Below are 70051 nucleotides of genomic sequence, written 5' to 3'. Positions count from 1 at the left end.
GCAAAGAAATGTATGGAAACAACTCCCGCTATTACAGACTCCCACTATTACGAAATTGCGGACACTTCATGTCCCAAAGTAATATCGTTATTGTTCTTCTCTCGTTATGTCAGACAACTTGGACGTATTAATTGACCAGCTTATTCTGCGGTCTTGTGATGTTTACTAGTTTGCGCACTCGAGGTATATTTGGCCTATGTTTGACGATCATGTGTCAAAGAAGATGTGTTCTAAAATTGAAAGAAACTGGAAATCTTTTAAAAGAGTATAGCAGTAGACGTTATTTATCTCAAAATTATGGTACCCTTTGCTTAAACTGTTACAATTAACTCTGAACTGCTATGGTGTTGCATTATTCTTGTAAATCCTCACTCGTTGGAAACACGCACCCCTTCAATCTTCCAGGTTGTTCGAGTCTCTGTGTTCGAGCGACTCCTCAAATCAATTCCCGTCTGAGCTCCCTGCTCCAGACGATGACGATGACGAGTGTCGCTCAGGGATGTCATCAGTTGCATCATTGGCCGGTTCAAGAACATCCTCGCAGTGGTCTCTTGTGAAGGGAGGAACAGGCGAGCTGGATGAGGAAGTCATTGTAAGTTGTACTATTTCTGTAGTGTACCATGCTGTTGTTCTAACGTTTAAATCTAGTGAAAGCTATTGAGCAGAACTTTCATGTGGTGCTGTTTATTATGCTGTTCAAGGTGGTTCTAACTTTTCAGTCTGTGGATGAAACCTTAATGTGTGACCATTCAAATGAAAACTATTGAGCAGTACTTTCCTATAGAACAGTTTATTTAGCTGTACAAGGTGGTTTTAACTTTCACTTTTATGGATGAAACTAGTATGTGACCATTCAAGTGAAGGCTATGGTACTTTCATATGAGAGTGGTAAAAGGGAAAAGTTCCCTTTTAGCGTTAAAATTAGAATATCTCTTCTTCTCACAGGAATCCAAATTAAAGAAGCAATTTCCAGCTCCTGAACGAGACACGATCAGTGACAGCGGACGAAGCACTCAATCAGTGCACCCCGTGATAGACAAGAGCATTGCACTTCATATATACGGCGTGGACGATCCCGGTCCAGAGATCACAGTGGAACTGGTTGAGGTTTTGCAGAACAGAATCAATGAAGCCATGTTAGAAGTGTTGTCTGTTCTTCTCTCCAGGAATCCAAACTGCAAACTGACCTACGCTGATGTTCGGGTTAGTGTTAATTAAAGGGGCGGTTTTACAGTTAAGCGCATGTGCAAAAAAGTTGAAAAAGTTGAAAAACCTGTTGACGATTATTGCGGAAAATCTTTTTTTGTTCGTCAGTCACGCAAACCATGCGATAGAGTTGATATCTTTCATTAGTGCATCTTTCACCACCGCAATCATTTAAAAGCCGTCACCTTGACATGAAAAGCAATACTGTTCATTGTGAATGGTTTCCTTCGATTGGAGGTAACATATCAAATTCAAAAGACCATGTTTGACCACATTGCCAAACACAGAAAAGAGAGATGAAAACACGACGCGTAGTGTATTAGTAGGAGTATTTTTGATGGACATCGAGGTGTTTGGAAATGTGGTCAAGCACGATCGTGAGTGTTTTATATGTCACCTTAAGATACTTGTTCTCGTTTGCTGTGCAATATACAGTGAAAGCCCTCGTAAACAGACACCCTCGGACGCGAAAAAGCTGTCCGTAACTGGAGCTGACCGCTAACGAGAATAGTTCTCGTCAGCGGCTATTGAAGTTGTAAAGGAAAGATGGCCGCCCACAGGAGCTTGCACAGCTTACAATAAACATTGGGAATGAAAACATACCACTAAATTATTATCATTTTTTGTTTTATTGTCTTGTGCAATGCCGATATTGGCGATAACTGCACATACACAGTACTGTATACTGCAGTATTAGGACCGGCCCTTAGTGATTAAAGAACAATTGATAATTGCAGCCAGCATTAACACAAGCATTAACAGTCTCACTGCAACAAAAAGCAGTGATTCAGTTTACAAATGTTTATAAGTATCTGTCAAAGCCAGGCCCAATTCCTTTGAAGTGTACGTTTAAGGGAGCTTAAAAACAAAGGAAAATTCTAGATCGTAGGCCCTCCAAGTGTCCCGCGGCCGCTTACGAGAATGTCCGTTTACGGGAATGAGTAATACTAAATTCAGAGTTTGTATGGGACATAGTTAATAGAGGGGAATGGTTATGGAGCCCGGCAAACATCAAAGGAGCAAACAAGGATGCCAAGATTTATGTTGGAAGGTCCACGACCGTGCACAATCTTTTGTTTTGCGTCCATACACTATGCGCGAATTACGTAACCAAAACGTTTCGATTGGTTATTTCCTCGGTCTGTAGTAAACAACTATTGTGTTTTGCGCGCGGTCAAGGCCAAAAAAAGAGAACAAAAACATAAAACAAAAACTTTTGTCGAGTTTCATAACCATTCCCCTCTATTAACTATGTATGGGAGATCAAACGGGGTTTTGTAAAGGCGGTCGTTAGTAGAGCTGTCCACTTACGAGAGTGTCCGTTAAGAGAGCTTCCAATGTAGCAAGATTTATTATCAACCGTTTTTCTTCACAGTTTATACAACCTCAAGGACAAGCGCCCAAAACCACTCTCACCCTTGTCATCCCACCCATGGACGTGAATTTCCTGTGTCCGTTGACGTTTTATTTGCGTCAAAACTTGTCCCAGCTTCTGTTCTCCCCGCGTTACATGGACTCTGACCCCAGCCATCATTTTAAAGCTGTGAGTGGAAGCAAAACGGAAGCTACTGGTTGTGCTAATGGCGAAAGCTCCAGACTGCAGCCAGAGATTTACTTGTACAACAGACCTCACTCATCTGGAGGAAAAGGTATGAGATCAAGATATTAACTTCTTAATAAATGATCGCGGGGGCTGTACTAGGGAATATTGGCCCGAGGTCGTGGCATTTCGAAAGCGACCGAGGGCCAATATTCCCAGTACGGCTCGAGCAAGCTAGGTTAGTAAGAACTTTATTATGTGGCGCTCGGGCCATGATTGTTTATTATTTTCCCGGCTTTCGAAAACAAACACAGCTTATAACCGTTTCCATAGAAACGGTCTGTGAGGCAAATTCCCGACCAAGAAAGAACCAATCACAACGCTCGGATTTACCTCAAGACTACCTTGCCTTATAACAATTTGTTATATACGACAACTTGTTGTGTCCTGGATGGCTTATACAAGAGGGCAACGTTGTTATCCGGGAGAGGGCTTACAAATAAAACGTTTGAGGGTCTGTTAGATGATGGCTTATACAAAGGGGCAACACTGATAATTAACCGCTCTTTCCCGATGGCATTACATGCATACGTTTATTTCACGTCCCCTTGGGGTTTTTCAGACATTCGGACGAACTCAGTTGTCTTTTCCTCGGTATTTGTTTTCTAACTGAAGTGAATTATTTAATTTTTCTTCCTTTTGGTTGTCTTTCCAGGCTTGGCCTGCATTTCTGTGTCTGTTCTTAACTCACGTGGCGGATACATCTACATTCCTTGTGGAAAGACAGTTTCTGTGTATGCTGGTGAATTGGACTATTTTGAACCATTGACTGAAGTGTTCTTGTGCACAGATGAAGTTCAGTTAGGTAATTTATTGATATTTTAGTCAGGGAAACATCTATATTTTAGGGTTGAATCCCGACTGTGAGAATCGACTGAGCCTGCAGTTTGTCAGCGGTATGTTGCTAAGTAACATGCCCAGTAGTGGCGTTATGTTGCCACTACTGGACACCATATCGGCATGGTGACATTTTGATTATTTATACATATTCGTCAACTCAGGACTTGACTTCGATAGAAAAACCTCAAAATGTTGTTTCAAATGTTTGTTGTTTATAGTGGACAATGATATGCGCTTAGCTACACCTACACAGTTCTCAGACGTGCCACCTAAGCTGAAAGAAAGAAATATTTCGAATAAGCTTAATAGGCTTAAAAAATCTCAAATGGCGGGAGGCAGACCAGTTGGCTATTTACAAAGATGACAGAGGAGTTGAACTGGGGTGGACTGAGAAACGACTCCAGCTAAAAGGTCATAGCGGAACTTGAACCCGCAACCTCCGGATTTCAAGTCCGGCGCCCTAACCACTCAGCCATGCAACTTACGTGTTTTTTATCGTGTTTTTTATTGTCCTTGTATGATGAATATCGTCAAAGATAGGATCGAGTACAGCGAAACTTATATAATTGGCTAAAGGTAGTAACATTGAATTTTCTGTTGTCTCTTTTCAGACCAGGATGATGTCATGGTGCAGTTTGCAATCTGGGAACGTGGTGACATCGGTCTCGACCAACTTAAAGGCCAGTTGAAGCTCGCTTTAAGACATGCTCTGTGCGACCTTCTAACAGAGTACTACCTCTTAGCCGCACCATTATCGAAAGTGCCCAAGATGTACTGGAAGTCCACGATTACACGCCAACGATCCTGTTCTGAACCCCCCTCGCCCATAGCCCCAGCCCCAAAGGGTCCTAAATTAGGGTCTGTCCCTGAGACATCAGAAAGGTTCCCCAAGCGACAGCTAGACTTTGGTAGTCAGTCAGGCTTCCGCAACAGGAGGCCCTCATTTACGGGACAGCGGCGAACCCCTTCTGTAGGGAGCCATCACAGCACTCCTTCATCAGGGTCCACGGGGGTATCAGGAAGGGCACACCAAAACCCGTTCCTGTCCCAGCGACAGAGTGTTTCTTCTCTTCGTCCGGTTTCCAGACAAAGTACGGAGGATGATGAAGTATTCCAGACAGAAGCTGCTTCCCTTGACGAAGAAGCGATGGGGATATCTGGTGATAGAAGCACATCAGATGCTCAGGAAATCGCAGAATCATCCTCTGCCTTACCTCCAGCAGGTGGGTGTTATAACTTTCAATGTCCGTATTGTTCTTCTTGTTTTGCCAATTTTGTTTTCTTTCTCTTTCAAACGCTATGATATTTAACAATTAGAGTATGAGGTCGAGATTTCTATCGCGTGATAGATGATGAGGGCACAGCTCGAGTCAACTATCACGCGATAGAAATGGAGAGCGAATAATCTAATTGTTTTAGTATAAATCTGTTAGTCGTTCAAAACTTTAGTCTAAATCCTCTTCTCAAACACTTCGAAAACGCAAAGCAGCGGCCGTCATTTTGTTCACAAGGGCACACTGCCGCGCTACTCACTAACTACAACAGAATAGAGAGTGAGTAACGTAACCAATCAGAGAACGACATTCGTGATAGAGCGCCAGTAGATTTATACTAAAATGGAATAGTGACACTTATCAAATAGGAATGTTCTAAAACTCGGATTAGAAGCGCCACTTAAACTGACTAGTGTCCCCAATTAGTTCGCTAGGGCTTAATACCTTGACACTTGGATAAAGTTTCTTATCTTATCTTCACCATCACAGGACCTTTTTTCCAGCAACAACCCAAATGTCTACAAGCTAATGACGCCAGAATCTGAGGTGCTTTATTGTTTATTGACTAGCTTTTGTTTGTCTTAAAGAAGTGAAATCAAACGATGGAACATCAGCTAAGGACAGAGCAAAACCAACGGACGAATCAAAGAAGCAGCACAGCTCGGACCCATCTGATGTGGAACCAACATTCGAGACTTTCACCGCAGCTGAAATTCAAGAATCAGAAGAATTTATTTCACAGCCAGGAACGCCTCTTTCTGAAAACCTGACGATATCCCTTCCTAAGAGAGAAGAACAGCTTTCCGAACGAGAGAAGCCGCCCAGTTTGTCTTCGACGGTTTCCTGGGGTGGTTCTAAGGCCTCGTCTTTCAGTGGTGTGGATTCACTGAGTGTTGGACAACCTAGTGACGGGCAGGGGACTTGGCAGGATATCGAGGCCAAACGCAGGAAAGAACAAGACAAGAGGAAAAGGCGAATTCAGTTTGAGAATGGAGAACGAGGGGAACTTCATCCAAGGTTGTTAAAGCACTCTTTTCAAACTCATTATAATAATTCATTAAGTTCAAACCAAGAAAATCACGACCGTGATGGTGTTTAGATATCTGATGTTTTTAATTATCTTAGATTTTTGCGATTTTATTTCTCCGTTTTCTCCTTAGTTTTAGATTCCATTGAGAAGATATATCAAACACTCAACACAGTGTTTGACCACATTTCCAAACACCTCATAGTATATCATAAATACTCCGCTACGCGTCGTAATTTTCAACTCTCTTCTCTGTGTTTGGAAATGTGGTCAAACATGGTCGTTCGTGTTTGATATGTTACTTGATAATCAGCGTAACTGTTACTACAATGGAATCCTGATTATCTTTTCACCAACTGGTCGCCAAATTCTGCACGTGTCAATGACATCATGCCACGTTAAAGAGGTTCTTAAAAAAAAAAGAAAATAACTGATGAGCTTTTCAACGGGCCAAGCGTATTTTACAGGATTCTAAAGTTTGTCTTAGACTGTCAGGTTCACATCTTTTCTAGTAAACAACGCGAATTTGGTCCTTGTTACAGAAAGTTGATAGAGCGGTTTTCAATTGAGTGTCGAAAGTAATCAGGCAATTACTTTGGTTTGGTTTCACTACGGTTTGAGGTTGGCTGAGTTGTCTAATTAGTAAGTAATTGGTTTGGTTTTGGTGTTATGACACTCAATTGAAAACTACTCTATTCAGTGCAATCTACTCTAAGAAACACATTTGATGCTAAAACTCTCATATTCGATGTTCTCTGTATACGAGCAGCTTAGAAGAAAGAGGGCCAAAGAAAGCCTCTCTTTACATCTCTTTCTGCTTTCGCTTCCCTTTACTAATTCCTGAGGCGAGGGCCTGTTAGCAGGCTATTCCACTGCGTACCGCTTTTATTCCACATCCAAGCTCTGTCATCTAACGTTTCATACTTTGTTCTCTTTAGTCTTCAGGGTTTAGGCCAGGACATGTTCTCCTTCTTCCGTGATCTCGGAGTTCCATCCGTGTTCTGCATTGAAGGAAAATTAATCAACAACTATGCCTCGGACGCTTTCTTGGCCGAGCTATCGAGTCTCATCTCATCCTTGTGTAGTGACATGAAGCCAAAAATTTACCTTGAAGCACCCTTGTAAGTATAATCTTCGTCATTGAGTACACAGGCGCCTTTCGTCGGTTGTGTTTAGTTCTTTCCCGTTCAGAGATACCTGAAATTAGAACAGAAAAATTCAATTTTTATGACCTCCCTGTAACACCGAAAACATTCACACTTTCTGTCGCCGAACAAAACGTTTTTTTTTTCCTTTTCTTAACTTTTAGCAGCGTCTTTTATTGTAACTTTCTATTGTAATTTGTATAGGTAAGTTTTCTTTTTATCTTCTTAAAAGAATTATGTGATGTAGTTTTAAGCCTTTGAGCTGAATGGGCCACTCTCACTTTAATAATGAAGGTAATCTTTTCCCTTGTCAGCACAACATAACCCAACTGTTTCTCAAGTACTTAATCATTCTGGAAATTAAAGGAACCTTGTTATCGATTATCATTGGCGTGTAAACAAACTTGACGAGCGTCTTAATTAATAAAGTTATGAAATAAAATTTGCTCTTTGAATGACAGGGATTCCAGTGATGGCAAAGAGAGTGATACTACACAAGAATCACACTGTCTGCACTATTATCCTGCTCGACAACCTTTGAAGGTGAGTCACTCAATGATCAACATAATATTTCGCCTTACAATGTAAATACATTTTTAACAAGACAGGTAATAAGAATAAGGAAAATCATCGACTAAGGGATGTTGTTTCGATGTATCATCATATTCTCAGAACTGCCCGCGAAAAGATATGTGCGGGAGCAGGTAAGGAGAGTTCTGATCCAAGCTTGGGCCATAAAGATACAGTCAGTCAGTCAGTCTGTCAGTCTGTCGGTCTGTTGGTCAGTCAAGGGTCAATCAGTTAGTCAGTAAAAAAGTTTATCAGTCAGTCAGTCGGTCAAACAGTCAGTTAGTTGGTCATGGTCAGTCCATCTGTCCGTAAGTCAGTCAGTCATTCTCTCATTCACTCTGTCACTCAGTCACTCAGTCACTCAGTCACTGTCACTCTGTCACTCTGTCACTCTGTCACTCTGTCACTCTGTCACTCTGTCACTCTGTCACTCTGTCACTCTGTCACTCTGTCACTCTGTCACTCTGTCACTCTGTCACTCTGTCACTCTGTCACTCTGTCACTCTGCCAGTCTGTCACTCAGTCACTCAGTCACTCAGTCACTCAGTCACTCAGTCACTCAGTAGGTCAGACAGGCAGTCAGTCAGTCAGTCAGTCAGTCAGTCAGTCAGTCGGTTGGCTGGTTGGCGCCCAGACTCTCGGTTGGTCGTAAGTTTGTCCCTCAATACAGACAATTTATCGATGTGTTTATATCTTACCATCAGGTACAAGACAGTGACGAATCGTCTGTAGACAAATCCGGCAAGCCATTCACAGGTGTTCCAAACTCGTCAAACTTCTTTGTTGTGGTCGGTAGGAATGTGGATCAGTGGCGAGCGAGCCTGGGGTTGGAAGAAGGTATGAACTAGACAAAATGTAACAACTGTCTCAAATACTGTCTCATGTATTCCCTATGCATTCGTTATTTGTTTTGTCACGCAATGTCTTTGGCGACGAGACTTAACTTGTGTCACATAACGGAAAAAGAAGTAAAGCTAAGGACCACCAACAGCTCACAAGTTAAGTTTACAACAAAACGTTATGACGGTTGTCAGAGATTTTATCCTTAGCTTTATACGGTTCATAATATAAGTGCTTTCTATTGATGTGGTAATCTAAGTACTTTCTTTGCCTTTGGACTGTTGTTGCTTGCAGATTTGCCCCATGAAGGCCCATATGGCCGTCCTAGAAGTAAGTATCTTGTTTATTAGCTGTCAATTAAAAACGTATATCCATTTAGTGTACAATCGTGTTGTCGTCACTTCATAAATAGATACTGTTACCCGTAGACAGTAATATTGTCTCTCTGATCTGGTCAACCTGCCTGCCTCCCTGCCTGTCTACCTGTCTGAATTTTTACCTACTAGCCTATTTGTCTGCCTGCCTGTGTGGCTGCTTGTTTGTCTATATGTCTGTCATCCTGCCTGCCTACCTACCTGTCTGTCTGTCTGTCTGTCTGTTTGCCAGTCTGCCGGTCTGTGTTGAACCCTGATCCTTTATCCTATTGTTGTTTTCTTCATTTCAGTTCGTACGGCTCTTCAGCGTTTCAAGCCCCTGGACCCAAATGCTCCTACCCTTGGGCGTGTGTTGCCTGATAATACGTCTCTTTCCAGCCTTTCTGTTGGTGGGGTGCCAAGGCAAAAGTTCCTCTTGATCACCATCATGGATAAAGATGTGAGTTTGATCTTTCCAAAGAGTACTTTTTACTTTTTGGATGACTGTAACAGTAATTTGTACTAGGGCTATGTTGGTTATGTGTTTAAAGAATATTTTCTCGACAGTCAAAAGCATATTCGTTGATCTTGCAGTGCCACTGAAAAAAAAACAAAAAAAAAAAAAACATGCCGCATCTTATAATGTACTTAGTTGAGTAGTATCAACTTGAAGTTGATAAAGGTAAATTAACCGCAGTGGCCAATCTGGAAAAAGGTGACATTTCCGAGGGCTAGCCTTACGTCAGAGCAATCTTGGTGCGATAATGAAACAAGTTGCAGAGTTAAAATTTTGTCACCTTGGCTAAAGCGATTAATTTATATTTATCAACTCAAGTTGATAATCAGCTTAGTGTTTTACCCCTGACATGAAGCACAACCGCTTCGTTAGAAACTAATCATTTTATCCATTCTTTTTGATGTTCTTGAACTTTCTTTTAAGTGAGGCCTGTTCGTAATTTGTGATTTGCTAATTCGTTATCTGTATGTCTTCTCTTCCAGGTGATAGCATTCACTTACAACTGGGCGTCAGATTTGAATACTATCTTTGAAAAACAGCTGCACCGTTTGCTTAACTGGAGCAATGCACGATGCCACCTTACCTCGTGTCTTCTGAGCCAGAAACTGGGACTTTTCCATCACACTCTGTTTGCAGATCTTAACAAAGGAAAGGAGGGAAAGGTAAAAATAAGTGGAATGTTATTTGACATTTCCTAGTTGCTCTTTGCCTCGCATATATGAATGTGTTTTCCCTACAGGTTCATTTTCATGCAAATCAAATTCGTTTTCATATGGAAGGTTTTGCATGAAGATTCATTTTGAAACGGAGGCACAAGGTAACTCCGAAATGGCCATTTTCCCCCTGATCTAAAGGTCTGGGTTTTAGCCCTGACCGGGGCCATTTCAGCGCGTCTCGCTACTTCTAAAAGCATAAATGAGTTGCAGCAAACTGTTAGTACCACCGGAAAAACAATGCTAGTGTCGGGGTGGGAACTTTGCATTGGGCTAGCAACCAACCATGGCAGGGGGAATCACACCAACCAGCAGAGGGGGTGGGGGAGAGGATCACTGCTCTTAGTTGTTCCATGCTGCAAAATTCTGAATAAGCTCCGGCTTTGTGGGCTTTGTGGGTTTTGTGATAGTAACTGGTGCTTTTATTGTACAACTTGTTTCTTTGGCTGTATATATACAATTGCTTTTTTTAAGGTTAATTTTTTTCACGAAATGTTTAACAGTGAACTCTGTTTCTCTTTGCAGGAAATGAATCCTTTCTGTTTGTCAGCCAATGACAAAGACATGGTGCTGCTGATAAGCAACCCCGGACCACCTAATCTGGATGTAAGTAGATATCTCTGCATCGTATACCGTGAAATATTTCATGATGTAGCGAGGTCGGTCTTTTTTCGGTTGACAGATTTCTGTAGGTGAGTGTGTCCTCTGTCAGACTTGGTTCCAGTAGGGTAGGCTAAAGGATCTCACAACGAACGTTGTTAAAGGAGCTCAGTCACAACATTTTCGGTTAGTTTGGACACGTTCAAAATTACCTTTAAATTGAAGGAAACCTCAAAATAATTGTTTACTAAGATGGGAAAACAACGAAGAAATAATAATAAACCGTAAAGAAACAAGGGTGGTTTAGAATGGAGAAGATTAACACGGATTACAAACGACGAACAAAAAAATTAGGCTAGACTTTTTGAGATGCCCAAACCGTGACGTAGCTCCTTTAAAATAGTTAAAATCCACAGGGATACAAGCAAGGTTTAGTTCGTATACCTCTTAGCCTCTATGTAATAAACTGCGATAAAGAGAACTCGAAGGAGAAGTGTTCTATAGCTCCAAACTCGAATATTAGACTGTTAACATTATCTTGAGTACTTGGTAGTTGACATCTTTGTTCCGTAGCGTGAGCGTGCTATGCCGAGACCATTGCCGCCCTCTCCGAACATCCTGGTATTTGATGAAGTGCTCCGTGACGTCACACCTCCCAAGCCTCTTTACCGCACTCAGTACTTTCATAACCGTGATCCCGTCAAGAGGCATGGGTACCAGTTTCAGGTGATCTTGCTGTTTGTGTCTTTGCTATTTGGTCTTACTTTTGTTTCTAATTCTGTTTCCTTTCCTGTGTATTATTTTATATTTGCCCTAGACCGTAGGATAATTTCCCTCGAGCACCAAGTCTTTTCTTTTTGTTCTCACTAATTCTTCTGCTTTCTTTTATTTTGCAGGAGATTCGTTCCCTCCAGATAAAAAGTAAGGCAGTATTTACTTTATGTGATTTCATAGCTTTCAGTCATAAGGTTGCATGAGTGATTTCAATAGGTCAGATTCGTATTCTCGGTATTGGACTGGAACTAGCTTGCAATTGAGGCTCATGCGGGGAATATCATTTAAAAGATATTAATGTCACGTGCATTTGAAAAGACGCCCCCATCTGCCTCAGTTGCAAGCTAGTTCCAGTCCAATACCGGGAATATGGCTTACTGTTCTATGAAGACATGTATGCAAGACATGAACACATGAAGACGTGTATGCAAGGTGACGTTACTGCAGGTCATTGCATTTGATGTTACATGAAGTCATGAACAAACTTCAACTGTTTGTAGTGTCACGTGCGATATTCCGAACAACTAAACCCTTCTTTTACCTAAAATCATTCTCTTTGTTTTCGATCTGACGAAGCAAGAGGTCTACTTTATATGAAGTCTAAGTCAATCTGTACTTATTAAATACTTTTGACTTTGTTACTACTGGTATAAATTTTCTTTGTAGAAGCAATATTGGACCAGAATTTGGACGAACTTTACGTGATGTGGCAACGTAGGCCTCCCCATGTGCAGATTAGTGTAAGTTGGTGGACGGAATTTTTCTTTAATACTGTTAGGAGGCAGCGAAGTCAATCCTTTAACGCACAGGATCACCAAGATGTTGGTATCCTGTGCGTTGTTGTTGTTGTTGTTGTTGTTGTTGTTGATGTTGATCCTAGATGTTGTTTTGAACAATGGCAGATCGACCTACAGCTGAATAACTCTCATTTGGAAGCTCCTTTCTTGGGTTTTATGTTTAAAGTTGTACAGCATAATAAACAGTACCACATGAAATTACTGCTCAATAGCTTTCATTTGAATGGTCATACACTAAGGTTTCATCCACAGACTTAAAAGTTAGAATCACCTTGTACAGCATGATAAACAGTACCACATGAAAGTACTGCTCGATAGCTTTCATTCGAATGGTCACACACCGGGGTTTCATCCGCAGACTTAAGGTAGATGCAGCTTTTATGTTTGATATTTTTGATGCTTCACAGGAAGACAAAATCGAAACACTCAAGCGCACGTCCAGATTAATCCACTACTGTGCAGCGCCCCTTTTGTTCCACCCGGAGTGGAGAAGACTACGTTCCTCTTCAGGACCAGAGAATACTACTGGCATGCAAGACGAGCCGCCAACTGAAGAGAAAAGAGAGGAAAATAAAGAAAGAAAGATCAGCAAAGTGCAAAAAGAGCATGATGGTAAGTTAAACGGTTTACTGTTTTTCTTTGTAAGGAACTGATTCGTACATTTGTTTTAAAAATTAATTTTCACTCTCCTCTGAAAATTTACCAATACGGTTACTTACATTACTTACAGTACAGTACAGCTACGTAGACTAAAACATTACAACACAGCTACCTGCGATAGAATGATTTTCAATTGAGTGTCGTAAAACCAAATCCAAACCAATTACTTACCAATTAGACTATTCAGTCAATCTCAAACCGTAGGAAAACCAAACCCAAAACCAAAGTAATGGCCTGATTACTTTCGACAATTGAAAACCGCACTATTTCGACAATTGAACTGAAAGCAGCAACTTACACTACTTCCAACTCCTACATACAAGCAGGTAGGGCTATCTAATGGTAGAACTGCGTTAGCTCGAACCCTCTAGGAAAAGGAAGTTTGAAGAAAACGCAGGTTTGAAGAAATCGAATGAACCAAAGCGAGAGGACAATGTCTTAGCTTAAGGTAATTCCTCTGAAATAAAAGTGACAATAGATTTTTGTTCAAACTTTGTCGACTGAATATTTGTCATATGATTACTTCAATTTTGAAATAAAAAGGGGGGGGGGTGCCCATGCTCATTAAGGAGCAGTGAGGCATTGAAAACGCCCCATTTTGGCATTATTTAATGCTTATTATAAAAACGCATTCCCAGTAATTGTAAAATCTTTGTGAGCCCAGACTCATAAGAAAACGCATTAAACTACAGTCAATACATTGTGTCGGACACAAATAAACATTTTAAGTTTGATTCAGACAAAAAGCTAAATCCTTGATTAAAATTTGAACTAAATTTCTTGACGTGGTTACCGACTGCAAAATGGAAAAGACCACAGTGTATCTGCTATTTTTCTTATTTATTAAATTTTCAGCAATAGAATTTAGATCAGTCTTTTCTCACGCGAAGCTTATGATTAGTTGATTACAATGACTGGAAAAAATATTGGGGTGCCCATGCTCGTTGGTGAGCTAGAGCCATTTTTCAACTGAAAGAGCTCAATATCAAGGCAAATCCGTCATGTTTTCAATATGCGCGTGAACGAGCGCGCGCTAATGACGCCATAAATTATGCGCAGTAAGGATGCGCAATGCAAATGTGAGGAATGACCTTAAGTTCGAAACAACTTTTATTTTGGCTGGTCGAGCTAATTTCTTGTCTAGAATCCGGTTCGCTTCCTTTAGTTTTGCCAGCCACTTGAAGTGTTCAGGTTGCTTGGAGAATGTTTAGATTGCTGGAAATATTGTTTATTTTTCATCGTTAGAAACGAAGAAGGAAGCATCAACTGATTCTAAAGGAAAGACGCCACCTTGCGAAGAGGCCTGGCACAGGGAGCTACGATCTGCGTATATACAGCAATACGTGCAGTACATGCAGTCACTGCAGTTTATTGTGGTACAGACCAGGCCACAATCACCCAAACAAGCTAGAAGGTATGTCAGAAACATTCCCATTTTAACCAACGAACGGTACTACATGAAAGTACTGCTCAATAGCTTTCATTTGAATGGTCACACACTAGGGTTTCATCCACAGACTTAAAAGTTAGCATCACCTTTTACAGCACAATAAACAGTACCACGTGAAAGTACTGCTCAGTAGCTTTCATTTGAATGGTCATACACTAGGGTTTCATCCACAGACTTAAAAGTTAGCATCACCTTTTACAGCACAATAAACAGTACCACGTGAAAGTACTGCTCAGTAGCTTTCATTTGAATGGTCACACGTTAGGGTTTCATCCACAGACTTAAAAGTCCGAACCACCTTGTACAGCATAATAAACAGTACTACATGAAAGTACTGCTCAATAGCTTTCATCCGAATGGTCACACACTAGGGTTTCATCCACAGACTTAACAGAACAACCACATTGCACAGCAGAACAATCAATGCTAACATCACTTTTACCATTTTAGGCATCTTAGCCGTGCAGCTGTCAGCGTCAGACCAAAGAGAGAATCCAGTCCAGCTGACATGAAGAAACAAGCCTCGTCTAAAGACAGAAAGGACAGTCCGCCAAAAGCCCTCCAGTGTTACTTACAGAGGTCTTCTCCTGGTGGAATTATGCTGATGGAGTTAGTGTTTCAGGTTGGTTCAGTTTATGGGAGAAAACTCTGCCCATTATCAACTGGTAGCGCGATCGTGTTCGGCTGTGCTCGGTAGTTGTCGGTCGGGTTCGGTTTTTGTCGGTTGACTCGGTAGTTGTCGGTCGTGCTCGGTAGTTGTCGGTCGTGTTCTGTAGTTGTTGGTCGTGTTCGGTAGTTGTCGGTGGAGTTCGGAAGTCTGACTAACTGAATTTTTGCTGTTCTTCAGGGTTGTTTCTTTGTGGTGCGACTGTATGTTCTGGGATGCTCTCAGATTCCTTCAGGCAAGACAGTTGGTTTACAGGTGAGCACTCTAATTCAAAAGTTCAAAACTTGTTTGATCGCTCCCATTAATAATAATAATAACAATAATAGATTTGTATAGCGCCATATCCATGGCTCATGGCGCTTTACAGTAAAAAATGTTATTAAAAATAAAATTTACATTAAAAATTTACATCAGTGATAAAAAGTTTCTAACAAATAAAATAGCTAAGCTGTAAAAATGAAAAGCTATGAAAAGTACTGGGTCTGTTTTGACTTTACACGTAGCTTGCCCTTGACTAGATAGCTCCCCATCAATATGATGAATAGACTCGGAAAAGAACTTAAGAGGAACTTCATTTTATCGATTCGGGTTTTTAGCCAAGCGGATTAGATAGGAAATGAAAGTTATAAGTGACGCATTAAACAGGAAAAAAGTCAAAGCTTACCTCTAAACAGGATATAATCGCAGATGATCAGGCTGAAGGAAATTGTCAGCTTTTCTGTTTAAGTATGAACCAATCAAAATGCGAGAATAATTTGACTTATTGCATAATTCACAATGTACTGATATTGCAGTAAGCCTCTCATATGAACTGCTGTATTTACTGCCTATTTTACAGATGTGTCGCATGTTTGTTGAAGACTGCAATCGCTACAGAGAGTACATCCACCTTCTCTCGTTCAACTATGACTTTCACCTGTGCAAAGCTCAACTGTATTTGAATGGAAGTCAGCGAATCTTCAACAAGGGCTACGGAGTTACAAACATGCTCAAAGGATTGCTGCTGGAGTACTCGAAGTGCCCCTTGTTTGCCAGAAACCGCCTTTGCAACGGTAATATTTTACTCCCGGGGTGGGGGGGGGGGGACTCCCTTATATAAAGGAAGGGGGTACTCGTCGTACCTTTTAGGGGCTAAAAAGGCGGTTTTGGGGTTCTTTTCAAAATTTCCGACGAGCACCCCCGTCCTTTTTATATTTCCCCCCACCCATCCCCACCCGGATTTCACTATATTCCGATTGTACACCGAATGTACACTTTCTAAAATAACCCCCAATTCACTGCACACATCAAAAAAATCCCAACGTATTAGACAAAAAAAAAAATTCTCAATAAATATACGCCCCTGGGCCGGGTTGTTCAAAGCCCAGATAAGGTAACCCAGGATTAGCGAAAATTGTGATTCCAGTTTTGTAACTTTTCAGTGGAGTTTTCTGTTTATATTGATTATCCTTCAGTTTTGAGTTTGTGTAATCTCAAACTACACAAAACATGAGCAATAAAAAAAATATTTATATTAGAAAAATTAAAACTTCGGTTAACTTTTAATCCTGGGTTAGCGTTAACTGGCTTTTGAACAACCCGGACCTGGTTATGTACACCAACTGTCTGATAGAAATTAGTTTTTCCTGTATGCCTGCCAATTTTTCAACGGCAAATCCGCCTTATAATTTAAGTGTTTCTTTATCTCCACACGTTTTTGAAACTGAACCTTTCCGTCTATAGATTTACATGTACTTACCTACTGCTTTTTATGTTGATGTTTCTTGATGTTTGTGGAAGTCGTACCAGATATAACTGAGCTTGCTACCCAACTAATTTGGACAAAAACAGTTGAAGATTATTTGATGAAAAAAAAAGTGTTTCAAACCGTTTTACCTTTCTTTTAGGCGATATTTCAGTACCTTGTCAGCCAGGCCTGTCTCCCCAAGCTGTGTTTAACTACCTGGTGAAAAACGCTTCTAAATACGACTTTTCTACGCTTCCCTTAAAAAAATCCAACACCACCAAATCCAGTCACGTGCTGCTAGGCACCGACCGAGTTCTGACGCAAGCGGGAAATTCTCCCACGAAGACGTTCGACATTCTCCGAGACAACAACGAGTATGACATCAGTTTTGTCGGGTCGCTCAAGGATTGGATGGAAGATGGTGTGTTTACCATGGAGTATGTTGTGTTGATGACGAGTCGGCGGGAGTTGTTTCCTAAATTGACGCTGGATTTAAGGCTGAGAAAGAAGTCTCCTTCGTCAAGCTCGCTGTCGACTATGGCCGGGGCCAGAAAGGGGTCATTACCAGAAGGAGGGGATTCAGAACCAGGAAAAGGTATTCACTGAGTGGTACTCAATGATTTTTCAATGTTTTTGACTGCGACTAGCGGCAAAGTTAAAAAACGCACTTAAGAAATTCGAAATTTCATTTTTAAAAATATCGAAAAGCAAACAATACCACATGAAAGTACTGCTCAATAGCTTTCATTTGAATGGTCACACACCAGGGTTTGATTCGCAGACTTAAAAGTTAGAACCACCTTGTACAGGATAATAAATACTTGAGTAACACGTGCAATTACTACTCAATAGCTTTCTTTTGATTATTCACACACTTATGGGGTTTGATTCACAGACTTGGTAGTTAGATCTACTTTTCATTGATTCATGAACTCAAACTAATTGTAGTAAGCAATTTCGACCGGAAGGTCTAGATTTTTCCAAACATTTTCCAAATGTTTCTTTTCTTTGTCGAGTATTTTTGATCTTCTACAAAATTAAGCTATCTTTATTTCACTTTTAGGGTCACGTGTCAGATTCACTCTACCTAGCAACAGCTCGGGCGGTTCCCTGGGAGCACCCAACCCTCCCTCCCCTGGGGAGTTCCACAGGTCAGCCTCCACACCCCACTCCCTGTTCACAATGGGTTACGAGAATAGTTCCCCGTTCTTCAACGTGGCCTCATCGCGCTCCGACGAAAACATCGCAGAGCAACGCATGGAATCACTACCAACGTTGTTGCCACTTCCGACAAACTACGAAGAATCTTCGGTTGACGATAGCTCCCAACGAGAATCCAGGCTCCTCACGGAAGCTTTCCAGCGTGCACGTGATCATCTCATGCGCATAGCCTGTCGGGCCCAAACTCACTGCAGTCGAGACTTGCTGTGGCATCGTTTGTTTGCTGGGGAGACTGAGGAGGAGGAGAAAGATGGAACGAAGAAAGCGAGGCGGAAGAGTACTATACGTAAATCCAGTTCAGAATCGAGTCTGAAACAGAGCTGGATGAAGAGTGTTGATTCGCTGAACCCACGAATAGAACAGGTAGAATTTTTGTGACTCTTGTGCACTCTAGCACAAGGCCATTAAGTTTGCAGCTTCTTCTAGTCCAAGGGAGAGCTTAAAGGAGCTCAGTCACGTTGTTTTGAGTTATTTTGGCCATATACAAAATTAGCTTTAAATTGAAGGAAACTAGAAAATAGAAGTTAACTTCGATAGAAAAACACCAAAGAGATAATAATAAACCATAAAGGAACAAGGATGGTTAAGGATGGAGAAGATTGACACGGATTACAAACCACGAACTTGAAAAATTTAGGCCAAACCTTTCAAGATACACAAACCGTGACGTAGCTCCTTTAAGTATTTCGTTTGAAGCAAGGGAAATATCAAGTTTGAAAAAAAAGGGTCCCTTGCTTCACTATCTGACTTGTTTATTGTTTCTTTCAGGCGCCGGCGCCTCGCCTGAGCTTTGAAGAGTTTAAACAGTTGTTATCGATTGTTCAAAGCAAATCTTTAAAGAATGAAGATCCACAATTGATTCCTCTTTTGTCGATGGGGACCTCCTGGTATCTGAATCTTTTCCGGTGAGACTTTCTATTTTGCTGCCACAGAAAGGGGATTGGTATACATTTTTGTTATGAATCACTTTGCGTTGTTTTGCTGTTGTTATGAAAGGTTGAAACAACATTACATGATATTTGAATTTTAAGGGGTGCAGTGATCTGAGTCCGAACCTTGTCCGAGATCATTGTGTTGTGTTCTTGGGCAAGACACTGTATTCTCACAGCACCCCTCTCCACTCAGGAGCACAAAATGTAGGAGGGTGGGGTGGGGATGTGACCTGTGATGGAGTAACACTTCTAGTCGCTTCCGTATCAGCCTGTATAGCAGAATTTAGCGCCACCGACAGACTTAAAACCCCTTTCACACTACGACGGAGAAATTTGAAAACGCAGCTTTATTTCTACGGTTAGACTTATCGTCCACACTAATACGTCACGAAAACGGAGCTTTTCGAAAACGCTGTTCAAACCGTAGGAATTTGAAGACGCCAGTTTTTCGTTTTAGTGTGGGTGGAAAACATTTTGAAAACGGAAATTTTCGTAAACGATGACGTCACAATTGTCATGAGATTTCCTTGCACGAGTTTTCCTCAAAAACAAATCCAAAATGGTGGGTGATTGTTGCGTTTTCAAATTTCTCCGGCGTGGGGTGGGCGAAACCTTAACCTGTAACTTATTTCACAGAGTCATCACCGCGAAGTTCCAAGACACCCATCGTTTATTCATTAGCGAAGACAGTACAGTTCACTACTTGGCAATCCTAAATCCTGAGAATCCAGATATGTTTGTATTGCTTTACGTGGACGAAAATAACGGAAGTGCAGTAAGTATATATCAAGTATGAAATTTTTCTTTTTTTGATCAAGCGTTGATTCTCTGATACCCCCACCCCTCTCCCCTCCCAATTCAATGTTGTTTAGGTGCTGTGGTCTGCGCAGTCTTGCTCGTTGCGGCTAATACAGTTCCTAACTACATTGTGACCGCGCGATTTAAGATTTTTTATCTGTTGTCTTTACTTTTCGTATAAGAACGTATAAAGTTATTTCTCATTTTAACATTTTTTTTTTTGCAGGATATTTTGGTTATTTTCCGTGAGGACCTGCCAGACAACAACGGGTCTTTACTCGACAAGAAAACTCGAAGTCACGTGTACAGTGTCATCAACGCCGTGTGTTTCCACCTTTGGTCAACTTTACTTCCGGTGTAATAACGCTGCACGTGATCGGAAATACGTCACTACTTAGCGAAGAAGACGAAGCCATCGATTGCACTCAGGAATTGTCACATTGTATCTCGCTGTCGTTTTTGGTAGGCATTATGATTGGACACTCATGGAAGCAGATTGAGTGTCCAATTTGTACAGGTGCCTGCTTAAATGATGTTCAAAAGACGAAGTGTTAGTGTCAGACCAGTTCACCACTGTAGTTTACATCTATGTACATGCAGTGGTGTTGGTTAGATTCTGTGCTATGGTGTGAACACTGTTTGTCGTCTTGTGAATGTTTTCTCACATGGTGTCTGGCGATTGCACCGTCTGTAACACCACAAAAACGCCTACTGCGTCCGCCTCCGAGAGGTGCCCGTGAGGAAAGCTTGTTCACTACAGCGATTAAGTTTAGTCAGAAAAAGCGTTCTCTAGTCAATAGCTAATTTAAACGAGTCTTCTGACCGGCTCAATACGGGATATGAGTTATTACTGAATCAGAGGGTTGTAACAAAGGTCACTGAGCGATTTGCAATTCCAGTTGGCCTATTTTTATAATCGGCACAATTTGCTTAATTAATTAATTCGCCCGATCAATTTACTAAAGCGACGATTATTTAATCTTAAGAGAATTTTAATTATGTTCCTAGGTAGTAATATACACTTTTCGTTACTTTGTTAATTGACCGCCTTAATTCTTGTCTTTTTTTTTTTTCTTTTCATTGATAATTCATCCAGACATTGAGGGAAACATATGGCCATTGATCAATGGGTATATTTACATCAATGGAAACTAAAAATATTGGTCTAGTTTTGTCATAAATTACTATATTAGTATAGCAAAGGGGTAATATTATGATTTATAATATTAAGGACGAAGTTATGATATCAAATTGAAAAAGTCCGGCAGACCTTAACAATTTTACCTTTCTTGTAATAACTAATTACAATTTGCTCTCCGATCAACAAGTTAGTTGATATCTTAAACTTGACATTGTAAGATTTTACAACCACTTTGACCAAAAGCATTCCAAAATCCTGGTAAAAGAGCTCCTTTAAACTAAGGGAGTGTTGCCATCTGTGTTGTCTTTGTGGTCCTCGCCATCTAGTTCCCCATCTAGGTTACCCACAAGTACTATTAATGTACCGTCGCTGGAAAGTTTCCAGAACTTAATTTAACTTTACGTTTGTAAGTTAAAGAATTATTTAACGCATATGTCATGTGAATCACAATTGTCGAAATCTAATGTTCAATTTTATTGCAGATTTCGACTTTGCAGGGTGAACGAATTGTGAATACATTAATTTTGTAATGCGTGGAAAGCTAAATTTTAGATATGTATATAGATTTAAAATGACTTTTATTTGATAAGTTAGTGTTAATTAAAATAAGTAAAATTTGATGGTTGTTGTGGTTGAGTTTTATTAGGTAACTTATGTCGACAGGACTGTAACCTGGCATTCAAAACCTACCGCTCTAAGGCCAAAGATTTCAGGGCATCTATTAGAAACGTTATTGGGTCAATTTGCGGTTTGATTTCGAAGTGCAACATTGTCTAAGTAATATATCAAATACGAAAGACCGTGTTTGACCGCATTTCCAGACACCGAGAACTGAGTTGAAAATACGACGCGCAGGGGAGAGTTATTTCCTTTTATTTGAGCTACGATAAGCCTTGCGGAAAGCTAGCTCTAGGAGAGAACTGTATCAAGATTAGCAATGACAAGTCAAATTCTGTGGCTCCAGACAGAAATATATAGAATGAAACCTTAAAACAATCATAGACACAACCATCCTCACTAACATTATTTTTGTTTATTTTGCAACTAAGTCATACATTAATGCCTTAATAATTATATTAGTTATGAACATACATGAGTACCTAAATAATTATATGAACATTCACCAATACCTGAATAATTATATCAGCTATGAACATACACTAGTACCTACATAATTGTATTAGTTATGAATATTCACCAATACCTGAATAATTATATCAGTTATGAAGATTCACCAATACCTGAATAATTATATCAGTTATCAATCACAGTAACATATCTCGGCTAACGTAAATATGGACTTGAAAATGGTATTCGGTTGCCAAGGCTTAATAGTGGAAAAAGAACATACATTTGTCAACTATGTTAAAGCAGCTACGTCACGGTTTGCCTATTTTGAAAAGTTAAGCCTAAGTTTTTCAAGTTCGTCGTTTGTAATCCGTGTTAATCTTCTCCATCCTTAACCATCCTTGTTCCTTTATGGTTCATTATTATCTCTTTGGTGTTTTTCTATCTTGGTATACTTTTAATTTTCGGGTTTCCTTCAATTTAAGGGCAATTTTGTACTTGGCGAAATTAACTCAAAATACCGTGACTGATCTCCTTTAACTATATAGCCAACAATCGATCAAAAACGCTTTTCAAGTGACCAAGATATAGCCTGCTTCGCTACGAAGCTGGAGGGCACTTGTATGTCCGACATTTTGTATTTATTTGGTTAGGGAAATACAGTATTTGTGATTGATTGGCCAGAGTGCATGTGATTACGTGGTTTTGTTTTAATGCCTGTCGTTGGAAATTCCTCCTATTTACATAGTAAACGAGTATACACATGAAATTTAGAACATTCGACATCTTCCCGGGGTGAATAGTGTTGCGGATACGTGTTGCGGTATTCAGAGCTAACTGTAAACAGGCTATACTAAACGTTATTCAGGCTAACCAGAGTACTTTTCGGGCTCACCCACTACCTCACTACCTCTCACCCTTCAGCCTCGATTTAAATCTACCAGACTCCTCTCCCTCCCTTCCCCTACTGATTGACCATCCCATTGCTTTAATACATAGAACCATAATCTATGTGAAACTTATTAACCTAGTAAAAATGGCTGCAGAAGAAACATACAGACCCTTTTTCGGCCTTTTACGTTTTAAACTCGCCTCCCTCTAAGAGATATTCGCGTTTACTTTGTTGTAAAGATCTTTTTTTTTTTTTTAATAAAAACTACCCCATACTATCAAATGGCCAACTACACGTTACCTTACGTTCATAGTTAACACTCTGAAACTTTGTGTTAAGTAATAAAGTAGGACCCTGTTTATTCGGTCACCAACGTGTCGTGAAAATTTGGCAGTATTAACGAGGTTGGGCCAAATTTCAGGATTGATCTAAATTGAGTGACGTGTTAACAGATATATCAAGATTGCACTTCTAAACTAATGTTCTTTAATAAACATCCGAAATGCAGATTATTTACAAAAAATTGGAACTTGAATTAGGACATGCAGTATGAACAAAGGAAAGATATGAACATAACTGATTTAAGTGGCCGTATAAACGGCATAAAATTATAATGGTTATACAGGTTGGGATTTCAGAATGTTGTCGTTGGCCGTATTAACAGGGTGGCCGCATAAACGGTGTTTTCTTATAGGAAAATGTATGGGCGTTTCGCCGAGACAAAAAGAAGTGGCCGTAATAATGAGGTGACCGTAAGGTGGGGTTCCACTGTAACCCTTGTTTATACATTGTGAACAACTTTACGGAACAATACATGGCATTTGGGGTCGTATTATTGCAAATATGAATTATGAAATGCCCGACAGTGTGAAATCTTTCTATGATATGACAGTGCCTTGCTAAAATAAAAGGGGTGTATCACTTAGCTACAGGGGCTCGGAATTGCTAATTTCCCCTGGGGGCCTTCTATTTTATATCAGGGGACTTACTTTTCACTAGAGTGGTGTTTCCTTTAATATACTGTGCAATTCCTTCATCAGATTAATAATTTCTAAACCAAGCGCAAACCAGAAACAACTTAGCTAGTTAGTCTTATAATTATCTCTGGGGACCATTCCTCTCTAAGGCTTCTTACACTTGCAATATTACAATCACTGTCTGTGGGCTTGAATGTCGGCGATGGACTGGGACAGAGCGCCGGCATCGGTGGACAGCGTAATTCCAGCCTGCCCCTTACCTGTACACTTCACAAACGCATTTCTCATCTCGGCGCTCAGAAGAAGGTAGAGGAAGGGATGGATCAGGCCACGTGACTGGTACAGGAATGTGAGGACGATGACGACTTTGTAGTCCACGGTGCGCCAGTCCACAATGATGAGGGACTCCACTACTGTCATGGCGGTCCACGTGACCAGGTACAGCAGGAGCAATGCGCAAGAGATGTACAGTACCTCCAAGTTGAGGAAGTGCGTCCCTCCTCTGGTGGACCCCGTCATGGTCGGCGTCGGAGGTGGGAGCCCCGGTTGGTTGTTGTTCAGCTGCATGGAGGGCGCGGGTGGGGCGGGATGGATGGAGTTTTTCTTCTTGAGCACGATGAAGACGATCGCAAGTGCGGTGAAGATGACAGCGGGGCCAAGCGTGATGATGGTGTGGAAGGCAGAGTAGGTCACAGCACCAAGGTTTCCTGCCTCCCAAGACATCCAGCACGTGCCTTCGAGCTTATTATAAGCACCCCACGTGCCCGGGTTCAAGGGTGGAGAGGCTAGGAAGCCTGCACCGAACCAGATGGTGAACAGCAACAGGCGGACAACAGGCTTGTTAACGAAGAACATGGTGTAGGCAAGAGGTGACTCCACGTACAGGTACCGGCTGGCGGCGATGGCAGTGACTGTTCCCAAGAACACAGTGGCCAGGGTGTTGTGGAAGAATCCTTGAATACGGCATAGGAATGTGAGAACCGACAGGCCGTAAAAGTCAAGCCAGACACCCGTTGCCCAAGGCCCAGCCGTCACCATGGCGCTGACTATGTCGATTACCATGAAATTCTGAATGAACATATACGGAACAGCCTTGAGTTTGACAGAAGTGAAGATTACCATAAAGAGATTGATGGCAAATGTCAGTGAACAAACACAGGCCAGAGCTCTTAACTGATCCCAGATGTCTTCAACATCCTGGGGGGGTCGGAACAGCGGGATAGGCTGCGTTGTGGTATACCCAATGGTGCGGTTTGTCGCATTGGAGTAATTTTTGGCGGTAAAGGTTGTATTAACCTGCAAATTGTTTCCCATTGTTGGCACTTAGTTTAGGAACTGCAAGAGAAGAAATAGGAAGATTTAAAACATCTTTAAGTAATCAATGCGGTCCAGATATTTTTTCATGGCTCCTGTCACAACTTGGTTTGATGAGTAAATTCAGACATTCGCCGAGAGAAATGTGAAAATATCAATCGATATCGATGAAACTAATGGAAATCAAAAGTTTATCACGAAACGGCCACCATTAGGAAATAAGTTGGTAATCGCTTGCAATAGATTCGCCTAAAAACGGTACATTCAGTTCACTGTAAAGTTCATGGCGGCCAAAGAACTTTGACGGGGATTTTCGGTGAAATCAATTTGTAGTCAGCTTGTTTAAGCGTTTTCCATTTTCTCAAATACACGTTTTATTATTTTAAGTCCTAAACAATGAAATATAATATTCTCAGAGGTAACTGTCAAATAAAGGCAAAGTTTACAGCAATTGTTTGGTGCAATTTTCGAGAACTGGACAACTGATCGTTAAATTATAGTCTATAGGGCTACCGAATACTGTGTCGCTTTATAATAAAGCTTTCACCGTACAGTAACTTTCACTACAAATCACATTTAGAAAGAACTCTGTCCAAGTTAGGCTTTCAAAGTTGTTTGTGCTCTACGAATAATCTACGCATCAAAGCTATTACCGGCGACAAATGCTCCAGAAGGGATTTGTATGTGTTCACGCAAGCTCTGTTTACATTTTAAGCCATTAAGAAAAATCCCACGCAACATTATCTACACTCTGTTTACCCTGTTGAGTGACTTTAGATTAAAATCGTTCCATGTTGCCAATACGTACGCAGTTGGTTAAATAGCCCGCCCCCTTTATGCAACCCATGAGTTACAAATCTAATCGAAGCGTGCTGCGAGCAATTTGCGCAAAGGAGGGTCGCTTTGCTTTGTCATCGATTTGAGCTAAAATAAGAACTTCATGCGAAATAAAAACTTTTGTTTATAGACCGCCAGCGTAACGAATTACTAAATTACACCTCGACAGATATCAACAAAAAAAAAGGAGCTTCCAATAAAATGAAAAATTGACACTATGTTTTTGGCAAACTCAGAATCACTTTTATTGCGCAGGACAAAAAAAGAACTAAAAAATATTCAAAGTTAACGAAGGTATCGTATGATACTTAAGGGTGACGTTTGCTAAAAAAAAAAAAGAAACTAAAAGGCGTTCTTTTTTAAAAGCCACGATTTTGGCTCGTAAAAAAGCACGGTTGAAAGAAAAGCACCTTTTGTTACAACGAATAATTTATAATGTTTACCTCGCTTTTGCAAAATACGCTTAAACCGTTTCTTTTCTATCAAAGAAGTGTATAGCCCTTTCGCGCCCTCGAAAAAGTTCATACTAAGTAAACTAATTAATGCAAGGAAGTGCTAAACTCCAAAGCAATCTTTTTCTCTAGTTATAAGATAATATCAGTAATTAAACTATCCAAAACTATTCAGATAATAGTAGTTAAGCATTACAAAGTTAGAGGTATTTTGGCATTAGCCCTGATTATTGTGGCCGCGTCAAATGTTATCAGTTATCTTCTTCATTGCATAGTACGCCAATTTACCCTTGCATTTTTTTTTTAAATGTAGTTTCGCTTGCTACAGTGGTTTGATTTCGGCACTTTTCGGTCAGTAAGGTGTCGATTTTTTTATGTAATAAAAACAAATATATAAGAAGAAGGGTGCTAAACTGATCTTGTTCTCCTTAAGTCCTTCTCGAACAGTTGTCAAAAAAAAAAAAAATGAAATATTCAGGCTCTGAAAAATTAAACGAAAATGTCTTACCACGGTTGTTGATTTCCTTGGTAATGGTTTAAAACTGTTCATTTGTAGTAAAACACACCTTCCTAAAAATTGTTCACCAATGTCATAAGTTTGAGCAACAAATTGGCGTTGTAACTTTCTTGATGATAATACAAAGTGAAGCTTCTTAAAGTTGCTGCCCACTTTTCATTGCTGCAAAATGTTTAATGTTTCGTTGCCATAGTGATAATATATCCCGCAATCTATTGATTGGCTTACAAGTCGGTTGAAAACTCAGGGGCACCCAACGACCGTTTTCTCTCGAATGCTGTTAGACGCTGTTTTAGGCTATCTGGAGTACTTTTAAAGCTCTGTAGGTTAATTTTAGGTTGCACTAAAAAAATTTTATCTGTTCGGATATTCTAGGGGAACTTGAGTATTCTCGAATTTATTAGGGCTTTTTTGTCCATTTCCCGAAAACCTTAGGTCTTATCGCCTTTACGAAAATGATAGCTGACCTTTTTTCGGTACCCAAAACGACATTTTCAACAGTCCGAAAACAACAGACATTAAATTTCTCATATCACGAAAGTTCGAGGTGCCAATTCTCTCAAGAAAATCAGAGGGGATTAAAGGCCTTCCGAACAGATAATTTAACGAAACGATCCGTTGGGTGCCCCTGAAAACTCAACGATTTGTTTTCCTTTTCTTTTCCTTTCCAGAGGTAAAATCATTTCTCATTAAAAAGTGAAAAGATTTTATAATTGTAGTTTTCATTGTTGACATTTTCTACTCATTTTCCTTTTCTTTATTTGAATTTATCGTAATTTTGTAGACATACTGGAAAAAAGGAATTAATTAAAGAACTGTACTTGATTTTCATATTAATTTTTTAGATTAAAGAATTACTTACAACTTATTTTTGTCGCTATATGTTTTAGCAGTAAAAAAAGGCTGCGCGTTTTTTAAGTTATTTTTCAATCAGGCTATTAACAATATTGGCTTCTCTGTCTTTCAATCCGGCTGGACACAATTTCGTGATTCGATGGCGACGAAACACTGATGAAAGACGTATATACAATTTATTTATCGTATTGACAACGTTGGATCGAGCCACAAAACTTTCGTTGCCTTGAGCATTTATTTCAAACAATAGGTTTTAAATAAAAGCGTTGCGGTACAAATCAGTTTGAAGTAGAAAAGATTCTAATTTTAATTTAAGTTTCATCTGTGTTCTTTCAGTTGGGAATCAATCTAGAATTCTTTTGTGTGTCAAAGAAAAAGCAACTTTTAGTATGAGCTGTTTTAATTTGGAGTTTTCATTGTTCGCTAGGGGAGGTTCGGTCAGGTTTAATCTCGTTATTTGAGTGCAACTATAAGAGATTCGAGATAAGTGTGATTAATTTTTTTTTTTTAATGCAAGCCACGCGGTTAAATGAATAGCTACTATCAGTGCCGGTACAATAATAGATTATTTAAAACCTGGAGCTAGCGTTGCGAGTAAACAAGTCTGGTAGAAAATCAGGAAGATTTACATGGGACCAGAATTTTTTTAACTTACCACATAACAACAATGTTATGAAGCCTTGCCTATAAGCCTCAATTAAAAACGTTTGAAAAACTTCAAAGGAATTTGATCCATCGACACATAAATACAACAGAAACAAATGGTTCGTAAAAAGCTTGGGATTTATCAAAGTTGTGCAATATTCTCACAAATTAACAAAAAAGGAAAAAGCGTTCGTATTAGAAGTGTTGATATGCTTTCAATCTTCCCTTTCTTCCACGAAGTAGCTGAGCCGTTCACGCATGTCTTATTTCTAGCCTGCGAACAGGCTCCCGGCGAGGACGGAAAAAAAATTCCGGCGAGCGCGAAACAGAAGAATTCGGAGAGCAAAGCGATCGGGGCTGGGACAGGGGAGCCTGTAGACTTTGTTTTTGATCTGCCTATCCGCCCTTGGTGATAAGCCTGTAACAAATCAGTCCACGAGGTAAACAAACCTGTCAAGAAGCTACATTTTCGATCGGTACTTGCAAACAGTTCTAATCGAGCTAATCAAATAGCCGGCGTCATAATACAGAGTACAAGTAAGCAACATGTTCACGGAATATTTTAAACACTTTGTCCCCCCAGAGCCGATACTTAGAGTGCTTAAAACATATTTTGCGGTACTGAAATGAGCCTAAAGAAATTATAAACACATGATAGAGGTGTCAAACTCTGCGAAGCGACAAGCAGATAACAACGGAAAGTCAGGAAACCATGCCTTTGACCTCTAAAAAAATTGCTATAGCACCGGCAAACGGCTCCACCCCACTAGCTTCTACTTAAAATTCCTCCTCGTAACAGAGCATAAAGTACCCTTCAGAATCACTTGTGAAATAACGAGAGGTCGAGAGACCGAACCTTAAAAGAGAACGGCAAATGCGCTATTGTAACGAACCGTTGGAGTCGTATAATTTTACAAAGATCTGTCAAATATTCATCTCAAAGATGTCAACAATCAGCGATTTAACCAATCATATCATGATACCAGGAGCTGGTATCACAGAACAGCGGTATCAGTAGAATGTCTACAGGCTCCTTCGCTTCGTTCGGGCTCACCGGGAGCCTGTTCGCAGGCTACGCATTTCAAGCTAGTGTTCCGCCAGTAGTTTGTCCACAGACGTTTCCTTTTTTTCTTAAGCTTTGTGAATAGGCTGACTAGTTCGCACAACGCGAGCCGAGTGACTATAATTGCGAGCTATCAACGAGCTTGTGTCGCACTCCTCGGCTTAAAGCCCAGACAAACGCTGCAACATTGCCAATAAGTCTGTCATTTGTTGTTTCCCACCTTCTTGATTTCACGTTAACTGGCGCAAAGGCCTTAGTTCGCTTACAGAACAACTATACAACAGTGTCAGTCGACGGGGCTACACGTATAACGCGGCTGCACTCTTAATGTTTCACGCGGTTGCACACAACGGTTAACGTTAACATTTTGCTCAACAGGTTGCTGATACAGTCAAGTTTTTATGTTTTACAAATACGTAACTAAAGCCAAAAGTTTTGAAGGAGGATCAAGCAGCCAAGATTGGAATAAACAACAGCTGTTTAGTTTTTTGCTTTCAGAGAACAACCGGTCGAAAGAACACACGTATATATAGTGTCATTGTTAAAAATCGGATAACCAAGATATTGCAAATGACCGATATTTGCAATGTTGCAGAAGTGAACACTCTTTGAAATTGCTATGCGCAAAGTTGCAAAACTGAGAAGAGATCGCAATTTTACTTTTGCTTCGGTGTGCGAAGCTTAACTCCGGGGATACTGCCGAAAAATTGAGAGGGGGTGTGCGGCCCGCTTCCCAAAACCCTTACCCTATTTAAGACTAAAATCTGCGATTTTCTCTACCCTATTTAAGACCCATTTCAAGACTGGAGTGCAAAAACCGTACCCTATTTGGCAAAAAAGCTATACCCTTCGGGGCCGCTCATACCGATGCAGGCCATAGAAGGGAGTACCCCTCTCACCCCGGGAGCTTAATGTCTAACAAGTCAGCTAATTCACACGTGGCGAAAATCCAGAAATTAAGACACCGCTCTTTTAAATAAGCAGAGCGGAATCTTAGCATAATCAGGTCAATTGTGGGGGGATATTAAGATCTCTGTAAATTTTAAGCCCTAATCTTTTCTAAGTTTATACCTATCGCTCGTCGAACTCAAAGCTGAAAAAGATGCAGGACCACGTCAATTACGTCTGGTTGAAAAAGTTCGAGTGGTTCACTTCGTAAGAAAATCGGAATTTTCAAACCGAAGACAACCTTCGAGTATACCGAGGCTCCGTCCACACTAAGCCGAAGGAATTTAAAAACGCAGCTATATTTTTACGGTTAGGCCTACCGTCCACACTAATCCGTCACGAAAACGGAGCTTTTCGAAAACGCTCTTCAAACCGGAGGAATTTGAAAACGCCGGCTTTACGTTTTAGCGTGGAAAGAAAACATTTTGAAAACGGAGCTTTTCGAAAACGATGACATCACGATAGTCGTGTAATTTCCCAGCTCGAGTTTTCCTCAAACACAAATCCAGAATGACCGGTAATTGTTGCGTTTTCAAATTTATCCTGCGCAGTGTGGAGTTACTGAACCTGAGCCTGAGTTTTTCCTTGTACTTTAAAAGCAATCGTTAGATATTTCGCAGCTAGATTCACACGGCCAAACCCGTATTTAATTCTCACTTGAAGCTTGATCTGGGATCTCAGTTAACAACTCTAGAACTAGTGCCAGGTCTTTCGCTTAATCTCCTCGGTCCTGAAGGGGGTCTGAATTATAAGTGCTTCACTTGTTATACCGCTAAGCAATGAAGACAATTGACAAGATAAACAGATGAATTAAAATTGTAAGTAATAAAAATTACTTCAAATTTCATTGGTCTGGTTTATAGCAAGCGGAACTGCAAGATCAAATAGCCATTTGGCATTACTACCATTTATTGAAATAAAACTTAAAGAAATCTTATATGCGACTTGCGGATAGATAGACAATAGTGACAATACAGGTGGAGGTAAAATAATTTTGAGAGCTATGACTAGGACTTTTACATGAAAACTGCTGAAAAAAAAATTCCAAGATAGAGTAAAACATAACTGACACTTAAACCATTTTAAAAATAGAAATGTTTACCTAGAACCTGTTTTACATTGCTGGAGATCAATCAAACCAGAATATATAATATGCAAATTAGTGCTTTTTTTCTCTGTCAAACTCTTTTACTACTCTTATCGAGCTTATATTTATGCTAAAACCTTTCTGCTTCGGATCAGTATCAATACACGAGTCTTTTGGCTTGGTTGGCATTGCATTCTTGCCTTTGAATCGATCGCTATTTCTCATTTTCCAGCAGTGCAGTTTGAGCTAGCCGATGACATAAGCACATTTTCGTATACTGTTTTGCGAAACATTTATTCGCTTGGCTGCGAGGTTGAAACAAGGACTCAAAGATTTTTTCTGTTATTTACTCATCTGCGAAAAGTGTGTCTGCTGTAGTGTGTTGGAAAACACGCTTTAAATTACAGCTCTTTCGATTGGCCGTTGCGTTCCACGCCTTACATGTAACTGTTTGTTGGCAAATACAACTTTATCTACTTGCACATCGAACAAGCGCTTTTACATTTAGCTGCTTTTGAAAAACATGCACCAGTCCTACCAAGTTTCCATCGAGCAGCCTCGGCGAGTGGAACAAACAGATGGGCGACAAGCGGCGGTTGTAGACCCACTTAACGTGGAACACTTCGAGCATCAAGGCTCTGAGCGATGGAAACCTTACGAAGATTCGAAGTACGAGTCGCCCGTACTCAATCGATTGTTTCCATGGCCACGTTACTACCACTGTCGCTGGAAGATACTTAGTATTTTCCACACTCGCCTTCTATTTGGAATCGTTCTTGGAGAGCTGCTTGTGTTTGTATTGCTCATTGGGGGACTAGCTGCAGCATTGGGAGTGATCGGATTGAATGACGACGAAGGCGGAGAAGGAACTGGGGGTATTGCAACTATCGCACCGGCCCTCTCATTCGCTTTTGCTTGTAGAAACTCGCTATGGGTGCTGTTCACCGGTATGCCATTTGAGCGAGCGTTATTCTGGCATAAACTTTGCGCTTATGTCAGCGTCCTCGTCGGTGCTTGGCATGGCTATGTGTCTCAGAGATGGGATGTCTCCGGACTCCTACTCGTTGGTTCTATGGCTGGTCTCTGCCTGACGGCCCTGAGGTTTATTCGCCGGAAGGTCTTCGAAGCTTTCTATCGTTTCCATTGGGTACTGTTCCTACTTGTCATCGGCGCCGCCATTGCTCACGGTGCCGGTGCGATTGTATTCGGGGTTGTCCTGTGGGTGTTCGACATACTGGTCCGTGCGTTAATCGTACTTATCAACAATAGAAAGCAACGAAGTATCTTGGCCGTCAGACTTCCCTCAAATGTCGTTCGCCTGACGTTCCTCAAGGAAGATTTCAACTACAAATCGGGTCAGTACTGTTTCATATGTGTACCAGGTGTATCCCTGTTTGAATGGCATCCATTCAGCCTGTCCTCCTCCCCCCACGAGAACGTGGTCTCACTGCATATCCGCGTACTCGGAGACTGGACCGAACGGTTGTACGACTACGTGGAGGAGACAAAACCGATCGATGTCTATCTCGACGGGCCATACGGAGCTCCGTGCCTGGACGTCGACGGCGACCGCTACAAGCTCTTCATGTTTGTCAGTGGCGGCATCGGGATCACCCCTATGCAGTCTATCTGCAACGACGTGCTGCATCAGCGCAGACGAGGGAGGGACATCCGCAAAGTGATGTTCATCTGGTCCGTCCGTGACCTCTTCATGGTGACAGCAGTGCTTGATTACGACAAGGAATACTTCCAGCAATCTTCGGATCACCGGCTTCCACTGTCGTTCACTCCAGACCTTGTGGCGAGAGGTGAGTCAAAGGAGGTGATGGAAAATTACTTCCATCTCACTAGAGAAAGAGATTCGTCCAAGTTCGAAGTGGCTAACATCCTTCCAGAAGTGCAGCCAGACCTAAAATTTGGCCGTCCTGAGCTTCCAAATTTGTTCTCTAAGATGAAAGACTACGCAGGTGAAGAGGGAGAGAAACGGGTAGCGGTATTAACCTGTGGACCAACCTCATTGGTTGACAGCGTCGAGGAACTATGTACTAAGTGTTCATCTGGAGGAGTCACATTTGATTTTCATAAAGAAGTCTTTGAATTCTAACCTAGTCCAGCTTGTCACGCAACGCTAGGGGGAGATGGTCACGTAGCGTTGCGTGACAGAGAGAGGTACTAAATTGGACTAGTTCCAATCTCTAACAGAAGAACTTTCAAAACTTGTCAAAAAAAAAAAAACAAAAAAAAACGCGGTACCCTTTTCATTTTGATGTAAATTCATTGCACCGTTGTATGCTTTTGTTATTCTTTTCATGTTAACTTTCTATATTATAGACATCTTACCAGATTTGGCATAACACACCTGCAAAGAGATTAAATTATTCAGAGCCACTCCCTGATGATCGGCTTACTAAAGCACTTAGGATTTGGAGGAATAGTAAACGCTGAAAAATTCAAAACAACGGATTACCTGGCATGATATTAAGAAAGCCTTTAACATGATACTTGGTATCAATACGTAACACAGCGTATTTTGCACAGAAATAGGACTTCGAGTTAAACGGCTTTGTTAACTTCTTTTGTTGTCCCTCAGGTAATAAACTGAGGTGATGTTCTACCTCTCTCAAATTTTACCAGCTTTAGTTAGTGTAAGTAGTGTAAGTATTCGGTATAGTGTTTAGAGTAAACTAATTAAAAAGTAAGTAGCGTGAACATTATACAGTATGTAAAGATAGCTAACTAAAAAATAATACTGTAGGTAGAGTAAGCTAATTTAAGTAATGTTTAACGTGAGTATCGCTAGGTACTCATTATAAATAGTATCACCCAACTAGTGGACTAATGCAAATCCTGCATTTTAATTGGCTACGCTGCTAGAGGACTATTAGTAATAGTCCTCGAGTAGCGAAATTGGCCCAATCGAGCGTGACCGTTCTTTCGTTTAGACCCGTAGCCCGCAAGGGCTACGGGTCTAATTGTTAATTAGAATTAGGGGTTGCTTTGTAAGTAATGTAAACATTGTTACTATTGTAATTACTCTAAGTGTTACTGTACTGTTGTTGTAAAGGAATAAAACAAAATAAAGGTGATGTTATTGCGCGCCTTTTCTCATGTGTACAGTCGACCCTCTCTAATACGGACACCGAAGGGACAGAGCGAAGTGTCCATATTAGAGAGGTGTCCGTCTGGGAGAGGTCACTATGACGAGTCACTTTTAAGTCTTCACTGACAGTTTAAAGTGTTAAGTAACTAAAATCAGGCCTAAAAGTGAGTGTCTTGGGAATTTTTGAATCTAAATGATAAAGTGTTAATGTTTGTGTAACTGCGGACAGGAAATGGTACGTACCCCAAACTATCGAGCCCTGGTCCATGGAGTGTCCGTAATGAAGAGAATTTGCTCCTTAGGACCGAGATTTAGTGTTCATTGTCCGTTAATGAGGCATACTGTGAAAGAGGAGGAAACCGGGCTGAGGTGGAAATTTACATCAAAACTTGAGGACCTCGACTTCGCTGATGATGTAGCTTTAATTTCGTCAACACAAAGATACGTGCAGTTGAAAACAAACAGGCTGGTAGAAAATGCAGAAAGGACAGGCCTTCGGGTAAATGTCGGGAAGTGTAAAGTCATGAGAGTCAATGCAACGAATAATGAAGCCATCACAGTGAATGGTCTGGCGTTGGAAGATGTAGAGAAGTTTTTCTATCTAGGAGCCACAGTATGTAAACAAAGGGGCGGAGAAGAAGACATCAACGCTAGGCTAGGGAAAGCGAGGGGAGCGTTTGTGAAGCTGAATCGAGTATGGAATTCCAGCAGTGTGTCGAGGAAGACAAAGATCAAGCTATACAAAACATTGGTCAAATCAGTTCTCATGTATGGTTGCAAAACATGGAAAACGAACGAAGGTGATGCTAAGAAAATCGATGTGTTTCAGAACCGATGCCTGAGAAGGATAATGAAGATTAAATGGCAAGATAGGATTAGTAATAGAGAGCTACTGGAAAGGGCTGACGTGGAGAGGTTGAGTGAAGAGGTAAGAAGAAGGAGATGGCGATTCATTGGACACATCCTCAGACAACAACCTGACAATGACTGTGTTACAGCCCTGACATGGACCCCAGAGGGAAAGAGAAAGAGAGGCCGGCCAAAAACAACCTGGCGGCGCACAGTAGAAAAGGAGAGGTCCAAAGCAGGGTGGCAGTCCTGGAGAGAGGTGTGCACTGCAGCGCAAGACAGGAATCGATGGAGAGCACATGTGGAGGCCCTATGCGCCAACTTGGCGCCAGGGGACAGGTGAAGGTGAAGGTGAAGTCCGTTTTAGAGAGAGTCCGAATTATAGAGGTTCTTTTTAGAGGAAATGTATAAAAAGTTTGTCGGTACATAGGAAACTGTCCGTATTAGAGAGTGTCCGCATGGAGAGGTTCGACTGTATTACTTTTTGTTTCGTCTCTTCATTGTTGTTGACACCATATTTAAGAGTACCTTGTATGCATATTCTAGTCTGATGATGGTATAGTTCTCACCAAATATAATTTCTAGTTTTGCCAATTGTTGTCTGAATTTCGACACAAATATGAACATTCTCGGATTATCATTCATTCTTTACGAGTATTTCACTTTCGACTTTAATTTGCAGCGGCCACCGTGGCCATCACCTCGCTATATGTAAGCCAAGTCACGGCCGCATTAAGTTTTGATCCTGATTGGTTAACAACAACAACATGTTTGCTCCAATTGGTTCAGCTACAGATGACTGCCATCGCAACACAATATTTTTTTAAGAAATAAAAAGAATTAACGATAGGATCCCTAGATCTCTAAATCCTTTAGAGAACTGGGTTTGAAGTAGAATAACGATTAATTAATTCACGGTTTAGCGTGCATCACCGAGTTTTATGGAATAACTTAGATACTACGTGCGCTCTCATTGGTCGATAGGTGTGTTTACATGAGAGTATTTAAATACGGTTGGGACGTTTTATATTCGTACATATTTTTGAGAAATATTTTATAAAGGACTTTTTCGATGTTAACATAGCCTCATGTAAACACTTGGGAGTAAAGGAGAATTCTCGAAAGTTATGCAAACCCGCAGGTTTGCATAACTCTCTCGAATTACATAAAGCTATGTATACACGGAAAAAGTACTCTATTGCTTAAATGAAGCACATTGGAAGGTTGGAGAGGACGAAAGCTTTTGACAAAGTTTGAAAAAATTCTGTACGTTCAGAGCCAATTTAAATTTTCAAACTTTAAGGTAGGCCAGCTACTTGGCAAAAATAAACGCAGCCTCGATTTATATATTCTATTTTTCGTAAAGTTGGTATATTTTTTTGTTATCATTTCCGACATTATCAAATAACAATGCAAAATTCCCAGTTAACCAAATCTGTCACAAACCTTTAAACAATTCCCTCATATAACATATGAATATCTATATAGTAAATTTTATGAAGCAAATCTTAAAGCCAAGGAAAAAATTGTAGCCATCGTGTATGCCATCATAATCATCATATCAATTGTGTGATGAAAGTGAAAAGCGCGTAATTGTCGCCTCTGAAATTGCCGGCATTTGTGTAATCTGCTCTATTTGTTCTTTTAGTCGTGGATGCCCAAAAAGTGTTGCGACGAATATTTTAAAGTGAATTGCAGCTGCGCTGATTTATTTCAAATGTGCCTTCTCGCCTGCACAAGGCTTTCGATTTCATTCTACTCTTCCGCTTTTTTAAGAGTAACTCGTGGCAAACGAAATCCTTGAATTCAAATTTGCGCGCTCAATCTTGAAGTGCAAGTTCTTAAAAGTCGATAACAGTTTGGTAAGGTGAGTACTGTTATATGAAACTGATGCAAGGTTAGCTGATAGTAATAATATCTAAAATGTTTCAAGCAGTTATTTCGGTACAAAAGTGCTCAAAGCATTTTATTTAAGACATTGTAAAAAGCAGGCTGTAGTGAAAGAGTGTTACCGAGTAAAATCGCGCATTCCAGAACGAGGCACATAACAAAAAGAGGACTTTACAAGACCTCCATTCGTATACAATATACGTATTATTTTACCCTATGTTTTTGCTAAATTTACTTTTGGTAGGCTTTGTGCAATTTCAACAACCGAAGTGAAGGGTTCCAATCTTATCTTGAGATCAATGTATGATATAACTAATGCCATTTGGGGAACAAGGTATTTAAAGGAGCTACGTCACGGTTTGCGCATCTTGAAAAGTTTAGCCTAAATTTTTCAAGTTTGTCGTTTGTAATCCGTGTTAATCTTCTGCATCCTTAACCATCCTTGATCCTTTGTGGTTTATTATTATCTCTTTGGTGTTTTTCTATCTTAATAAACTACTATTTTCATGTTTCCTTCAATTTGAGAGTAATTCTGTACATGGTCAAAAATTCAAAATACGGTGACTGAACAGTCTTGCATTTAGGACCAGCTTTACGAAAGACACGAGTCATACGTTTTCTTTACATGCTTATACTTTCAACACGACTTTTGTTCTGGTCCTGTAGAAACTCCATGAAATCAAATGTTATGATTTCAGTTATTTCAAACAAAAAGTGTGTAATGTTTGAGGAAGCCACCATATAGGTTTATTAAAAACAAACGGAAATGCCATTTTTTAAATTAGTTCTGGCTTTTAAAATGATCTTTCGAGGTTTTTATTTGTGGGTGTCATTCAGTAGGCCAGAATCATTAATTTAAGTTGATTCAGATCCTTTCGAAAACAGAGGCAAAAATTAAGCAATTACTTCAGCTGATCTACTCTTCCCACAGTTAATCCATCCTGTTCATGTCATATCTTAAAGGAGCTCAGTCACGGTATTTTGAGTTATTTTGGCCACATACAAAATTACCTTTAAATGGTAGGAAACCTGAAAATAACAGTTTAATAAGATAGAAAAATACGAAAGAGATAATGGTAAACCATAAAGGAAACGAGGATGGCTAAGGATGGAGAAGATTGACACGGATTTCAAACGATGAATTTGAAAAATTGAGGCTAAACTTTTCAATATGCGCAAACCTTGACTGAGCTCCTTTAAAGAAAAAAAACAAAACAAAACATAACATAATCAGAGCTAGCGCAAAGTTGACTCAACCACTTTATTTCACTTCCAATAGTATAAATGAATACAGTCAGAACGACAATTACTCCGGGAAACCACACTTTATTTTGGTACTCAAAAACGTTTTTAAAAATGGGATGATTAAATCATTTAGCAAAAAGAAGTTGTATATTATATAGTTACTAATCTAACTAAAAATACGGAACTCGACTCGTTGATAACTATTGATATTAGACAAGGAAACAGTGATAGGCAATAGGCAAAGAAAGAGTCCAGATACGACATGGCGAAACTTGGACTGAATTTGTGGATAGAATAGACTGAGTTTTGTGACATTACATTGGAGGTATTGTTGAAGATTGATAGCACCCCTTTAAATGTTAAGTGCATCATTTAACTTTAGTGGTGCTAATTTGAGATCTTTTTAGTGTTTTGAAGCTATAGAAGTGTTAAAAATCATAAGCCCGGTATAGAATTACGATTTCTGCATGTTTATTTAGTTTATCTATGGGTTGATATTTCTGACATGGATTTAGCGAGATAATCATATCTTTGGAATGGTTTTCCTCCAACCTGTTTGTCGCATTTGTGGGTTGGAAATAGATAATACAAATAAAAACATTTCATCTGTGCTTCTCCTTTTGGATAGATACAAAGGAAGAAGTTACGGATATGATCACCGACTTCCGTAATCAATAAGTCTTGCCTAATTAATGTTTAGACTAATATTTGTTAAAATTTTGATGCTTAGGTTTCCTTTGTGCAGCGTTTCATACATAGTGCAACAAAATGGCGAACAATTCTCAATCAACTTCCCAGGATCCTCTTGGTCGGTCACGTGCTGAAATTGGCATGGAAGTGACCTTGGCCACTCTAGTGTGCCTCGCTTCCACGCTCGGCAATTTGCTGGTTGTTTATGTCATCAATAAAGACATCCGACTCAAGAGCGTCACAATCATTTTCATTCAAAATCTGGCACTGACTGACATCTCCATGGCAACGCTACACATGCCATTTTGGGTAGTGAGTGTGTACACGGGAACTTGGAATTTTAGCGAGTCGTGGTGTGAAGTCTCCGCATCAATACAGTTCACCTTAGGCATGGCTTCCATTCTCAACATGGGTCTGATCGCTCTGAACCGATACATAAGAGTCGTAAAACCAGCTCTGTACAGCAAGCTATTCGCAAGTGATAAAAAGGCCAGGTTTTACTGCCTTCTTGTTTGGCTGATTGCCATGCTTCTGGCCACGCCCCCTTTGTACGGATGGGGCAAAATGGCTTATCATTCAAAATTCTTTGTTTGCACGTTCAACTGGCAAGTCAAGTACATATCATACGCCATATTGACCGTAGGCGGAGTCGTTAATGGGGTGACAACCGCAATATTTTACTGCTACTACAAAATTTATAAAACCGTGAAAATAAGCACGCAAAATATGAACGCTCGTGAGGAAGAGCATGGCGTCAGTACATCGAATTCTCGTCCCACTGACATGAAACTTTTGAAGACCAGCTTCACTGTTGTTTGTGTCTTTTTGATGACCTGGGGGCCAGTATCTATTGTCGTTATTATCGAGTCTGCTGGTTGCCTAATTCCAAGGGAGGTCTGTATCGTGGTTATTTACGTGATGTTCTCGAGTAGTTTGGCAAATTCCATTATCTACGGAATTATGAATCCGCAGTTCAAACTGGCGTTTAAAAAAGCAGTAAGTTGCGGTCGTTATTGCAACGAAAATATAAATCGCAGTCATACAGAGAATCGTACGAGAACTACTGACGCGAATGTTCAAGAGGAAATGGGAAGACGCTGTAGCGTTCATCAGTCTACTTTAATAGTCGAGAAGAGTGTTTAATGTTTAAACGTACAATGTATGGTGTCACAGACGTGTAGAGGAGTATTTTTGACGAATTTCGAGGTGTTTGGAACTGTGGTCAAACACTGTCTTCAGTCTTTGATATATCTTCTCAATCGAAACTAAAACTAAGGAGAAAACGGAGAAATAAAATCGTAAAAATCTACGCTACTTTAATCAGATATCCATCTACCGTCACGGTAATGATTTCCTTTGTTGAATTATTAATGAGTTACAGAAAAACTAAAAAACCGCTAAGCTACATACAAAAAGCTATGCTGACAAAATCAAATGAGATAAAACAATTGATACATTTTTGCCGTGCAAAAAATTCCTCTCATATTAAAACGAAACCTTCAAGATTCAAAACAATTCTTGAATCTGATTCTAAGGTTATGAGGTTAGTCTATCCTGACGATTAGCACTACATCTGTCAGCTTTAGAAACACGCAAAAACCATTCAAGATTACGAAGTATGTATTCGAAGTGGGGAACCTAAAAAAATAATGAAAAATTTGTTATCGACTTCTGAGGAACTCGCAAATTATGAATCTAGGGTTAAATGGTAACTTTCAGTATATGTAGTTTTAAAATTTGCATTTTTGGGTTTTGAGAAACAGATTGCGGGCCAATGGTCTTCGGGCAATATATTTTCTTCTCCAAGGAGATCAGTACGCTGAACGAGTTTGCTCAATTTATCATCTCCTTTACGCTGTAATTTTCTATCTCTTTAGTTGGGACTATCAGCCGGAAAAACGAAAGCTACATCAAAGCTTTCTTCTAAAAGCGAAATCCAAATTAGCAAATTTTGACGCAACACCCCTTTAACATTCGATAGATAGAAACTCGGGCACATCTGCATGTTTTGAATATCAAGCCCATGATATTGACAACTTTCTTAAACCACTGATATTTCAACATTGAAACAGAACAAAAATTACTGGGAGAAGGGTTATTAAAATTGAGCAAAAGACAAAAAGTCGTTTTATGGGTAAAGCTTTTGTTTAATCCGGAGGTGAACTAAAGCTAAAAGGATATAGAGAATATTTTTTCATTGCTAAGGGAGTTGTAGGCGAAAAGTTTCTGGGCTCAATTTCCGTGAATCTCTAAATCTCTTGTTGCCATCAGGGCACACTGAATGAAAAACAAATCATAGAAATTAAACAGCCGTGACCTTATGTCACCTTAATTGAAAACACTTTCCAAAAAACATATTTCCTTGGCTAAATATTTGCAGTGAACGTCTTTAAGGACGTGTTGGATAGTAATTAAATATGGCAATTGACAACTCAAAGCATTGGCAATTAAGACGTGAGTCTGGCGATATATTTATGTCTCCCAGCACGTCAATCATTTCTCTACTCCAGACACGTCTGAGAGGGTCGTCTGGGATTCGAACTGATGACGTAACATTACAAAAGTCCGTGGTTTCTGATTGGTTTTCACTTGCGCGGGAAAATTCAAAACCGAGTGAAAGTTTTATCAGGGTACTTATTCAGCTTTACTGTTAAAACTGTTATCAACGAAGGCACTGTTACACAAACGAATGACAGTTTTCTATAATTATAAGTGTCATCAAGTTTAAGTCTTGTTTTTTGTTTCACAATGAAATCACTATTACTATAAACGAAAGTAATATTTCATAATTAAGTAAAGGGTACACAACCTAGTTAGAAAATTTTCACAGTTGTTTATTTATAGTCTTCTTGCAGTTATAAACACAGAGACAACACTCATACTGTTACGTCATTTTTTTGCATGAACTTAAGAAATTAACTACTTTTTTTGACAGTCTGCGATTAACTTCTTCTGCCAGCGAAAGGATCGAAACATGCATCGCGCGTCTTTCCCGCTAAAATATCCCTAATATTGGGAGAGGTTTGTTCGATTGACCAATCAGAATGCTGAAAAACTAGTGACGTCAATGAGGATGGCTGAACGCTAGTTTTGCTTGTAAAGTAAACAAACTGCAAGCCCTGCTTGTTTGCCAGTTATTTGCTATCAGAGACAATTAAATTGCATCCCTCTAATTCTTTTGTTATTAATTTTGTTTGCGTTTGATCATTTTAACGTCCTAGGACAATTGCCTATCCAGGTTATACTGTAACACTCAGTTCCCAGGTCATATTTCATCTGTTAAGTTAACCATTGCGAGTACTTCAGTCATGAATTTAGCCATGGTCCCGAAAACGTCGAAAGAACGATCATTTCAGTCTCCCTCTTCTTGAACAACGCCTTGAAAGCGGGTTTGAACTGAGGATTCAGAATTCCATATACCACAGGATTTAAGACACAAGTTAGGAACACGAGATAACTCGATATCAGTAGTGGTAGGTCTAAGCCTTGTCTTCCAGCAGAAAGCAGGATTACCAACACTGCTTTCGGAAACCAGCACAGGATAACCACACAAGCGATACCGAGCGTTGTGTGAATACACATGTTCTCCGCGTTCTGTGCGTTTTGGCACGCGGCGCGATTCGCTCGCGTGCAGATCTGAATCCTATTTTTTCGGACAGTGTTGTAGATTTTGAAGTAGCACCAGCAGATTATGTAAGGTGATGGTTGTGTGGCTACCAAGAAGACCATGTAGGAAACATTTGACCCATCAAACGACCATTCAAAAGTACAGAGGGTGGATTGCGGATAGTACCTGTACCTCCCCCATCCATACAATGGCGGGCTACAGAGGACCAGTGGAACAATCCAGCACAAAGCCATTAAGATTCTTGGTCGGTTTTTCTTTGCGTAAAGAATGCTGTTGTACAACTGTGGCTTTACGACTTTGAAGTATCTACTGAGAGCGATAAGCAATAGGGAGTAGAGAGTAGCGTTGGCCATTACGAAGAACAGGTAGCCTGAAATACTGCAGATGGCGTCGCCAAAGATCCAGTGTCCTTTCACAAGGCTTGTTATCCACAGAGGCATAATGAGCAGTGTTTCACTCATATCGACAAAGCACAAGTGAGCAATCACCTTATTTGTGAACGTTTTCAGGCTAGCGTTTGTTTGAATTGCATAAAGAACGATAGAATTGGCCAGGATTGAGAAAACGCAAATAAGAACGGCAACGACCACCTGGAACACAATTTGTACATCATTGCGTCCCAATGGATCTCCGTTGATCGATGAATTGTGCGTTTCTCCCACTCTCATTGCAGACATTTAGCATTCAGTTTCTGTAAAACAAATTATAAAAGACCAGTATTAACAAAAAAATACTATTTTTACGATCATTACATTACGTTACTTGCAAAAAATTTCGGACGTTAAAATTTCGGACGTTCTATTTCGAACGTTTAATTTTCGGACACTTTTTATCTCATTTTGGACAAATTTCGGACACTTTGTTGAAACAGTGTTCAAGTCAATTTACGCCTAGAAAACTCTAATTAGACTAAAACTACATCTGTGATAATGATAGTTTTAAGCAAAAGGTTAAAGTCTTATATTAGCCACTGATAGTAAAATATTATGAAATAGAGGAGTTTCAAGTCTATTAAAGTGGTATTTAATCGTCAATCCAGAATTTTTAAAGTGCACGACAGCTAATGCATGACGGAAAACCGAAAGAAACAGCGTGCTGGAAGTAAATTGTTTCTGTAAAGGTTGCAAAGTCTTTACCTTTCGTTGTATACATTACTTGCAAAAAATTTCGGAAAAAAGAACAGTGCCCGAAATTAAAACCGTCCGAAATTTTTATTTCGGGCCTTATGGGGCGAACTCTAGTTGAAACACGACTTGATATAATTTATGTTGCTCTCTCGTCGGTGTACTTGTAAAACCTTGAGGCTATAGTAAGACCTACCAATCGGCAGTTTATCAGATGTTACATTCGTATGGGAAAAACCGTCGAAAATTTCAGTTATGATTAATGTGACAACAGCTAACGAGAATTTAAGGAAAGCATGCTATTGCACAGTCTAAAAACTAATAAATTCAATAAAAACATACCTACAGTAAGGGAGGTTTTCCTGGTTAAAATCTTTTTAATTTCCAATGATGAATTTTTAAAGAATCTACAGTGATTGAAATTAGCTTCAAATTTGAAACAAGGTACGGTGAAACTCTGTCTCACGGTCACCCCGATAATACGGCCACCTCGTTACCACAGCCACCTTATTCTGGCCTGGACAAAAGCTCAGTCAATCATTTTCTTATTTAACGAACCCCTTTAATACGTATACCCTGTTAATGTGGCCATATTTTTTTGGTCCGTTGGTGACCGGATTAACGGGGTTCCACAGTACATGCACAGAATAAGACAGGGTTGAATTACTGCACGAAATTAAAAGAATATCGTTTCTTTTATACAAGAACGGAACCGTATTTAAAGCAAGCTAGCTCTTATGAATACACTATGCTTGGCCCAAAGAGCTTTGTTGTTGCTGAGTTACTCAATTACAGTTCATTTGAGAGACTCCATTTCAAGTTCGTCTAATTACGGATACTGTGGTGGTTTATAATTGTAATCATCTCTCTCTATTGATATATTTTCCCTCCTCAATATCCTCGATAGCGTCTTCTATGTAACAATTAACGAAAGCATTGAAAATCTCTACTAATTACAGTTATTTTAAGAATTCCATAAAGCTCCTTGCTTTCAGGTTATTTGAAAGAAAAGTGTTTGATGACACCGACACTCTTAACCCATGCAAAAACACCAAAACTTGTCCTTCTTTCGAAATAGCTTCAATATGATACGGAAAAATTCCAAACTGCTAATCCGCACGATTAAAATCTGCTGGGATTTCGCTCATTTTGAGGATTTGTCTCTCGCTGTTTCTGGTCACTGTCTGGTCAATGATAAGCTGGGCAAAACGCGGGCTCGTTTTTCCAGGGCTTAATCGTTGATTCGTTGTCCCAGCCAAATTTTAGGCCATTTTTGCGTTGGCAAACTTACAAACGGCTGAAACTGTTTGATAACGTTAACTTCAAGTAATCTCAATGTCATTTTAATTACTGAAACTCTTTAACATAAGTAAAGCACTTTAATCCATTATTTCTAACTGAAAAAAGAAAGATATGTTTTCCCTATTAACCACGGTTATCGCCTCACAGAAAAAACCGCTGTGTTTTCGTACTTTAAAGTGTTTAATAAACCTTTCTCAATTTCGTAAACCAAGGAAAAAAACAGCTTAATGTCGAGGGTTCAATCTTTCACGAGGCTACAACAAACTGGTAGTAGTTCATAATTTATGATGCATAATTATTATGAAGCTACCAGTATAGAAATTATAGAGTTATTGGAATTTAAACATTCTGGACCAAAAATAAGCGATTAGGACATAGAGATTGCGACCTAAAGGAAACATTGTTTCACTCGGTATAAGTTTACCTCCATTCAGTATGAAACAAATTTAGCGAACTCTTTAAGTCCCTGAAAACACTCATGTAAGTTAAATTCGAATGCACGAAAGTGCTTTAATTAGTAAGAGGTTTTTTCCAATTTTCAACATCAATTTGTAGAGCCATGACAATACATTATTTTTCGAGGATTGATTAATATTATATTTTTTTGGTAAGGGCTGTTTTCATTTGAATAGTGGTTTACATTTTGTAAAAGAGTGGACTATTTTTCCTTAGTACGGGGTAAAAAAACAACAATACTAAAGTGAGTGTTCAGGCCTTTGAAAAACAGGTTGTTGTTTTTTTCTGTACAAATTGATGAACGAAGGTATACTTTAATAAAAAAAATCTCCATAACGTCGTTTTTACATTAGCAGAGTCATTCTTTATTTTTTCTAACTTCCATTTTGTCAAACAGCACGTCCTAAATAAACTAAAAAATATATAGCTGATTTTTATTTCCAATATCGAGATCTAAATAAAGCGATTTTTGTTGTCTTTCTCTCATGTCCTGTAATCAATGCACACATTGAAATAAGACAGAATCCAGTATACTTTTAAGTCATCTCAGCACACACATAAAGAATTTTCCTCTGAAAGAATCATTAGGAAAAAAACACTTTAATTAAAATACTAATCAAGCATACATACGTTTTTAGGATCCTAATTTGAAAAACTAGACATATCAAATCACCATATTTGTATAGTAGTGTGTAATGTTTCCGTTGAGGAGAAATGAATTTAGAATGAAAACGAAAATTTCTTAGCAGAAAAAAAATGGCCAAAATATATCAAGAATTTAGTTGGGCTTAAAATCCTTTGCAAATTATGCTATGCAATATGCCCTCTAACCTCACGTATAGAGGTTAATTTTATCGATACATCGGCCTTTTGATATCTTTGCCATACTGAATATTGTCATTCAAATTGCGATTTATCTTATAATGTCACGGAGAATCAGTCGCTTTTCGCTTTTGAACTCTACATCAGAAGTTTTTACACTGATAACTGATGACCAATCTTGACATTTTGAACGTTAAACCATTTACTCTCTACTTCAGGTGTAGAATCGTATAGTCAAAAAGCCTATCCAGTAAAAAGCATATGTTTTTGCCTTTGTTCAAATGAATGTTGCCTGTAAAAATGCATAATACTTAAGATGAAAGCACTCGAAATGAAAGATTAGCCAACCAAGGGAGGATGGCATGCATGGCTGTCTCAAAGAGATTCTGTATTAAATTTCGTAAAGGAAGCTTATTTTCAGATGGAAATTAGCAAGCCTCTAAACCTTCAAATATTTCTAGGTTTTGTCTGGAGGGTGACATATATTGATTCTGTTTCTAAGTCGACCAGTTGAATGACTTCGCTACCTGCGACAGTTCCCAGTAAACCAACTGCCTAGAAAAACCCCCTTTTATTTGTATGGACTCACGGAGATTAAATGTAAAGCCAGTGTATGCATGGGGAAAACGAATTAATTAAAGAAATGCTTACGATGTTACAAAATGGTTTACATAGCAGCATCACCTCGCATTTTAGGTGAACATTATTATAAAGAATTAACCCTTAGGGCCCTACCTCTTTCCGTGGTTAACCAGTTCAAACGTGTTGCTTGAGGCGGTAAGATTATCCTTTGCTTTGCAAAACCGCTTGGTAAACGCCTAAATGGGTAGAAAAAATTTGACCATCACCCGAGAGGATATTTCTGGTAGCTTAGGATAGCCTGTTTACCTAACAGCAGGGTCTAAAATATACAGATCAATTACTGTTTTGCCTTAATTATTCATCACACACGAATGTCCTCTTCTAAGACAATCGATTTTTGTCGACGACAGGAAATTTGAATAGGAAAAAGTGAATGATTTGCGCAAGACACAGTGAAATTAAATCGGAAGGTTCCAAATTATTGAGTGTGAAATGACAGAGAGTTGTGGCCATAATAGCAAATTGAAAACGCCACCAGTAGTTTTGACACCTGTTTTTAAGGTAAATACGATGCAAAATATGGCTTAAATGCGAGAAAGAAAGTAAATAAACCTCGGTTCTCTCTCGCGTTTATAATTACTTAAAAGTTTTTGTGAATATACACGATTTGACTGCCCTATCACAATGCTACTCTGTAAAGAAAGCGATTTTGGAAAGTGAAAGACAAGTATATTGACGAAGAACAAATATGTCAGAATTATATCTGAATATAAAGAGGAATTCTCACGTTTTTTCCTCCTTCCGTGATCTGTATCACGTCTTTATCAATATGGGGGCTTTCTTGATGAAGGAAAAGCTGTTAGATAATGATATATTCTTTTGACGGTGTCCTGAATTATTTGCATGGTCAGAAAATGTGATCTTAATTATTTTTTTCTTTTCCTCGGTCATTTTACTCAAAGAGCATTCGCTATCGTTATATTCTTGTGAAGATCATTTAGCACTTTATAAAACACACCCTCTGCGCTTAGCTGCATGTTTCCATGTAGATAACTCATACTTAGCTGGACGGCATGTTGCGGGCATCATTGATCAGTGAATATGAACATTTTTTGATATCACGACCAAAATTCTCCTTACATATCTTGATACATTTTATAGTAATCAGATGGGAGAATTTGGTCATCGATCTAGCACATCACCTTCTGGGACCAGGTTGTAAAATCTACGTGTCGTAACTGATTGATTTCGGTCGGTTTGTGAGGAGAATAAAATTAACTATTGATTTATTTAGGAGCTTAACAGTTTGAAATGACTAGTAATTGCATTGGCTGTTCCCTGGAGCCGAAATTTAAAAAGCTGTCGCAATTTTTTTCCGAAAAAAATCTATAAAACTGTTCAAGTACTTTATCAAGGTTTGTACGTAAAATTTGTCATTCGGTTACACTTATAACAACGATCAATCTCTCTCCAAATAGAAATATCAAAATGTATGAAGGCCGTCAAAGAGCTTTTGATTACGGTTAGCAGCAGAGCATAAGATAGTAATTAAAGCGCTTACTGTGGAAAACGAGGGACAACTAAAACTAAATCTACAGTTAATTCTTTTTAGTAATCCTCGATCAGGCTGGATGAAAATGGAGGTTTAATGTATTCTTTACCGTTCAAATTACATGAGCCTTGCTTTACGGTATTTACAAATAAATTTCGAGTATTTCTCACAAGTTTGGTAAAATGGATATACTTTTTGATGAAATTACAAAGATAGACGTTTCGCAAACTGTTTCCGACCCAGAGCTACCACATTTATTCCTACCGTCATTATTCCGATTGTTTCAAAATGAGATCGACCGAGAAAGCTGAACAATAGCGGCATTTTTTGCCCATAATTATACTGAAAAGATATTACAAATGCATAAAGATATCAAAACTGATTTTGACCCAGCAAAACACATAATTCGAATCGATCTCCCCCCACAAGACTACAAATTTACAAGTTTTAATTTTCCGCGATCTAAGCATGTCTCCATATACTAATTATTTGTAATTTTAAATTATTTATCGCTTCATACGCTAACCTTATTCAGAAAGTTTTTTTGAACAATTTTTCACCCGGTTAATTCAGTTCTAGGGACTGTAAAACTGTCAAACTTAACACTTAATGATGTGATAAAAAATACATTAAACACACGCTGGGTTCAATAATCTTAACTCATCAATGATCAATAAAAGTGAAGACCAAAATTTTAATCAAAATTTGGCTTTGGATCTCAGATTAATTTTGTTTAATTTTAAGAAGGAATGAAACTTCAGAACGCTTTTAATTTTGCGATTTTGTAACTTCCCCGCGTTTTTTAGAGGACTTAGATATTTCGCTCATCGGTAATAAGGATAAATTGAACATTTATGATCAAAGAGTTTAAGGTTCTTTTCCAGCTGTATACACCTTTGCTTTTAAACATTTTGGGGAATATCTGGGGCTACATTTTGGAAACAAAATAAAGCGTCTGCAATAATTACTGAGTATTGCAAATTGTTTAACATACTGCGATTATTGAACTTACGGTTGGAACTTTCGTTAAAAGCGAAGAGTTTGACGACGTAGGATAAGGGATCACCGGTGGCCGACAACCGATAACCGACGACCGACGACCGACGACCGACGACCGACGATCGACGACTGACGTCGATTAGCAAATGTGTTTGCAGAATTTGATTACAATTTAATACGTGCAAAGAATGCACAGATTCAATGACACCATAGCGCTTCTGGGCGCTCCTAGCACTATATACATGCTATGCATTTGAAATCATGGTCGTTTTTAAGAGGCTCGTGTCAGGGAAAGACAGTGAACCATGAATACCAAGTTTTACACTCGGCAATAGATAGATAAATAAATAGAGTCATCGATTAGTGCTTATAAGAATACTTTCCCACTGTATTTGCTATTAATAAAAGCTTCCCTAAGGGTATGAACCTTGAAACCTTTGGTCTTGCCTAGGACACTGATTTGGAGAGCCGGGGGGGTATATCATTTTTCTTTCCACAGTTATCTCATAACAGATAATCAGCATTCTATAAACCACTAATTAAAGTGGTATAGCGGGAATCACTCCGACAAAAACGACACTCAAATTGTACATGAGCATATATCCACAATTCTGAACACACTCACACGCGACATTCAATGTGAGAAGTTTTTTGAGAATCAGTCAGTCATGTGGTGCAAATGTATCCTACTGTATCCTCACGTCACTGTCACACATTGCAACCATTGATTCTAAGAATAAGAACCTGTGCTACGCGATATACGAAAAACTCTTTAACCAGTGTGTCAGATGTGGCAAAAAATATGTGGAAACATATTCTTTATCTAATGCAGCAGCACGAGACCTCGAGGAAAATATATGCTACAATTATTTATGGAAATAGTTTAAACAGCAACATAATCGTAAAAAAAATAATAAAAAAGTGGGCGAACACTAAGACTGACCGACCTTGAATGACCAAAATCTCGAGCCAAAACCTGACGTATTCCAAACTTTGTGATTCGAGTGATTAGAGCAGTTTTCAATTGAGTGTCGTAAAACCAAAACCAAAACCAACGTAATCACCTGCTTGTCAATCATAAAGAACAGTGAACCAATCAAAACTCGAAGTAGCTGATGTAAAGCGCTGGAAAACGTGTGCAAGCGAGTCATGATTAGTTTTGGTTTTACTTCTGACTGGATGAAATAGTGGCGCGAATTTTTTAAGCCAATCGTGCAGCGCAGTTGATACTTGAAAACTAATATTACTTTTCGACACCCAACTGAAAACTGCTCTATGCTTTCGATCATGCATCACATCTCACATCAATTTCGTACCTAGTCTCTTATCCAAAAGATTAACAACAAAAGAGATTGAGTGAGAGCCTTGGGAACATTAATGAAACGAAAACAATTTCACTCCTCATGCTTGTGTGGCTATCTAAAGGTCCCCAGTGACTGCTTTGATTGAAAATAAAGTTATTATATATTCATGACATGGTGTTAAAACATAGTGCAAAAAACGTGTGCGCATTACCACATTACCATCTTGAGCCAACACTTACAGTTCACTTACTGTTCTGTTAGTCCAGTTATTGGGGGACCAAGTTGATCTGATCACTTTGACTCGGTTCATAACGAGAAGAAAACATTATTTTCCTAGCGTGGAGGTTTATTTGCTCGCCAGCGGAAGATAGTCGTGGATATTGCAACTGTTTGCGCTGGCAGCGAGATAATATCTAGCGCAATGAATTCACTTCCACGTCTTAAATAATAGCAATTTTCAGAATTTGATCAATAAACAACAGTAAGTATTAATTTAATGAAGTAAACGACGGAACTGGTAAGAACTACCCTAGCGAGCGTGTTCTATATTTGCAAGGTAAGAAAAAAATACAAGTTAATATCTGGGGTTAAATTCTTGAGTTAGTTTAAAGGAGAAACGACCGAAGTAGAATTGTCTATTGTTTACTTTAAATACGCCATACAGGCTAGGAAAACAGATTTACGTATAAAACGCTTCAGAGGTCTTTTCGATCAACTCTATAGTTAGGTATTGTAGAAAAACAGATATCGTAAATACCTCACAGGTGATAAATATACGTATTTAAATTGTCAGTTTAAAGTATTTTTGCGCTCGATTAGTTTTACAGCAGATATTTTTCATTCAATTTTACCTTTTTCGTTGTCAACGAAGTACAGTGGAACTGAAATTCATCACATTGGGAAGAGAGATTGTATGACGCGAATTTATGACATTTGTGAAAGAATTCTTGATAAGCCTTTTGTCCAACGTTTGACAGTTTGCTTTCCTTCAGCGTGGGTCTCCGAAAACAACTTTTGGCACAAGGCTTAATATAATCATTGAGCAGGATATTGCAGATTGTGGCTTCACGTTAAATTTAGTTAATATATTTATTCATTCAGGATTTTTTCACTTCCGTGGTAACGAGACATTCAAGAGTAGAATTCTGTTGGTAGACAAAAAGGGAAGATGCAGTTTTCGATTAAAGGTCCAGAGTGCTTTATGAACATCTCACACGTTTAACATATCATATAATTTGGATGTTGTCAGAAAAATGTAATATTTTATAAAGGATATGATAGTTTGCTACACTTACGTACATATAATTATACCACAATTTCCGACCAGTTTTACCAAAAATGAAAATGAATTTAAGAAAAGGATAAATGAATTCTTGTTCCTTAAAGAGGAACTTAACTTTGCTGTTAATTCAGAATTTCATAATTATGGTTAATCTATACATGTAGGACTTCAATTATCACAGTCATGTAAAAAATTAAGTCCTCAAATATAGAACTGAATGTTCAAACACAAATTACGCAGACCTTGCGAGGAAGAGATATAAAGCTTCAGGGAAATTGATGTCTTAGGCTTCAATTTTCGCACCAAATTTATAAATTCGCATATAGATAGCAAAATTATAAAAAACAAAATTTTTGTTTAGGACTCTCCTTTACTAATTACGTTTGATACTCTAAGAGGTAATAACGATTTCTGCTGATTTCTTAAATTTAGCTTCGATCTTTAAAATGATCAAATTTGGACAGACCATATAACATGCAGAATTTAAAACGACACCTCATGCGAATAGGTGATTTGAAAAGGTTGAAAACTAAAAATGCATATAAGTACGCAACTCAATAACGAAATTATCACACGAAAAACAAACAACGCCCAAAACAAACAATACACAATTTACTAACGAAAGACTAACACAGTACACAAGTCACTAACCTGAGAATCAAACACAACCAACAGAAAATAATTTTTTTTTCTACCCGGAAATACGGTCCGTTTCTTAAGGTGCGCTAAGGGCCAGCAGGTGCACGTTACAATAAAACAAGACGGCCCAACCTAAAAATGGCACCACTAGTGACACTATTAGTATTATCAGATGACCCCCCGGTAGCGTGGCAGCTCTCGTAAGCTTGTAATTCTATTTGTTGTCATTTCAGCAGCTGTTATTGTTCATTGTTTCTGTTGTTTGTTCTATTGTCTTCTCAAAGGGTTTCAAGCCATTCATGTGAGACCTTACGAGAGCTGCAACATGACCCTCATTACCAATTCCCCTCCCTCACCCACCAACGATACCAGTACATGAAATTACCACCACACCAGCATCTCCCATCTCCACCCACCCATGGCATCTCTAACAACACTACCATCACTTGACACTACCATCATCTTCACCATCACACCTCCCTCACCCACCAAAGGCACCACTAGCAACACTGCCTATACCACAACCATTATCGGCATCCCTGCCTGACCCACCAAGGACACCATTAAAAACACTACCACCACCGTCACCGTCATCCCTCCCTCAGAATACAAATGATGCAAGGGACTGGAAACGAAAATGCTGCTGGTATACGTAGGATATGTAAAACATCTGATCAGCCGAAAATAGAAATAGAACAATGAAACGAGGCTGATTACTACGTCGACAACTTAACGTGACAGCGACCGTGATAGAGTCCAAACCGAAAGCCAAAAATTGCAAAGTTGGACAGCTGTTTCTACCTGGTTGGGTCTCGTCAGCACGGTGTAGCAGCAAATAATAGAACAACCAGCTTGAAGTCCAATTGTCTACTAAATGCATCTGTAGGGTAATGACTCAGATGAAACTCAGATCCAAATGTTTACGGATTGGTCAATGTCATATGCTAATCGCGTGACCCTGAACAATAGATAAAATCCAGAATATCATGTGGCTGTCGCGATAAGGAGACTGCAGACAGACTCCCTCCCTCACCCACCAACGGCACCAAGAACAACACCACCACTTCTATCACCATTACCCCTCCCCCCACCCACAAAAGGCAACATCAAAAACACTACCACCATGATTACCATTACCACCACCATCACCACTTACTAAGTTCTTTTGGTCCCAAACCATCACGGTCGATACATTTCGGCACGACATTACCGAGAAATAGCCTTTTCGCCAGGATCTCGGGACTGGGACTGACTCGTCCGCAGTAGTCTCTGAGTCTCCGACGGAAGCGAGGGTCGATTGGGACGAGCGAGAGTCGATTGGGTTGATGCGTAGGGAGAGAGAGAGAGAGACGCCTTTTTTTCTCCTTCCCATAATCCCCTGCGCTCCCACGTCGCACATCCCGCGTTAATATTCAATACGATACTGAGAGACGACTGGGGACATAATGGGCTCCTGGCGGGGAAGAGTGAGGGACTGGGTATCGAGCTGAGCTCCCTTAGTTCTAGCATTGTAATTTGTACGACAAGCATCGCTTTTGACCCGAAGCGGATTTACCAAGGCGAAATATCAAGGCCTAAGAACTAAGGCAAGATCACCACTTTCCGTTGAGTATGCTCCGAACCTGGTAACCCTGGTAACTGTAACCTGAAACAAACATCCACGCTTACAACTGTACATTTGTTAATTTTTCAGGGCAACTTTTTCCTACTGGACATTAAGGGATGTCTGTTTTAAGTATACCATTACAATAAAACTCGCGTATAAGAACCTACATTTTTTTGCAGTTTGACAGAACAGATTCTTGTAGTTTGGGGTAGTTACTGGCAATTTATGAGAAAAAAAAAAAAGAAAAAAAAAAAAACTTGCGCGTGATCCTTAATTCGCATCTGTATTTTCTTGTAAAATAAATTGGCAATCTCCTGGTGACACTCCTTGGTTAAAATGTCTATCATAATTTAACTGTAACGCGCATACAAGAACCTGCTTGATCTTCCTTGCTAAATAGGTTTTTATATTTTTGGGTATTAATTAAAATGGCAACTTTCTGCCAGCAGGTTATTAGACCACTAGGTTCTTACAAGCGGTTTTTTACCGTAATGTTTAACCAAAACATCCTATATCCCGTAATTTTTTACTTTAACCCGAAAACCCCTGCGAGGGTCTCTTGAGTTTTGAACGCACTTCCTTCCTGCAATAACCCAAGTTCGAAACGCCTCCTCCCCTCCCCCGCAACTCCTCATTTTCTCGTCACAAACGCATCAGGAGTTTTGTGGTATAAAGTTGTCTTCCTGTCTATTTCGATTTAATTTTTAAGTTCAATTACGATTAGTCCAGCGAAAATTGCGACTAAAGGACGCTCAGGTTTAATAAGTTTACTTGCTATTTTTGGTCCACGGTTGAAATGAATAAGAACAAAAAGAAGTACATGTAAATTACTTCCGAGCCGTTATTGTTTGATCGTATCAAATCAACCCAAAATTTGCTGAAAATATTTGCACTAGTCGTTCACGGAAAAAGAAATAGAAATTATCTGTCAGTTTGTTCCGCTCAAACTTTTGTAAGATCATTTCCTTTATGATCGAAAAGCTAAGATTTGGTACCGTGTCCCTTTAATAACCCTAATATTTTTTTCTCAAACATATTTCCCGAGTGGAAAAGAAAATTATTCTGGAAACATACATAAACGGCGCCCACTCCATTTCGCGCGGATGCGCGGGTTTTCGAAGACAGGTGAATTTCGCTCTTTCTGATTGGTTCTTAGCAAATTCTATTATCTATGGACGATTTTGATTGGGTTAACGATACTGATATCCGGGGACTCGCGGTAGTGCGGTTGTGGGAAAGTGTTCGAGAGTTCAAGATCATGGCGAACGCCAACGACAAACAGTGGCAGAAAGATGCGGCAGATCAGAATTTCGATTATATGTTCAAGCTTTTGATCATTGGAAATTCTGCTGTAGGAAAGACGTCGTTTCTCTTTCGCTATGCCGACGATTCATTCACCTCGGCGTTCGTTTCCACCGTGGGAATCGATTTCAAAGTGAAGACGGTTTTTCGGAACGAGAAACGGGTCAAGCTGCAAATATGGGACACGGGTAATTTTATTATTTTTTTCTCAGGTTTAACTTCTTTTTATATTATTTTTGGACTCATTGATGTTATTTTACAGCCGGGCAGGAGAGATATCGGACTATAACAACCGCTTACTACAGAGGAGCGATGGGATTTATTCTTATGTATGACATTACGAACGAAGAGTCATTTCAGGCTGTGCAAGATTGGTGAGGATTTTTATAACGTATTTATCGACGGTGATCTTATTTAAACTGTCATGTCTCCTCTTGCAGCGATGTGTTTCCTCAACAGCAACGACGAAAAATCCCAATTTGTGGACCTGACTTTCGAAGTACATTTCATGTTTCGATTTCGTTTGTCGATTCATTTCATTAAGCTCTTGTTTTTTCTTCGCAAGTTCCGCTCAAATCAAACAACAGAGAGGTCGTCGTGAGGTATGAAAGGAGCAACTTCAGAATACCCGGCCACTTTACTTACATCTTTATAAACGAGTGCACTTAATATCGATATAATAAAATCAGTGATGTTATGCCGGTGTCATCGAAGAACATTTCGTTTTCAAATAAATCATTTGCAAGACGAATACAACACAAGCAGAGCAACGAAAGCGTCGGCAGAACATCAGAAATATTGGAATTATTCGAAGAATGTTATTTTGAAAAGTTCCGTATAATGTAAGCCTCATTTCTCATTTCCGTAACTTTTGCGATGTGGGAAGTCAGGGAAACTACATACTAGGGAAAAACTAGAGTAAACATTTGTTGTGTTGGGTATGGTACATTTTTGAAAATTCTGTTCAATATTATGCATGTCATCGAAATGTACATTGTGTGCCTATTATCTTATTATAATTTGACTCGAATTTTCACGCGTAGCTGACTAGTTAGCATTTGTCTCGTCAAGACTTCCTTATTTAATGTTACACATCTTTTCTTGCAAAAATATGTATATTTTGGCCGCAGAAAAGTAAACAATTACAAAAAAATATTTTATAAACTTCAAGGTTAATAGATCAGAGATCAATTTATATAGGTTTATATTTGATCGGGAAATTTGAAAATGGTTTTGTTTTGTAGTGTTTTTTCTCCCTAGTAAAGTTTCCAGGCATCTGGTAGTAATTGGATTTCTTTTAACCTTTAGTTCATGCTCAGCAGAGATTAATATTCAAATCAAGTTTTACCCACATGGAAATTAAATTTGAATTTAAGCTTAACAATGATCAAAATAATGGTGTAAATATAAGCAGACATTTGTGCAAGTTGCTGTCGCAATTTATTTCCTTGGGTTGGATCGCAGACAAACTATGACCCCCTGTATTTGACAGCATTGTCTAGTTTTCATGGTTGAATACTTGAAAAGAGTTCCTGCTGCTAAGCCTTACTATTTACATAATAAAGTGCTATGTGAATAGTTCGTCTTGTTGACAAGATCTTTGATAATTTTGTTAGCAGTAGCTAACTTATTACAATGGGTTGACGCATCCTCTTTCACTTAATCTTCCCGGCCACCATTTGACATAAGTTTTGCAAAAAGAATCTCTGTTCAAATAGCTATCATTATTTTGTTCCAAAAAATTTGCATATGCCTTATGGAATTTCTCTTTATTTGCTTCAATGCTGCCACTTTCCAGCCCTTGTGGAAATTTCAGTTAAGCCTCATCTTTTCTTTTTCATTACTACATGACAGAACAACAAAATAGGATATTTCAGGTTAGCTTCATATTTTTAACCAGGGTGGCCTATAGCGGAGCCTGGTTCATGTTCTGTTTGTGGTTGTCGTTTTGTATATCAGGACACCAAGATCTCTCCATGTGACCCAAGTTTGCAATGTGTGAAAATCTGGTCTTTGCTGAAAAGATATTGGGAGGCTGGGAACTTTCATTCAGTGAATTTTTATTCCACAGAATGTAAAGAGATGCACACTTAGAGAAACAAGAAGATCTGTTAGATCTTATAACCGCGCTTTTAAAATTTAACTGTTTACTAAGCACTACCGTCGGAATGTAGTGCACATTTCAAAGCAGTCACTGATGATTCTTTTCCTACTGTAGACATGACATCACTTGATCAACACAAACTGTATTACTGCACCATTAGTGGTAGCCGTTAACAAATCTCCGATAACGTAATGGTCCTAATCTAGAACTTTCTTCGGGATATGTATGGTCATGAACGATATGAACCACACGCTAATAACACTATTAACAACAGCTTTCTTTCTTTAAAGACATGATTAAATTTGATTGGTGTTTTCCACGAGTAAAGGGCTAGCAAAGTAGTCACACAAGTCATGTAATTTAATAAATGAAACTCTATCCCGACCGATGTATTGATTTTGGTCACTCCAGTGGCTACAGATTGAAAACGTGACAGAAAATTGGCGTTACTTTTGATTCTTACCAAATTTGGACAGTGGGAAGATCTCATCATTAGCCCATTACAGGCCATTTTTCAGCTCTTTTCATCACATCTTCCCCCCTCGGGAGAATTTTGTCAAGTTAGCTATTTTAGTATGCAAGCCACCGTAATGGTGGTCGCTGTCGGCGAAATGTTTATTTCAGGGGCACCCAACGGATCGTTTCGGTAAATTATTTGTTCGGAAGGCCTTTAATCCCCTCTGATTTTCTGAAGAGAATTGTCACCTCGAACTTTCGTGATATGAGAAATTTAATGTCTGTTGTTTTCTAATTGTAAAAAATGTCGTTTTAGGTACCGAAAAAAGGTCAGCTATCATTTTCGGAAAGGCGATAAGACCTAAGGTTTTCGGGGAATGGACGAAAAAGTCCTAATAAATTCGAGAATATTCAAGTTCCCCTAGAATAACCGAACAAACAAAATTTTTTAGCGCAACCTAAAATTAACCTACAGAGCTTTAAAACTACTCCAGATAACCTAAAACAGCGTTTAAAAGCATTTGAGAGAAAACGGTCGTTGGGTGCCCCTGTTATTTGCTCAAAATTGGGGCAAAATCTTTCGGAGATGGAAGTCAGGACATTTGTAAGGATACAGAAAGTAATATGGGACCAGTTGGTGGCTTCTAAGGCTGAATTTATCCAGAAGTAAGCTGTATTTTTGTTTTCGTGCCGAAAGCCACGTGGTGAAACATTATCGGTTTGTTCTGCTGTGTTGTTCTAATTTTTTCTCTTGGTCATTTTTGTAGCCCGCCGAGGCCATTCTTTCGTCTAAATGAGTTGAAAAAAGTTCGAAAAAGATGTTCCCATTCAAGTTTAAGCTCTCAGGCAATAATTCTGGAGTTTTTTGGCCGAAACGTCGGCTTTGTTATGTTCGTGTTTTTCGGTTGCTATGGGCGACCGTTGCTCCCTTCGTTAGGTCAAGTCTGGGGAGTGAGGTCACAAAAAAAATTCTAATTAATTCTGGTTTTGTTCGATTTCGCTGAAATTTTAGCACGATAAAGCTGGATTGTTAAGGAATAGATTTACCTTCTGCTGATGTGTGGTAGCTATTAATGCTAAAGTGATATATCGCTTCGATGTCAGGGTTTTGAAGCGATTTTTTTTGCAACGTGTAGGTTTGGCGTGATTTTGTAATCTGAGATTTCTGTTGACCCTGAAGAAACAAGGTTTGGCGAGTAAACATTACAGATTGCGTAATTCAAAGTTGGCCGAGTGGAGATCTGCGTCTGGTCTCCGACAAAAAAAAAAAAGAAAAGAAAATAAACCAAGGGTAGAACATGAACCGCGCTCGGCCCATGGCCGCGCGGTTAAAAAGTGCAGTAAAAGAGGCATCGCACTGTAAATCACAAAACAAAGTGCGTCTGTATTCAAAGAAAGGGCTAATGCAAGAGAAATTAGAAAATGGAAAACTTGTATTTGAATATTTTTCTTAGTTTTAAAGACCAGAATGTCTAAATGAGAGAGATTTACTTTGCATGTTTGTACTTGACCTTTTGAAACTTGCATGAATAATATTGACATAAATTGTATTATAAGTAGAATGCATATAGCGGAGGGAGTGGCATGTTTTAATATGGAATCTGTTTTTGGTTTGAAAGGCAGTTTCACAAAATTTTTGTTTTAACAGAAAAGTGAATAATCTAACATCCTGGTTTCAAGCTTGTCATAGCTTCCTGTTGTTTTTAAAACAACTCTTTGGGTTTTCAACCCCACCCCCCTCAGAATACCAGTGATCTCTCACTGGCTTGGAATGGATATTTTCTAGAACTGCTCTTTTTGATAAAATTGCATTACTGCATAAGGGCTCACTCAAATCCTTACTAAAGGACTTCCTTTAAATCACGTGGTGAGACTCCTGTTGTGTAATTTTCTTGATGTGCAATTACCAATAATTATTATTCCACAAGTGCACGTAACATACAAGATGGTAGATAGCCAACGAGGCATGTATCACCGAGTTAGCTCTGATCATCTCATAACCAACAAGCATGAGTATGGCCCCGAAATATAGAAAACTAAAATTAAATTAAAATAGAAAGGAACCAAAAAATTATGGGTATGCTTAAACCATAAATTATTTGTAAAGCATGGAATAATGAATGAAAAGCCAATGAAAACTCTTCAATTGCATTATCCAGTGATCAATGATCCAGTTTTTAAAAATATCTAATATTTAATCACAGGTCAACACAGGTGAAGACATACTCCTGGTCCAATGCTCAGGTGATACTTGTAGGTAACAAATGCGACATGGAGGAAGACAGGGTGGTGACTTATGAAAGAGGAAAGCAGCTGGCTGACCAACTTGGTCTTGAATTCTTTGAAACCAGTGCCAAGGACAATGTCAATGTGAAGCAAGTGTTTGAGCGATTGGTCGATATCATCTGCGACAAGATGTCAGAGAGCTTGGATTCTGACCCAACTATTGTTAGCGGACAGAAGCCAGGGACGACAAAATTATCAGATAAACCACCACAGCAACAGGATAGTTCTTGTGCTTGCTGATTGTTTTAGAATAATTATTGTCAATGTTGTCAACTAGGACTTATGTTGTTGGATTTTAAACCTGCAGTATAAAAATTTGCACTGTTTCCTGCTCTGTATCTGTTGCAGATCTATTGAACGTTTATGGTGGAATTCCTATTTCTCAAACCTTGAGAGGAAATTAAAACTAATTTGAGAAATTCTGAGTTTGAGATATTGGGTTTAAATAAAGTACAGTGAAACAAAATTCAAGGGGAAAAATTTTCGGACTGAGTTATCATGAGGTTTAGGAAGGCTATGGTTCAAGAAATCTGGATTCCTCTGTATTATGTTGTTTGTTGGATAATACGTTTGTCTTTACTTACGATACTTTAAAATGTTAATACCCTTTACTGCAAGGTTGATGTTTCTTTTGGTTGGTGAGGGATCAAAGCTGAGTTTGAAATCAAAGTATATTGAAATAAACTGAGAAGCAGTAAGTTGAGTAGTTTAGACCTTTGAGCCCCAAGATTGATCTGCATCAAATTTCTCCTTAAAATATTAATGCTTAAACATAAAGAAAATGTTATGACAATATCACTGTTTTCAGTGATATTTTAAGAGATTCTCCCAACCAATGCTATGAGAGATGTATAAAGACAAGCAAGGAGATTTTGTATGTTGATTCATCAGAGCCCAAAGGGGTTACTTAGTTGATCATCAAATTCTCCTTAACTTATACTAACAAATATATGGAGGTTATTGGGAGAATTTGCTTGTTTAGGGGTTCAGTGTAACCAAGCTCTCTGTTACAGGCTCTTGGTTGTGTCCAGTTGTCCAACACTTATTTATCAATTGCTGGTGGGAAAAAAAAAGTAATATTTGAAACATATTGAAAATTTATCAGTTATCTGGACTTCAAGCATGATGTCTATTTCAATTGACAGCCAGTAGATTTTACACCATTGTTGACTTCTTTCACTTCTTGTTTTTGTATGACAATGAAGCACTTGATCTTCTGAGGAAGAAACTCAATTCCTTGGTTAAAAACAATTAATAGTCCTCAAGGAAATTTCAGTCAAAATTCAGGAAGAAAGGAAATGAAAAGAAAACTAGGACAATTTGTAGCTCATCTTTAGTTTAAGAGTTCGGAACTTAATTTCACTAAGTTGCGATAAGAAAGACATAAGCTTTAAACTTTGTACTTTCCCATGCTGTCATCGTATTAAATATGCATGTTAATTACACTATTTAATCATCCACCTAAGACTTCAAATTTAAGTTATAAGTATAAATATTAGTTGTATTATTGAATTTGTGGGATTGAAAATATGCACTTTTCAAGTTAAATTTACCCACTATGAAAATTTATTTTTGTGGTCAACTTAATTTTGACCAACTTCTGTGGCAAAAAAGTGTTTTGGACGATTACAATATTATTCAAATTTATTCAACTTAAGAGTAGTTGTAACTTGTAAACATATGTTCAGAAAAGTGTTATCAGTAATTATTATTCTTGAGTGACTAATTCCAGTCTCTCTGTTCATTGAATTTATGGAGTGAAACTTAAAGCTCTCCAAAGCAAACTGGACAATTTGATTATCCCTGAGGGTTATGAAATGACTGGTCATGTATTTAATTACAGTTTATTAGGTGTAAGCTTGTAAATCTTTCAGTTGTTGTTAATCAGGATCTTCAGGGCTCGAAAAAAACTTGAATTCCAGCTTGCCCTTCAAATCAGCAGCTCTCCAATCTTGCTTGCCCTGGGTAAGTCTTAGTTTGTTTTTATTGCAATTTAGTTGGCAGATGACTTGCCTGGGCCTTTGCCCATTGGGCAAGTGAGAATGAAAAGTAACTTGCCCGCCAGGAGAATCTATCTGTCCTGGACAAGGAAGGCGCTTTTTTCGAGCCTTGCATCTTTTGATGTAGAAATTGAGCTGGTATCATGCCAAGCTCATATCTGAATAATGGCAGTTCTAATTCACTGGTTTAGTGCATGGTGCTGGGATATTAGTAAAATGTAAATTAACTGCCATTATTTATAATTGGTTCTTGTATGCAATATGATTGAGCCTTGGCCAATAGCACAAGGTGAGCTGTTGATTTAAATCGCTGTTTGTTACTAACTTATTAAGCAAATACGGTGGAAGCCTGTAAATCCGGTCACCAACAGGCCACAAAAGTCTGGCGGTATTAATGGGGTGGCGGTATGAAAGGGGTTTTGTACAGTAATAAGGAAATGACCTGACTGAGGTTTTGTTTGGGCTAGTATAAAGTGTGTTAATGGGGTGGTGGTAAGGTGGGTTCCACTGTAGCGTTCTAGGTGGCTTTTTAACTGAATTGACTTCAGGCTTGTTATATAGTGACCTCTACGCTAGAGAATGTTGATGTGAGCTGTAAATTTCAAATTGTATGCACCCTGTCATTAGCTATTGCTAAGAGTGCCTTTGTCTTACACTGTTCTGATTTATGCCTAAGATAATTATGATTAAACTTAATTATTATGTTAACAAAAATTATTACTGAAGCTTCAGTGACACTACCCCAGCTTGAGTGCTAATTATGCTAATCAACCAATTTAGTTGTAACTTATTTGTCATAATTTGTATGATGGAGGAAGCAAAATGTATTTATGGGAATGGCGGATTCATATATAAGTATATATATATATTTAGGCCAGTGTTTAATGTAATATTTCCAGATATAAATCCATGTGGATGAAATCATGTCTGAAGAAGGTTATTAAAAAGTGAAGTCAAATTGAGAGTATCCTGTTATCTGCTTGATTATTGTTATTATTATACGTTGAACTCATCTTTTTCTGATTGGCTGAAAGCGTACAGTGAATTTTCGAAATCAGCACCTGTGACATTATCTAGCTGTAGATTATACAATAATCATGTCAAGGACACTCAAAGTCACAGGTGATCATTTCATGTATGACTGCGGTGCATGATTTTTAAGGGTAATCATGTCAAGTTTGCGTGCTTTTGTGTTGCTTGCCGTTAGTGAAGAAGCTAAAAGATGAATTCCATTTTTTTCCGTTCAATGTATAATAAAACAATTATTAGATTGGGTTTTTGTGAAATACAGAATAATCAAGGCCTCGGTAAGGGTTATCAGCCTCAGCCTTTGGCGTCAGTTGATAACCCCTACCTTGACCTTGATTATTCTGGATATCACAAAAACCCCATCCAGTAATAATTGTTTATTTGCTTGCGGTTAAGGAGCAGTTGGTAATTCCTTTCCATTTGATTAATTTATCACTGAGAAACTAGATTTTTCCAGCATCAAATTTTGAAATCTAAAAATATAAAAATGATCTTTAGAAATTGCCATCAAAAAGTTATGAGTCAAAATTGAATGCTTGTATGTGTCCTGAAAACTCAAAATTAATGGAATCAGACTTTTTGAGAAATTAACGCCTTTAAAGTGTAGATTCGGAAGAAAAAGAATTAATACCATCAGCAGAATATTTGCTTAATTTTAAATCGACTTTACCCACCCCTCTCAAAATTTCCAGGATCCCTCCTGATCGAGCTCAGGTTGCTATGGATGTTATGTTGTTTAACTGTCGTTCAGCTTGAGGGCTAACATTTTCTGCACGAGAAACTTTGCGATTAATGTGTACCGTGGTTAAAATAAATGTGGAAAACTGAGAAATTTATTTCTGCGAGAAATTTTATCTTCACTTGGATTTCGTGCGAGTAGGCTGGGCACTAAAAAGAAAAAATCCACTGACAGCAGAGCCTTCTGGGAAGGTTTTGGCGCCAAGAACGAGCGACCAAGCGTCGAACTTCGACAAACCGGTCGATGTTTTTCTGTTAAGATCTTTTCTGTTTGAAAATGTACATCAAACAGGTAGTTATTGATGGCTTCAAGTCATATGCTACACGAACTACTGTTTCTGGGTTTGATCCGCAGTTTAATGCGATCACTGGGTTGAACGGAAGCGGCAAGTCGAACATACTGGACTCGATTTGCTTCTTGCTCGGAATTTCGAACTTATCTCAGGTAAGTAGGTTTGCATTCGGTGCAGTTATTTAGAAAGCTTAGACTATAAGTATTTGAAGAATATGGATTTCTTTGGCTGTTTACTCGTCAATACAATTAGCTGCCCTGTTTTCCATCTCATAGTTTTGTCGATAGATTGTTTGGCAGTTGTGGAATCATGCATCATGTTCTGTTTTTCCAAGCTGCAATTTTGCTACTTCTCTGTTGTCTTTTATTGAGTAACTGGTTTAAAAAGGTTTTCTTAAATTTGGTACAGCAGTAAGTGCGATAACAGTCAAAGTTAATAAAACAGTTATGGTTGAAGTTAACATTCTGATTTAATTTTGAATGTCATCAAACTTTGTTCACCCTCCTACAGCCTACATCTACACAAGCTTATAGGTGATTCTCTGACCCAAGTGTTCGCTAATCTCTGTCGCAAATGGCAGTCAATAACATGCAGTTATAATTCTACTTGTCAGTCAGCACTAAGACTTGCTGTGTGTCCTGCTATTCACATGTGACTGTAAAGTAGGCAAATACCATAAAGTGACCTGTCATGTTTAAAATAAAGTGAACTCGATTTATTACATGTATGTTTTAAAGCTTAATTAAAAACCAGTATATAAAAAACTTACATGTATTTTTGATAAACATTGCTGTAGCTCATTTCAAAATGTTTTTCTGTATAAACCCCCCCTCCTCCAGATATAAGCCCCCTCTGTTTACATGTCTATTCAAAACCTCTTTCGAAGCTGATCATGCATATTTGACAGTGCAGTATTACATTTTTATTAATAATCATGAACACCCTAAAACTGCATGCAGTGTTTGTACATGTATCCCCATGCAAACTCTGATTCACACCCAGGGAATGTCTCTGATACAAGAACCTGTACATTGTATAATATAACTTTGCAGTAGAATAAAGAGGTATAAAGATTGAGATTTATTTTCCCATTCCTGTAGATCATGAAATTCTTTTGAACCTTTCAATAAATTTATCCCCACAAAAGTTGACATTATCTACTTTGTACATACTGTATAGGTTCGAGCAAGTAGTTTACAAGAACTTGTATATAAAGGCGGACAGGCAGGTGTAACAAAAGCCACTGTGACAATTACATTTGATAACACAGACAAGAAGCAAAGTCCTTTAGGATATGAAAGTTTTGATGAAATTACAGTTTCTAGACAGGTAAGGACACACTCAGGTTAAAATATGGGAACAGCAAAATGTTTGCTTTTAAAGTTTTACGTTTACCTATGTGTTTTAGCAAAGTGAATGCAATTTCTACTGCTTCATTTGTTCCCTGAACATCTGAGAGTAAGTCAACTACCATGCAGAATACTGTAACTGCATATACGTTGTAGATGGGAAAATATATAGCCATGCAATGATGTACTACAAAATATAAACAGCTGGTGGATTTGTACTGACATAAATTCTTTCCGTCAAGACTGATACCCAATCGGTAATCAGTCAGTCAGTTGTTGGGTCAGTCAGTCAGCCAGTCAGTCAGTGACAGTTAGTCAATCTGTATGCCAGTCAGTCAATCAATCAATATTTTCTTGCTGCCTAGGCAACTTAGGATAAAGCCAGCAAGATTGCCTTAAGGGAAATCCATTATCCCAACCAGTACTGGATTACATGTAGATCAGATTTCATTTGCATGCTACATGTAGTCAGTCACATGTACCGGGCTTGTCAACCAATTGTTTTTGAATCCTGGTGAATTTTCACTGTGTATAAAAAAAGATTAATGATTAAAGATTAACGATTTCTATCATTTTTGTTAACAACCTCAATCAATAAAAATTAATGAAATAAAAAAAAAACCAAAAAAATTAAAGATCGTGTGGGTCTAACAAAAGTGTATGTCTAAACTCTAGGTTGTGATTGGAGGACGAAACAAGTATCTGATCAATGGATGCAATGCTAACAACACCAGAGTACAAGACTTGTTTCGATCAGTTCAGCTTAATGTTAACAATCCTCACTTTCTTATTATGCAGGTAAGTAAAAGATTCTCTGGTTACTTTTATAAAGGGAAAGCTACACGTATCACTTGATTTCATATTTCAAAGCAACGTTACGTATGTATTTGTCTTATTCTTAATTTTTTTGGGGGTGACAAATTTTTAAGCAAAAACAAATTTCAGCCTCATGTATAGAATAAAAGTTGTTTACATTTTGTCCTGCTGATGAAGAAAAAATTAATTCTTTCCATCCCTGTTTACAAAACACCACATACTGTACATGTAAGAAAGTGTGTGCTAAAAGTACATGTATAGAAACACCATCAGAAGAAGCTGATGCAATGATGGTGCAAGCAAATCTTGAGAATTTACAGTTTGATGCGCAAAATGAAAGCAGTGATTTTTCGTTCCTTTTTTTTCAATGTGTTTCTAAATGAAATGTAATACTTTTTCTCTGAGATAGAAGCAATGGTGAAAATTTTGGAGAACTAAAAAAAGCTGTGGAAATACTCACTCCTGGCACAGTCATGCTCCCACAGTATTTCTTGCTCCCTCAAACTTATACTCATGTTTCTACATTTGTATGACTCAAAAGAAACACACAGTTGTTCAGCTGGACTTTTTGTTTTACAATTTCAGGGCAGAATCACCAAAGTGCTGAACATGAAACCACCAGAAGTAAGTTCACTGTGCTACAAATTCTGTAAGTTAACCCATTGGCAGTGACTAGTGTAGCCTATACATTATGTTTCGAGGGTCATACTCCTCCTGGAATTTGTGGAAATTTTGTACCAGGGCTGTCATTAAGTTCACCTGTGTCCTTGATCTTCACACCCATAGCAAACTTGCTACTTTGTGGGTGAATTGTATCAAGTACATGTACAGGCCAGTTCCCTGTAACACCAAGAGTCCATCAAACATACTCAGCTGTAACAGGTGTTACGAGTTATGCCCCTTATTGACGGCCCTGTGAATCATTTGTACCCTGGAAAACTTCTTGAAAGGGCAATGCTGATTACGTAACATGTTGAAGCTCTTTAGTGTGGCCACTAATCTGTTTGGCCCTGCTTTACTTAACTAGGAATGACATGATGCCATTTAAACTTATATAGATTTTGTCAATGATTGAGGAAGCAGCCGGAACCAGAATGTATGAGAGTAAAAAGCAGTCTGCACAGCGCACCATTGAGAAAAAGGACACCAAACTGCAAGAGATTGAAACTGTAAGTTGAGAAAAATAAATGACTGGATCTGATTCTTATTACTTACAGGTATCTGCATCTGTGGTTGAGTGTCAATCAACACTCGTGATCTACCCTCGATCAACATCTTGATCAACATCCTGATCGATACTTTTTTTGAAATGTGATCAACATTTGATTGACATCTTGATTGACACTCGATCAACAGTCAGTCGATAGTTGGCCGTGTCGACTGACTCATATGCATCGACTGAAAATAAGTTGACTCTGAAGTGACTGTTGACAGTGACATCAATTGATTGTAGATCTAGTGTCAAACAAGGTGTCGATGGAGTGTCAATCGAGTATCGATCGAGGATCAATCAAGGGTATCCATCGACATTTGACGGCAGATGTCTTTAATATGCATGATCTTAAATCTGAACATATATGTTCATGTATCAGAGAAAGGTTATGTGGAATGTCACTTAAAAGTTCTTGAAGTCTTATATGTTGTACAGTCTTGTATTTCTGGTTTTTCTGATTATTTCAGATTCTTACAGAAGAGATAACTCCAACTCTTACTAAACTGAAGGAGGTAAGAACCATCATTGAAGTTTTCTAACATGATTCAGAGCCACTACAATGGAAGGAAAAAATACTTTTAGTAGTACATGTATCTTCAACTTGAGACAATGAATTTACAAAAGTTTAATTTCTGCACTGTGTACCCAGAAAATAATTTTAGAATAATCAAAATCATGGATTTACATTACAGTGTATATTTTTCTTTCTTTTTGTTCAGGAAAGAGCTTCTTATCTTGAATACCAAAAAGTCATGAGAGAAGTGGAGCACCTTTCAAGGCTTTATATAGCTCACCAGTTTGTTATGGCTGAGGTAATCTGGAGCATGCTGTGTTGTTAAGCTCAAGACTACAGATTCATCAGATTCATTTCAATTAATCATAGTATTTGTGTTAGTTAACAGAAGTTCTGATGTGTTGTTTTAGGATGTGCAGAAAAAGTCTGGAGTTGAACTGGAAAATATTAAACTGGAGAATGTAAAACTTCGTGACAAATTAGAGGAGGTAATGTTATGCTTTACAGTTTGAATAAGGTTGTCAAGGACCATAACCCAGAACACCTGCCACAGCCAAGTATGATTGATGAACCCTTCATGTTATGGGTGAACAGGACTATAGTTGGAGCAAATCACTCAAAAGCTAACAATTGTGTTACAGGTGTGAAGAGCAAGACTACAATTGACTCAAAACAGTCCGGATGTCTCTAACATGCCTAATGTACATGTATTTCACCCTCTCTTAATGTAATGGTTAATTGTTATGATTGGTCATTGTGGTTTGTAGTTTTGGAACTTTGTGAGACTAACTGTGGTTAAAAACCTCCTGGGGTCTTTAAGTACCATTATTCAATGAACTGTTAAAATGCTTATGGTTTAGGACCCTTGGGAGATGGTAAAAGGTCAACAGTGGCTGCAGTATCAAGGATTCCCATGGATCTTTCTGATCAAAGATCTCACTAGGAAACATCACTCAACTCTTTCACACAAAAAAGACAGTAAAAATAGCAATGTTACTTCACATGTATTTGATTAACACTTTTTTTTGTTTATTTCGACAGATTGAAGGGAAGGTTACAGAAATCAGTGCAGTCATTTCTGAATTAGAGAAGAAAAGGACTACTGTAAGTTCTTCAGTGCAAAACTCCCTACAGCTGTATGATATAAAGAGACTCTCAAAATTGGCATATTGACTGACTGACTAATTGCAAAGCTTACCCTGCACCTTGAACTACATTTTACCATAAAGTTATTTTTGACAATATCCTACTACTTGTAAATGATGTACCAATATTCCTAAAAATGATACCCCCCAAGCAAGAAACGTATTTTGTTTCTCTCCTGAAACCATCCCTCTCTCCCTGTCTCCTTCCCTTGTTTCTTCCCTCTTTCCCC

The 70051-nt window shown here is 38.8% G+C and overlaps 7 protein-coding genes across 10 annotated transcripts in view; 5 read left to right on the top strand and 2 right to left on the bottom strand.

Annotated features, from left to right (window-relative positions):
- LOC110068431 (KICSTOR complex protein SZT2-like) overlaps window positions 1–21471 on the top strand; it is a 45883-nt gene extending 24412 nt beyond the window's left edge. For 2 of the 3 annotated variants that reach the window (XM_089286385.1, XM_089286384.1), the window contains exons 37-62: window positions 406–592; window positions 946–1203; window positions 2582–2855; window positions 3462–3611; window positions 4258–4869; window positions 5508–5937; window positions 6886–7068; window positions 7554–7635; window positions 8367–8499; window positions 8797–8832; window positions 9167–9315; window positions 9855–10034; window positions 10611–10691; window positions 11259–11411; window positions 11582–11606; window positions 12126–12199; window positions 12664–12868; window positions 14162–14330; window positions 14817–14988; window positions 15214–15288; window positions 15872–16085; window positions 16920–17354; window positions 17823–18343; window positions 18749–18885; window positions 19549–19687; window positions 19937–21471. In XM_089286385.1, coding sequence (XP_089142511.1) covers window positions 406–592; window positions 946–1203; window positions 2582–2855; window positions 3462–3611; window positions 4258–4869; window positions 5508–5937; window positions 6886–7068; window positions 7554–7635; window positions 8367–8499; window positions 8797–8832; window positions 9167–9315; window positions 9855–10034; window positions 10611–10691; window positions 11259–11411; window positions 11582–11606; window positions 12126–12199; window positions 12664–12868; window positions 14162–14330; window positions 14817–14988; window positions 15214–15288; window positions 15872–16085; window positions 16920–17354; window positions 17823–18343; window positions 18749–18885; window positions 19549–19687; window positions 19937–20071 — 5209 coding nt within the window. In that variant the 3' untranslated portion in view covers window positions 20072–21471. The remainder of the gene's footprint in view (window positions 1–405; window positions 593–945; window positions 1204–2581; window positions 2856–3461; window positions 3612–4257; window positions 4870–5507; window positions 5938–6885; window positions 7069–7553; window positions 7636–8366; window positions 8500–8796; window positions 8833–9166; window positions 9316–9854; window positions 10035–10610; window positions 10692–11258; window positions 11412–11581; window positions 11607–12125; window positions 12200–12663; window positions 12869–14161; window positions 14331–14816; window positions 14989–15213; window positions 15289–15871; window positions 16086–16919; window positions 17355–17822; window positions 18344–18748; window positions 18886–19548; window positions 19688–19936) is intronic. The other variant, XM_089286386.1, reaches the window with a different exon arrangement.
- Window positions 21472–21864: 393 nt separating this feature from the next.
- On the bottom strand, window positions 21865–25115 carry LOC110068432 (uncharacterized). The gene has a single exon (XM_020775809.2). The coding sequence runs from the start codon at window positions 25100–25102 to the stop codon at window positions 23963–23965; it is 1140 nt and encodes a 379-aa protein (XP_020631468.1). The 5' UTR covers window positions 25103–25115; the 3' UTR covers window positions 21865–23962.
- Window positions 25116–31590: 6475 nt separating this feature from the next.
- LOC110068515 (superoxide-generating NADPH oxidase heavy chain subunit A-like) lies at window positions 31591–34592 on the top strand. The gene has a single exon (XM_020775892.2). The coding sequence runs from the start codon at window positions 32030–32032 to the stop codon at window positions 33608–33610; it is 1581 nt and encodes a 526-aa protein (XP_020631551.1). The 5' UTR covers window positions 31591–32029; the 3' UTR covers window positions 33611–34592.
- A 4766-nt stretch (window positions 34593–39358) lies between these two features.
- LOC110068480 (visual pigment-like receptor peropsin) lies at window positions 39359–40589 on the top strand. Its single transcript, XM_020775859.2, has one exon. The coding sequence runs from the start codon at window positions 39359–39361 to the stop codon at window positions 40421–40423; it is 1065 nt and encodes a 354-aa protein (XP_020631518.2). The 3' UTR covers window positions 40424–40589.
- Window positions 40590–42093: 1504 nt separating this feature from the next.
- LOC110068370 (green-sensitive opsin-1-like) lies at window positions 42094–52409 on the bottom strand. Of its 2 annotated transcripts, XM_020775746.2 has the most exons (3): window positions 51901–52409; window positions 47348–47430; window positions 42094–43599 (listed from the first exon to the last, which is right to left on the bottom strand). In XM_020775746.2, exon 3 carries the CDS (start codon window positions 43583–43585, stop codon window positions 42587–42589), a length of 999 nt encoding a protein of 332 aa, XP_020631405.1. In that variant the 5' UTR covers window positions 43586–43599; window positions 47348–47430; window positions 51901–52409; the 3' UTR covers window positions 42094–42586. The 2 variants fall into 2 exon arrangements, with proteins under 2 accessions (XP_020631405.1, XP_089142509.1); XM_089286383.1 differs by lacking the exon at window positions 51901–52409 and having other exon boundaries at window positions 47348–47767.
- A 3323-nt stretch (window positions 52410–55732) lies between these two features.
- On the top strand, window positions 55733–61190 carry LOC110068582 (ras-related protein Rab-3-like). Its single transcript, XM_020775977.2, has 3 exons — window positions 55733–56066; window positions 56141–56252; window positions 60643–61190. Exons 1-3 carry the CDS (start codon window positions 55748–55750, stop codon window positions 60962–60964), a joined length of 753 nt encoding a protein of 250 aa, XP_020631636.1. The 5' UTR covers window positions 55733–55747; the 3' UTR covers window positions 60965–61190.
- Window positions 61191–64696: 3506 nt separating this feature from the next.
- The window catches only part of LOC110068433 (structural maintenance of chromosomes protein 2-like), a 19881-nt gene continuing 14526 nt past the window's right edge, over window positions 64697–70051 (top strand). Inside the window, exons 1-9 of the mRNA XM_089286382.1 lie at window positions 64697–64936; window positions 65964–66113; window positions 66809–66931; window positions 67535–67573; window positions 68008–68118; window positions 68630–68674; window positions 68882–68974; window positions 69087–69164; window positions 69718–69780. Coding sequence (XP_089142508.1) covers window positions 64769–64936; window positions 65964–66113; window positions 66809–66931; window positions 67535–67573; window positions 68008–68118; window positions 68630–68674; window positions 68882–68974; window positions 69087–69164; window positions 69718–69780 — 870 coding nt within the window. The 5' untranslated portion in view covers window positions 64697–64768. The remainder of the gene's footprint in view (window positions 64937–65963; window positions 66114–66808; window positions 66932–67534; window positions 67574–68007; window positions 68119–68629; window positions 68675–68881; window positions 68975–69086; window positions 69165–69717; window positions 69781–70051) is intronic.

The sequence above is a fragment of the Orbicella faveolata genome, unplaced genomic scaffold (genome assembly GCF_042242905.1).
Source record: "Orbicella faveolata isolate gen_17 unplaced genomic scaffold, um_ofav_v1 contig_14, whole genome shotgun sequence".
NCBI classification, from domain to species: domain Eukaryota; kingdom Metazoa; phylum Cnidaria; class Anthozoa; order Scleractinia; family Merulinidae; genus Orbicella; species Orbicella faveolata.
The sequence above is the reverse complement of the archived record's forward strand: the minus strand, read 5'-3'. Positions and strand labels throughout refer to the sequence as shown.

Bases quoted from the DNA above. Each gene is read 5' to 3' on its own strand.
- LOC110068432 (XM_020775809.2), bottom strand. From the start codon at position 25,102: ATGGGAAACAATTTGCAGGTTAATACAACCTTTACCGCCAAAAATTAC.
- LOC110068515 (XM_020775892.2), top strand. From the start codon at position 32,030: ATGCACCAGTCCTACCAAGTTTCCATCGAGCAGCCTCGGCGAGTGGAA.
- LOC110068480 (XM_020775859.2), top strand. From the start codon at position 39,359: ATGGCGAACAATTCTCAATCAACTTCCCAGGATCCTCTTGGTCGGTCA.
- LOC110068370 (XM_020775746.2), bottom strand. From the start codon at position 43,585: ATGTCTGCAATGAGAGTGGGAGAAACGCACAATTCATCGATCAACGGA.
- LOC110068582 (XM_020775977.2), top strand. From the start codon at position 55,748: ATGGACGATTTTGATTGGGTTAACGATACTGATATCCGGGGACTCGCG. The intron at 56,067-56,140 runs GTAATTTTATTA...GTTATTTTACAG, and splicing joins GCTGCAAATATGGGACACGG to CCGGGCAGGAGAGATATCGG. The intron at 56,253-60,642 runs GTGAGGATTTTT...ATTTAATCACAG, and splicing joins TTTCAGGCTGTGCAAGATTG to GTCAACACAGGTGAAGACAT.